Genomic DNA, 72,089 nt, shown 5'->3' with positions numbered 1-72,089 from the left:
ATTTTATGTAGTTATTTATATTGCAGTAAATCTACAATTTATTTCATACTTTCAGCACTCGACAGGCGACTCGACGAAGGGTGTGTTTACACGGCGGATCAAGTCGAGCGTACTGCACACATCCATCCGCATACATAAGCTCGGCTTGATCCGTCGTGTAAACATGCCCTAACTACTACGTCGCAGTGGAGTGCTCAAATGTAACAAGGTACCTACTATCTCCAGGAAATATACTACAACCGTTGATGCTCCGTGCTATCCAACAATTAACCAAAATTACCGCCATAATACCTGTCACAATTTGATTTTCTTTCGACCTCTTACTTGTCAAAAGTGGCAATGTTTAAGCAGTTTCATATGGGTGCGCCAAAGTTCATATAAAATTGTTATATAGATTATTGGTAGTCCGAAAATGTTTCTCATACAATTTTACATTATAACGATCGTTATTTATAACAATTTTATGTTAATAACCATCGTAACTTCGAATGACTTATGTTCATAATGTCATTCATCATAAATACGTTTTATACTAATATTTATGTTTATATACTTATTGATCATAACGATTGCGAGTAATATAATTTATCGTTATATTATTGTTAACAGAACAGACATCACATGTGACAGTCCAGTTAGGTGCGACGACGAGCGTAGCGAGGAGGAGCGTGTTAGGTTGACCGTGAGCGAACCAGAAACGAATTTTTAATGTAAATTGTATATGTCACTGTAAAAGCTTCAAGCGCGCTTCTATAAATGGCACAAGTTTTTCATAGAACTTCCCCAAAACTTTTTAAATAATTTTATGATGAATGATTTTCTTAAACACAAAATTATGAATGATATTAAATATTTGTATAGAATTTATGATTAAAAATTTTCGACTAAATGATAATTATGAACAGTGATAGTAGTACTATTGATAATAATGAAACAAAATTATGATAAGTAAAATTATGAGAAATGATCATTCGGAGCACAAATCGGTATAAACAATAATTTTATAACAAATAATTTTATATGAGCCAATATGGACCCGTTTCATATATTTATTATGGTCTGCCCAACTCTTTTCAGACTATGTTATTAGTGAAATAGGCCTGAATTTATGAAACGAGTACCTACTCGTATACAAAAGTAGCCCGTATAAAAAACGTCCACTGACGGTCTTGACAATATAGGTATAGGTACGTCAGTTCCCGTTAGTATGGTCCCGATGACAACCATAAATAAGTACAATCTTTATTTCAGTACCGTAGTCTATCTGAAGCTCGCTAGATAATAATATCCAACTGGATAAAATGTCACCAGCATCCCACAGCTTGTTACGGCGCTGATAAGAGTTTATAGCCTGCAGCGGTTCCGCTTCACAGCACCCGTGTGTGCCACCCTGTATAATGTCAAACTGAGTCAATATTTTTTATTCGTATACTAGCTTTTGCCCGCAGCTTCGCTCGCGTTAGAAAGAGACAAAAAGTGGCCTATGTCACTTTCCATCCCTTCAACTATCTCCACTTAAAAAATCACGTCAATTCGTCGCTCCGTTTTGCCGTGAAAGACGGACAAACAGACACACACACTTTCCCATTTATAATATTAAGCATGGATACTTACATACATAGATTTATGCCTGTATTCCCATAAGAGGTTGGTAGAGCACATGGAATTAGTCAAGTTCCAGTACCACTTTTGGCAATTATGTAGTTGAAAAAAAAAATGTGACATTGCAGTGACAACAAAATTTAACCCGTTTTGCCACAGTCGACTTCTACTACACCCACGCAATTGTGATGTTTCTGTGTACACGTCACAGCTGTGTAAAGAAATGTTATTTTCAACATAGCCTTACAACCCTATAATTTCTAAAGTCCCTACAGCCCTACACACCTTAAAACCTACTAACCCTACAGCTGAAAACGCTACAGTAATAATGTTATTTGTATTGATAACTAAACGTGCTGTGCGTCCTTAACACCGATACCCGTCTTAATACCTACAGTTTATAAAACATTCTTCCCCAAGGATTCCAACGATTCTTTTGTGGTATTCCATTTTCAAATAAATTCCTACACTTTTTCCAAACACGAACCTTATACTTTCACAACTAAGGTATGTTTTTTATATAGATGGAGGATGAAGTAAAGTTGTCACACATGGAGAGTTGAGCTCTTTGCAACTTCTGATGCATTTTGTGCCGTGTGAATGAGCTTCGGAACAAAGCTTATGAATACGGCGAAATCAACTTTTATGAACTCGTGCAATATCGATGTTGGCGGCAGACTGTAAATTTTCTGTCTAATATTTTGACGATAGTAATACTTTTCAGGATCCGAATTTTTTTTTTGGCATTTGCAAACATAATTTGATAATTTGAAATACCTAATCTTCTGGGTAATTAAATGTTCGAGGCCATTTTACTTTGGCACGCAGTCGGCAATAAATTGTTTCTAAAACAGTTTTTGTACACACTTATTTAGTCTTGGAGCGATTCTTATTACTAAAATACAAATTGAATTGTTGGAACAATCAACTGTCAACTCGCCGACGCAAAATGGTGGACAACGAAGCAAGAAATAATTAAATGCGTATTGCGTACCGCCTATTTCATAAACGTTCACTAAAGTTATCACGCTGATAAAGTTCGTTTGTCCCTTTCTATCACCAATACGTCGGAAAGGGACAAACGAACTTTATCGGCTTGATAACTTTAGTGGACGTTTATGAGTAAGGGGGTTAGTAGATTGTGTCACGAGGGAGCAAAATAACATTATTTACGATAAAGGACTACATTGAATCCTGAACGAAGCGAAGGATTCTAGGCTACGGAGCGTTAACGATTGGCCTACACACCTTAAAAATAAAGACCGCCTTCATTGGCAGACGAACAAGCACGGTCGTGATAAAGCCCACATTAGGCAGGCAAGCATGGTCGCGTGATATACGATATAACGTCAGGCCGTCTTTTTGCGATAGGAATGCACCGATGCGATAGAAATCCAACTATACTAGTTAGTTAGATCCCCGCAGGACGTTCTTTTCGCTCTAATTTCTAAGTGCGATAGGGAGTTCCCGACGCGATAATTTATCACACTAGCGTACCCGCACCCGCAGGACAAGCAGTCCAATAATTAGATATCTTATACACATATAAGGTCAGAAGTACTCTAAACCGACGAGCGTGTATGAGGAACGTTATGAAAGCGTGTGAAGCGAAAGATGGTTTGTCAGGATCGTAGTAAATGGAAATCCGTGATCTCTGCAAGAAATTTAATATTAACGAACCATGACCACAAATAATATGATTTCTAAGGCAGGTTCACACACTATTAATAAAGCTAGTTATACAATATTCAAAAAATTTACCATTACATTGCGGTTTGTTCTTTGTCAATTTTGTGTAGATTAATTGGTTAATTATTTTTTAACATAGTAATGGTAAATTTTTAGAATATTTTATAACTAGCTTTATTAATAGTGTGTGAACCTGCCTTAGAAATCTATATTATTTGTGGTCATGGTTCGTTAATATTTCTTGTATGTGGGTAGCTTTTGCACATTGTAATTTTTCCTCAGTCACCCGTTGACCACGAACGCTGCAAAGAGTTCGAAACGTCGGGATGTATTTTAAATTCATTATACGCGATTTAATCCGTTTTCCATAGTTTTATTTCAAAACTGAACTAGCTAAACGTAAAATGAATTAATTATTTCACCTAAACCTTATTTGGCCGAAAGTAAAAACTCATTATTAGTTGAAAACTTTCTCACACGTTTAATGAAATAAGTCGAATAATTGCTTGATTCAATTTTAGAAAAGTTTAGACGATAACGACTGTTAATTTATTGTTTTGAGGTATCGTTCTTCCTATTCAGACTTTAGCAGCATTACAGCAGCAGTTTTGCTGTCGGTGATAAAATACTAGGATATGTTTTCGAGGCTCTATATAGCGTACAACGTCACGGAAAATGGCATTCATGGTATCTAGAGGTATATATGGAGAAATTGAACAGCGGCTCCAAATGGCACAGTGAGGCCGCGCTACTTGTTATGCCCACCGCTCCCTATTTTTAACCCCCGACGCTAAAACCCCCATCGTTTTTGCACTATTTCTAAATACTCTGTGTTGTGTAAGTGACCTTTTGGCCCACATAGCCCTAGTTTTTTTATATAACCCCCGACGCAAAAACGACGGGGTGTTATAAGTTTGACGTGTCTGTCTGTATGTGTGTCTGTCTGTCTGTCTGTCTGTCTGTCTGTCTGTCTGTCTGTGTGTGTGTCTGTCTGTGGCATCGTAGTAAACATCGTACAAACCGATTTAGATTTAGTTTTTTTTGTCTGAAAGCTGAGTTAGTCGGGAGTGTTCTTAGCCATGTTTCATGAAAATCGGTCTACTGTGTAGCGGTCGGGGTTTTTCAAAATTTTAATTTTGTGGTTAGGTTAGGTTATGTCGTTTGTTTTGGCGTGAGTTAAAGAGTGCGATAATCGCGCGAGTAGGGCAGTGTGTGACCGGAGAGGGCAACATCGCGGCAGCGCGAGGAGCATAGTGTGGCAGAGGCATAGACAGAAAACCCATTCCATAAGTGTCTTGTAATGGTATCGACCATCTTTTTAATATTTAAAGAACCGGCAGTAACAAATAGGCCGATACAAACGTACACTGACATGAAAATGATATCCGCCTGAAGTCATTCAGTTACTGTCGTTATACACTGGTCAAAAAGAGAAATAAAAAAACAAAGTGTGATGTAAAGCTGAATTTTTGGTATGTTATTTGGGGTCCTTGGAGGAATGTAGGACTATATTTTGCAAGCAAAAAAATGGTGTGCTAACTTCGTAATTTAAAAAAAAAAGTAAAAAATCAGACTTTTTTTGGTATTTGCCGTTTTATTAAAAAACTATGCATTTTTGGTCAAAAGTTGCTTTGTAATGTTGAAAGCGCATTAAATTCCAAACAGTTTGACATCTTTTTTATCAATGTCCGTCAAATATTTTTTGAGATATGAAGCGTCAAAAAAAGAACATTTTTCCCCTTTCTATGAAAATATTCCTTTTGCTAATATTTTGAGACAGATATCAGCAAAACAACTCAGGCTATTACATAAAATGTAGAAAATTTCACTAGCTTTCATTTAAGACCAAAAGTGTGCCAGTTATTTAAAAACCGGCCAAGAGCGTGTCGGGCCACGCTCAGTGTAGGGTTCCGTAGTTTTCCGTATTTTTCTCAAAAACTACTGAACCTATCATGTTCAAAACAATTTTCCTAGAAAGTCTTTATAAAGTTATTTTTTTCATATTTTTTAAACATATGGTTCAAAAGTTAGAGGGGGGGGGACGCACTTTTTTTTCCTTTAGGAGCGATTATTTCCGAAAATATGAATATTATCAAAAAACCCTTATTCATTTTTAAATACCTATCCAACAATATATCACACGTTGGGGTTGAAATGAAAATAAATATCAGCCCCCACTTTACATGTAGGGGGGGTACCCTAATAAAACATTTTTTTCCATTTTTTATTTTTGCACTTTGTTGGCGTTATTGATATACATATTGGTACCAAATTTCAGCTTTCTAGTGCTAACGGTTACTGAGCTGAGATTATCCGCGGACGGACGGACGGACGGACGGACGGACGGACAGACAGACAGACAGACATGGCGAAACTATAAGGGTTCCTAGTTGACTACGGAACCCTAAAAAATAGGATTATATCGTAAGTCTAGTATAACTGGATCAGAAATAATCGGTGGATGGTAATGGCATAGTTTACATATATATTTACAGGAGGTGTAGCGGAGAATAAATTATTATTATTTGGGGGCTGTTCAAGTATTACTCAGACACATATTTGCGTATATCAAATCAACATTTATTTAGTAAGTTAAATTTACGGTCAAAAAGACCTCAGGATCGCCGCTTGGCGGAAAAAAATATTTACGAGTAGAAAACCCTCATTAATTGAATCAGATTGTTCCGAAATTGTTCTTGTACGGACTGGTTTTTAAAGCATATCACTGAGGGTCAATAACATCGAATTCGATGCAATCTCACGAGCGTTGTCGTGGACGTGCCCGAATCATAGTATTCTCCGTTTAACGAAATATCAGTACATAGTATGTGTTGTATTGCACGCGCAGGTCTCTCACCGCCGCGCAGGTGTAGTCGGACCATAACTCGACAGTATACAATACACGCTTGTACAAAAACTGAGGAACAGCTGTCTTTTTACGCTGTCACTAGTTCACTACATTTGGCGAATCTTCTAGCCAACATGTTTGCCCTTACTGCGGTGGCTCGCCTCTGCCTTTCTATGTCTTCCTGGTCTTTTAAACTGGACAAGATGTGACCAAGATATTTGACTTCGTGGACTCTCCGCAATTTAACTCCATCAAGCAAAAGAGGTGGTACATGTGTGGGCATATTGTGCTGCCTCCATGAGCATAAATTCAGACTTGTCCGGATTGTATGGCGTATCTCTCGCATTCTGCAAGTATCTTACGCATAGCTCCCACAGATGGTGCTAGTAGGACCATATCGTCTGCATATGCGATGTGATTTATCATTTGCCCATTGATGGAGCAGCCAACCTCGGTACTGGTCAAAGCCTGCGACAGCCCATCCATGTACACGCTGAAGAGAGCCGGAGACATACTGCCTCCTTGTCTCACGCCACAGTTTAGCCCGCTGGCTGTGGACAGAGTTGACTTCCATCTTACTACGTTCTTCTGCTGGGAATACCACTTCTCCAGTATCTTAATAATTGGCGTGGGCGCTTTCCGTTCCCCTAGTTTATTCCACAGCAATTGGTGGTCAAATACAACTCAAGTGGACTTTCTATCACTACAGTTGTGCCATCAAGATGCAGAACCAGGACCCTCAAAAAGGAAAATGTAAAAGGAAAATGTAGTGTGAGTGTGGCCTGTCACACTACAATGTAACTAATTCTGTTTTATTTTTCTAGTTTACTAAACTTCAAAATTTTACTGTATTTTATTTCTTCATTAGTAATAGTCAAATCGATGCAAAGTTAGCTTAGACAATTTTTAGATATCAAAGAAATTAAGATCGAATAGATAGCACTTTCAACCTAAAACTTTTAGCGTAAACTATTTTACCTTAACCAATCTACCAGACTCTTGGCTTCTCTATTTATAGATTTTTTTTTGTTTACCAAAGTAACCATTCGTCTTACTGACCTTTATTTGCACTAAAACTAAAGCAAAATAAATTTTATACAATGTTATATTGCAATATATATCATATCATGAAGTATTTTGCAGATATTTGTCCAAAAATATTGGCAAAACGCTACATTTTATACTTATAAATGCGTCAAAAATTAACCTTTTTTGACGCTTCATATCTCGAAAACTATTTGACGGAAATTGATAAAAAAGGTGTCAAACTGTTTAAAATTTAATGCGCTTTCAACATTACAAAGCAACTTTTGACCAAAAACGCATAGTTTTTTAATAAAAAAATAAAAACCAAAAAAAGTCCGATTTTTTTACTTTTTTTTTTAAATTACGAAGTTAGCACACTTTTTTTTTGCTTGCAAAATATAGTCTTACATTCCCCCAAGGACTCCAAATAACATACCAAAAATCCAGCTTTACATCACACTTTGTTTTTTTAGCCGATTTTCATGTAAGATTTGACCGGTGTATTACTGTTGCGCTCGTATTTTTGCGTACGTACTGGCAGAAGTGAGACGCACATTGTTTGAAGAATCATTATATTTTCAGCGCGAGTTCGAATGGACTGAACTGGTGTCTACGCATCAGAATAGTAGATATACAAGATATAAGAGTAGCTATAGATAAGTATAATGTTTTCACCCCACCGCTCTTAACCTTGACCGCTAAGCCCGATGTCTAACATACTTGTAAATAGTAGGTAGGTAATATACTTGTAAACATTGTGTGTTGGATGGCATGTGAACTTGCGATATTTTACCTACACAATGTGTTGTTCAATCGTCATCCTCCTTGCGTTATCCCGGCATCCCGATAACTAACCCCAAGATTTGATGTAGGCACTAGTTTTTATTAAAGTGTCTGACATCTGACCTTCCAACCCGAAGGGTAAACTAGACCTTATTGGAATTAGTCCGGTTTCCTCGCGATGTTTTCCATCACCGAAAGGCGACTGCCAAAAATCAAATGACATGTGAGACACATTCTATACAATGTGTTCGATGTAGCCTGATAATAAGCGGTTACCGTAGCACACTTTTGACTCAGATAAGGTATCTGTTTATTCTCAGGTACTTAGTATTTTAGTTCAACACCGACTTAGAACAAAATAAAAGAACATTATCGGATACGTATTAGGCTCAATACCAAGCAGGGATTAATCCATCTCATGTCACAGACTAATTTATACTTACGTGCTTATAGAGAATGTTTAATTTAAGTTCTTCAAAGAAGTGTCCTTTGAAGGAGAGTCAGTGACACTAAACTTTAGGCTTAACACAGCAAAAAAAAAATAATATTTACATATTTTTCTCTTTGAAACACTTAAATATGAATATAACTAGCTTTTGCCCGCGACTTCGCTCGCGTTATAAAGAGACAAAAAGTAGCCTATCGTCACTACTTTTAAAAAAACTTGTATCTTCTTCTGTCAATGAAAAGAAAATTTGTATTAAGTATGTATGGAATGCATATAGACTTACTTCGTTTTAACTTTGAGGAACAGCGTGAGATACGAGATTTTTTAAAAGTAGTGACGCTATGTCACTCTCTATTCCTTCAACTATCTCCACTTAAAAAATCACGATAATTCGTCGCTCCGTTTTGCCGTGAAAGACGGACAAACAAACAGACACACACACTTTCCCATTTATAATATTAGTATGGATATAGTCACGCCATACTACAAAAAAAAAAAACTATAGCTTATCCAATAAATTGTTTGGTTAACAATTACTCACCATTAATTTTAATGTGTACGAGTACCTAAATGGTTAAACAATTAAAATGTTTTTAACTACACGATGCTAACTCATGCGATTTCGTAATTAGTAAATAAGCGCTTGTAGTTTTCAACCACTTATTTTTATTTATTGCCAATTATTTTAGCATGTTTCTTCGGTTTATCGTTGCGACGAAAAATCGCATGAAAATAAGCTCAAATTAAAGTAATTCAGCTACAACACTTAATATTTTCAACAAGTAGGTCAAACGTGACTGAGTTCTCAAGTCGGCTAAGTCACTTAAAACATGTTTTGAAGGAGAGATACTAATATTATTATTATGGCATCCTATTACTCTTTGGGTTAAGAATTACAGAAGATGTTTTCTCTCTTGTTATTGAGCCCAAAATAAATTTAAGAAATATGATTATTATAACTCACAGTTATACCTGTATTTATAACCCCCAAAGCAAAAGAGACGGGGTGTTATACATATAACTTTGGCGTGTCTATCTGTCTCTCTGTGGCAACATAGGTTTAGAACGGGTAAACCAATTATTTGTTTTATTTTTGTTGAATGCTGAATTAGTCGTAAGTGTTATTAGCCACGTTGATGAAAATCAGTCGGGGATTTTTATTTAATATAAATATTGTATCGTGGTTATATTATCTCAAAGTATATTCCATACATTACATACATCTGGAATCGCAAGTTGTGCTAGACCGTCTGGGAGATAATGTGCTCCTCTCTACCGCGTCCGCAAACTTTTTCATTTATCCCAGTTAACTAATAGTCGCCGATTCATTTCACCCCGGCTGATTACAAAGTACTTCCTTTTGCCAGTTAAACGGGGCGTTCGGGTAGGTAAGTGGGGTAATTGCGCCCTCAGATCACTCACGTAAATTGCCCCAGTGCCGGCTGCCGGTATAGTGTTGGTAGTCGACTCATTTAGAAATAGAAATATTATGTATCTTACGAATTTCATTAATGTTCAGAACTGAACATCTCGATGGCAATAGGTAATGGAATGAATAATTTTTGTTTCATAATTTCAAGCCAAATGCAACAAAACTTCAGTCTTTTCAGTTTCTTGAAAAGTTCCCTTTTCTCGAAGTCGTCTCATTCTTTTTCTTACATTCTTAACTTAACTTTTGCAATTTTAACTCATTATTACTAATAGGTACTCGATTACGAACATAGATACCAATCGCGTAAAACATAATTTAAAAAAAAAACCGGCCAAGAGCGTGTCGGGCCACGCTCAGTGTAGGGTTCCGTAGTTTTCCGTATTTTTCTCAAAAACTACTGAACCTATCAAGTTCAAAATAATTTTCCTAGAAAGTCTTTATAAAGTTCTACTTTTGTGATTTTTTTCATATTTTTTAAACATATGGTTCAAAAGTTAGAGGGGGGGGGGACGCACATTTTTTTCCTTTAGGAGCGATTATTTCCGAAAATATTAATAATATCAAAAAATGATTTTAATAAACCCTTATTCATTTTTAAATACCTGTCCAACAATATATCACACGTTGGGGTTGGAATGAAAAAAAATATCAGCCCCCACTTTACATGTAGGGGGGGTACCCTAATAATACATTTTTTTCCATTTTTTATTTTTGCACTTTGTTGGCGTGATTGATATACATATTGGTACCAAATTTCAGCTTTCTAGTGCTAACGGTTACTGAGATTATCCGCGGACGGACGGACGGACGGACGGACGGACGGACGGACGGACGGACGGACGGACGGACGGACGGACGGACGGACGGACGGACGGACAGACAGACATGGCGAAACTATAAGGGTTCCTAGTTGACTACGGAACCCTAAAAACCGCCGCCTTTGGGGTTTTGGTGAAAGCTACTTGCGAATGGTGGATTATGTAGAAATATATAGAATGTAGGTATTTTTAAACCTCTTTAATTGCTTTAATTATTTGATGGCAACACAAATGAATATACGTATACCGTTAAGGTTTGAGGAGTTTTCTCAATTCCTCATAAATCCGATTACATAATAATATAAGAAATCGAAGCTTGACAAAATTTGACTTGAAAACTCAATATGTTCAACAAACATAACAAATCTCATAACAAATTAATGTCACTTAGGGTATGCAAAAACCGGTTAACTTAAAAAACCGGTTAATAACCGAGACTTTTCCTTCAAAACCGGTTAACCGGTTATTAACCGGTTTTGAGGATTTTTAGTAAATGGCCGTACTACGCAATAATTACCATTACCTTTAAGAATTCTGATGTTGATGATATCGTAGCAGGTATTACTTGCACGATGAAGATAATTTTTATCCAGTTTTTGGAAATTTGGTAAATGCGGAAATTGCTAAAAAAGGCTTGTGTGGTTTGAATGTGATTCGACAGTTGCGTTTTCTAGGCATGTAGCGAAGGTCTACAGCTCCCAGAGCCCCTAGTAATACAAGCAATTGATGTAAGAAAACCAAGATCTCGATTTTACCTTTCTTTTAAAAAATATAGTTTGAAATATACGGTAGACTCCGGTCGTCCGGTCCGTCGGTAGACAACGACGCTCAAGGGACCGCTGATATTACGTCGAACTAACCAGATGTAGATGTCGTAAAAACGAATTTCATTTCTTTTAATTAAAAGTAATATCTACATCTCTATTACTAAAACATTTCAATCAATAGGTTTATTTACAGGGTATTATTATCATCATAGTATTAATACCTTATTTTATTGTGACTTGTTTAGTTAGAAAAGTCCTTTTTAGTATGCGTACTTGCTCATCATTTGTAAGTAAAAAGCTAGTTTATACGCAATCGAAAAATACAAATTGGGTTCTATTTAGCTTATAATATTAGACCCGAGGCGAACAAATTGTTAAAATTTTAAAAGCAATACTCCAAAAAGTTACGTGGCCACAATGTAATCTTGCTACTTGTTGTAGGCAAGACAGGGAGTCATAATAAACGGATGTACTTTCATACTATCCATCATCGACTGCCTGCCCCTACGGTACCTAGAGGACCACCAGCTGCTTAGTGACCAACAATACGGTTTCCGTAGAGGCCGCTGGGCTGGTGATCTTCTAGTTAACCTGACACATCGTTGGGCACAGGCAATCGAGATGAAGGCATTGGCCGTTAATTTGGACATCGCGAAAGCGTTTGATCGCGTTTGGCACAGAGCACTTCTTTCGAAGTTACCATCCTACGGGCTTCCCGAGAGATTATGTGTTTGGGTGGGTAGCTTCCTGACAGACAGAAGCATAAAGGTCTTAGTTGACGGTAAATGCTCTGACTCCATGCCTGTGAATGCTGGTGTTCCCCAAGGCAGTGTGCTATCACCTACGCTATTCCTCTTGCATATCAATGACATCTGCAAACCAGAGGCATTCATTGTTATGCGGATGATAGTACGGTTGATGCTACTTACACCGGTCGCACCAATATCTCTCGGGAAAACGTCATCGAGAGCCGGAACAAACTTGTGTCTGAAATTGAGACCTCCTTGAAAGAAGTCTCTGAATGGGGTCGACTTAACTTAGTCCGATTTAACCCCACCAAGACACAGGTTTGCGCGTTTACCGCAAAAAAGTTAGAGTTTTTCGCATCACCCTTTTTTGAGAGCACTCCCCTCACTGCCACAGCCAGTATAGGAATTATTGGCGTTGACATTTCGAGTGCAGTCCAGTTTCGCGGTCATTTAGAAGGTAAGGCCAAACTGGCCTCAAAAAAGCTGGGTGTGCTCAATAGATCGAGACAGTATTTCACACCGGCCCACCGCCTTCAGCTCTATAAGGCGCAGGTTCGCCCACACATGGAGTACTGTTCTCATCTATGGGCAGGGGCACCTCAGTACCAGCTTCTCCCTCTGGACCGCATCCCACGACGAGCGACTCGAATTGTCAACTGCCAGCATATCTCCGATCGGCTTGACCCCTTGGCGCTGCGTAGAGATGTGGCCTCGCTCTGCATTTTCTATCGCATGTATAACGGGAAGTGCTCCGAGGAATTGTTCTGATTAATTCCCTACCGCTTCTTTCCGCCATCGCCCTAGGCGACAACATTTCCATAGCCATCATTTAGATGGCTGGCAGTCCTCAACTGTGCGTTTCTCCAGAATCTTCCTGCCCCGCACAGCTAAACTGTGGAATGAATTGTCGCCTGCGGTATTTCCGGACCGATACGAAATTCAAATCTTCAAGAAAAGAGCGTACACCCATCTTAAAGGCCGGCAACGCACCTCCAACACCTCTGGTGTTTCGGGTGTCCATGGGCGGCGGTGATCGCTTACCATCAGGTGACCTGTCTGCTCGTTTGCCTCCTATCCCATAAAAAAAAAACTATCACAAACGAAATCAAATAAATACCTGTGCTTATGTCGTTGTAAGAGGTTGGACGTTAGGTCTATGCAGAGTCGTAATATACTAACTGGACTCTACTGTATTGTATAAAATGTATAATTGAGTAGACTCGGGACTAATTTTTAAAATAAAATCATTACAGATAATAATGTTGTCAATGAAAAGTAACAAATAAATCTTTATTATTACAAAACATTAAATAATTACGTATTTTTGAACCTTTTAATGCCTAATTTTCCAAATTTTGAGAAATAAATACAGTTTCGGTTATTAACCGGTTAGAGACTATAAAAACCGGTTTTTAACAGCGGCCAAAAAGTCTCGGTTAACCGGTTTTTCGGTTAACCGGTTAACCGGTTTGCACACCCTAATGTCACTGTTCTGAACTTAAATGCATGCTGTTCTTATAAAAATATCAAAGTCACTATAAGTGTGCCGTTCAGATTTAAGGACTTCCGTTCTGATCTTCATCAGCAGTTCCACTGCACCAAATTTCACTGTTCTGGACGTAAGTGCATGCTGTTCTTATAAAAATACCAAAGTCACTATAAGTGTGCCGTTCAGATTTGAGGAGTTCGGTTCTGACCATCATCAGCAGTTCCACTGCACCAAATGTCACTGTTCTGGACGTAAGTGCATGCTGTTCTTATAAAAATACCAAAGTCACTATAAGTGTGCCGTTCAGATTTGAGGAGTTCGGTTCTGACCATCATCAGCAGTTCCACTGCGCCAAATGTCACTGTTCTGGACGTAAGTGCATGCTGTTCTTATAAAAATACCAAAGTCACTATAAGTGTGCCGTTCAGATTTGAGGAGTTCGGTTCTGACCATCATCAGCAGTTCCACTGCACCAAATGTCACTGTTCTGGACGTAAGTGCATGCTGTTCTTATAAAAATACCAAAGTCACTATAAGTGTGCCGTTCAGATTTGAGGTGTTCGGTTCTGACCATCATCAGCAGTTCCACTGCGCCAAATGTCACTGTTCTGGACGTGCATGCTGTTCTTATAAAAGAGCGTTTCTTTTTTGTCGCTACTTTTATGTAATGTGATATTTTTGAAAAAAAAAAAAATGCTATTTCTACTCAGAATCACTAGCTTTTTCAATCCTAGTAGTTAAAAAAATTGTCCCATACGATTTTTTCTTATTTTGTTACCATTTTCCGTACATGTTGTCTGGGGTAACAAAAGAGGAAAGTAACAAAAATGTATGGAAATTCTGGGACACTTTTTGTCTCCCGGTGAGATTGAAAGTAGGTACTCGTGATTCTGAGTACAATCGACCTAAAATTCCCTAAAAAAATCAAAATAAAAAAAATGGCAAAAAAAAAGAAATGTTAAAAAATACCAAAGTCGCTATAAGTGTGCCGTTCAGATTTGAGGAGTTCCGTTCTGACCATCATCAGCAGTTCTACTGTTCCGTACGTAAATGCATGCTGTTCCTTTAAAAAACACAAAAATCACCATATGTATGCCTTTCAGATTTGAGGAGTTCCCTCGGTTTCTGCAGGATCCCATAATCAGAACTGGGTTCTGAGAAAAATGGGACCAATCTGTATGCATTATACATTAAAAAAAAAACAAAATCGGTCCAGTAACGACGGAGATATCGTGGGCTACGACGGAGATATATGGCTCAACACTATGTTGGAATGGTTTCCTCTAAAATATAGCGGTCTGTTTGATAGGTTGTATGTGATTTCATGTGGGATTGGGTTAGGACGGCTCTTGACCCTTCAATGTTTACATAATTTACATTTTTAACCCCCAACGCAAAAACGACGGGGTGTTTGACGGGGGAGGATCGATCTAGAACGAAGTGTCGTGAAGAACTTAGTTACCTACATTTCATAGAGGACAACTTTCCGCTCAGTTTTAGAGATGTGAAAACTGAGACTTCGAAAGATCCTTTACTATGTAAAATATATGGGTATGTAATGTTTGGTTGGCCATCTAACGGTTTAAATGAAATTGAAAAACAATATTTTTCTATAAAAGAAAGCTTACACATCGACCAGGGGTGTCTCGTATGGGGATACAGGATTGTGATTCCCAAATCCTTACGTGAAAAGATTTTGAGAGATACACGATGGACACCCAGGTATCGTAAAAATGAAGCAAATTTCCCGTAACTACGTGTGGTGGGAAAACTTTTACGCCGACATCGAGCGCGTGGCGCATGAGTGCTTGGCGTGTCGCTCGCAGCGGCCCGTGGCGCCGGTGGCGCCCCTGCACTCGTGGTCGTGTCGTGGCCCACTCAGGTATGGTCTCGTCTACACATGGACTTTTTAGGACCATTTAATTCTGACTATTATTCATCGAAGTGTATTGAAGCGGAAAAAGTAAAAACCACTTCAGCGCCAGTCGTAATTGAGCATCTTCGGAAAATGTTTGCTCGATTTGGATTTCCAAAAAGAATAGTCAGTGACAATGGGCCTCCGTTTTCATCTTCGGAATTTGCCACATATTTGTTGCGTAACGGTATCAAGCATACTTTGATACCTCCTTATCACCCGGCCAGCAACGGGGCCGGGGAGAACGCGGTACGCTCAATAAAACGCGTATTAAAAAAGGCACAATTTGAAAACGAAGACCCACATGTCGCACTTAGTAGGTTTCTCTTCACCTATAGGAATGCAGAGCAAACTACAACCGGGCGAGAGCCCGCGGTCCTCATGCTGGGCCGGCGGCTGCGCGGGCGGCTGGACCTGCTGCGCCCGGACACCGCGGAGGCCGTGCGCGCCGCGCAGCTGACGCACGAGAGGCGCGAGGGCGCGCGCGCGCTTCGCGTCGCCGACCCCGGAGATAAGGTATTATTTAGAGACTATTCAAAGGCGGGGCCTAAGTGGCAGGAAGGGGTCGTGACAAAAAGATCAAGTCCTGTTTCATATGAAGTTAAAACCAGCGATGGGCGCATGCATAAGCGTCATGTCGACCAAATTTTAACAAGTAATAAATCAAATAAATAGTCTAAGGAAATCACGCCACTCGCTCAGTCAGGTACTTGACGAGTCACCGATGTCTCCTAATACAACGTCCCCGAGACCTCTGGACGACTTACATACAGAGGAGTTTTATGATAGTGAAGCGGCACACTCAGCTGAGCTAGCATCGCCGAGGGCGCCCCCGCGCTCGCCACAGCAGGTACCGGTACCGTCCGTGTCAGGACCTGATCGTCGTAGTCCTCGTTTAAAGCGCAAAGCTGCTTTGAAATGCCTAGAAAGGTTACAGAACGCTTAGTTGCAGTCGTTGCCCTTATAATCACTTATATCAATACATGTCAGTCATATCAGTTTTCCAAACGTATTCTTACCTAACTAATCTAACAAGTATCGCGTAATAAGGTATAACATAAATAAACCTGTACTGTTTAGATAATTCAACTTAATTTTAAATGGTATTCAATAAATGTACCTAATGCAAAGCAACCGATGTAAACAAACACCTAATACCTACTAAGATAAGAACATCAACAAGAAAATATTAGACCCATAAAATATGTTCCTTCAACTTAGAGTCAGTAGATTTAAGGTTCAATTTTAAATAATTATACGTTGAGTTACTTTAGGAATAACTAATATTCCTTTATTTGTAATATTTATGTTTTGACGTTGTGTCATTAGTAATAAGGCATATACTTAAGCACATGTTCCTTACGCCAATGGTTTTGTGGTCTGTTCCAGTGCATATTGTTTACGACTAGATTTCAACATCTGTTTGTTTTATCTTTTTATTACTGGCACCTACTTAGACGTAATACCTATCGAAAATGTTTTCATAAATGCTACTTACTATTTAAGTTAAGCATTAAACTATGTAAAACCTAAGTTAGTTTTCGTAGTTCTTATCAATATTTTATGTAAACCTTATACTTACCTAATAGTAATACCTACACGTGTACTTTCGTGTTATACATATGTGCCAAATATAAATCTCTAATTTTATTAGTAATATAATTAAAAGGGGGGAAAAGTGTTATGTATACGGGTTTACTATCTGTGCATTAAACGTCAGTCTATACCGGATCGTCTTGTTTCATTGACGCGCCTACCTACCTATCAATAACGTTTCCGTATTTTTCACCAGCATAATCATGGGATTTCTTCATTATCTTCAGCATAAAAACTCTTGACTTGACTTTAGGAATACCAGCTTTCTTTCCGCTTTCAGACCATCGTTAGGTATTTGCTAAATCTTGGCTACTATGAGGAATTCCGTAGCGAATTCCAGTTGTTCGGCCCAGCTTCTGATGTCGGATCGTGGGCGTATCATACCAGAACCGTTGTCAGGACCCGTTGTAGTTGTTTATGAGAGCTTTTCAATGAAATACCATGTCCATTTCACAGAATTTACTTCACAAAATCAATTACACATTAAATTACGTTATAGATTACATCCCGCCTATTATTTCGAGCAAACTGCCGGATTAGACCGAAGAATCTCCAACAACGCCAGCACTCCTCAACCATTTTCCCTGCAGCTCTATTGGCAGCCTCCAATCATCTGTTCATCATCTGTTTTTCGATTCTATTCTTTTAGACAGTAGCGTCCTCTGTGACGTTTTGGCAGAACTCAGTCGAATACCAGCCAGGTTGTACAAAGTTGTAAAACAAAAGTTTATAACAAAGTGTAAGTTTATAACAAAATCCCCATTGATGTAGTGAACTTGCCACTCGGCAAATTTAAGTCACATGTTAAGCGCTGTTTGCTAGGTAAAGCTTACTATACGGTAAATGATTTTATAAATGATAAAAATGCCTTTAAGCCAGTAGCTTGATTATGGTAGCAGAAGTTTGTAATACAACCGTACTAGTATCCAGTAAAAATGACACAGCGTAATTTTTCTCATGTGATTGTATTGTATCATTAGTTATGTTAGTAGGACGCTTAGAGACCTTATACACCTCTAAGATTTTTGTTTTCATTATATAGCGTAGTTATATAAAATTTATTTAAAGTATGATAGTACACTGACCCTTAGAGACCTTTACATCTCTAAGTCACGTTGAGCATGTAATTAGTTATGTATAGCTATACTAGGCATTGTTGCCCTCTTTAATGTCACCTACAAGCTTAATGTCGTGTTTCACTGTGTCGATTTTTCTTTTGTCAATTTGCTGTTAGCTTGAACATGTCATGCTCGCTTAAAAGTCTTTGCTTACGGTGGCGTGTTGATCGGGTCGCCACCTTCCCGAATGGAGGTTGAGGGAGGCGATGGCTGAGATACGCGTCATACTCGTGAACGGGTGCTGTTTGTGGAGACTGGTCTGTTTAAGCTTACCTGGGCTGTTACGAACTCTTTTAGTGTTTGTGGTCAAGTTAAATGTCAAAATATTTAAATTTATATTTTGTATTGATTGTTATGTTTTGTATGTCACTCCAGGAATAAATGGCGAAACGTTTCGCCATGACCCTTTACCGGCTCATTATTTATTTAGTTTCCTTCATCTGGCGACCGTTAAATAAGATGGAAATACTAAAAAAAGAACGTAGTGTAACCAGGAGGCTTTTTACAATCGCGAAAAGTGAAATTAACGCTATTCTAGAGTCGGCAAATATCGACGATATCACCGCGGCCTTCAATAAACTCCAGCTTCGAGCCGATTCCCTGTTCAACGTTGACCAGCGTATAAAAGAACAGTGGCTAAAAACGGACGAGATGACTGAAGAGGAAATTTACGAGGATTGCATGACCAGCGATAAGTATATAACCGACTGGGAGCGTATAAAAGTCATGTACGACAGCATTTCCCGGAAGAATGAACGCGTGAAGAGGTCTCGCAAGTCTAGCGGCAGCGATGTGTCGAATAATACAGATAAGTCTCATCAATGTTGTGAGAAGTCGACATGCAGTACAGCATGTCATACAAGAAGATTTCGCCTACCAAAATTTGAGTTACGCAAGTTCGACGGAAATTCTAAAAATTGGATTGGTTTTTGGTGTCAATTTCAGAAAATCCACGACGACGAAACAATTGACGACGGAGATAAGTTTCAGTACCTCTACCAGTGCACTGTTCCAGATACTCCAGCACGAGAGATCGTCGAGAGCTTTCCGCCGTCGGGAGCTAACTACAAGAAGGCTATTGAGCAACTGAAGTCCAGGTTTGCGCGTGATGAAATGTTGATCGACATTTATGTGCGTGAGCTCCTTAACCTTGTACTAGCACAAGCAAAAGGTAATACTTCTTATAAATTAGGCCACTTATACGATAAATTAAATACGCAATTATTAGCACTGCAAAGCTTAGGTGTCACTATAGATAAATATGCTGCTTTACTTTTCCCTTTAGTTGAGTCCGCCTTGCCCGAATCTGTTTTACGAGCATGGCAGAGATCCCATGCAACCGAGGAGAAAGGCGACGATCATCTGAACCGGCTTATGAAGTTCCTGAAACGCGAAGTCGAGTCGGAGGAGCGGATCCAGCTCGCGCGCAGCGGGATAGCATCGGGTGACAGTTTGCATAGCGTTCCTACTCAACAACCTACCGCGGCATGCTTTGTGTCCACGGAAGACGCAGGTAAGAGAATTTGTTGCGTTTGGTGTGAAAAGGCATCACATAGCAGCTTCGAGTGCTACAAGGCTAATAAAATGTCGTATGAGGCTAGGAAGGAAGTGTTAAATAAAAAAGGAGCATGCCTAATTTGTTTGAAACCGGGACATAATGCGAAAAAATGCAAGAATTTTACAAAATGCCTTTTCTGCTCCAAACGTCATTCTGTATTGATGTGCCCTGACATTAAAACGTCAAGTCAAATTGAAAACGTAAAAAATTCGAATGTTGGAACGTCAAACTTAAGTAACAACGTAACTCAATATAAGGCTAGTACCACACTGTTGCAAACGTTTATGGCAAATATTGTCAGCGATAATAAATGTATACAGGTACGATGTTTTATCGACTCGGGAGCGCAGAAGACATACTTACGTCGCGACATTATTGAAAGCTTAGGCTTGAAACCTATCGGTAACGAAATCGTGTCAAATTGCCTTTTTGGAGGAATAGAAACTGAAAAGGAACTGTTTCATACATACGCGATTACTTTAGGAAGCCTTGATAAAAAGTTTCAATGTACAATGACCGCGCGAGGGAAGTCAACGCTCTGTGGGTATGTTCCTCGTTTAAATATAAATCACGAGATGTTCAAAGAGTTGCAAAGGAATAACATCACGTTGAGCGACGTCGGCGACGCGGCCGCACCCGACATCGGGCTACTGATCGGCGCGGATCACGCAGGCGCCTTGCTCACTAAAAGTTTTCTGGAACTGAACAATAACCTCGTTGCGATTAAAACCAAATTCGGTTGGACTCTTCAAGGACCCATTATTACAAACGCATGCAGTGTCTTGACGAACGTAGTATTGGTGACTAATTTGCAGATATCAGAGCTTTGGGACTTAGAAACTCTTGGAATACGAGATCCAGCGGAAGTTGCGAATAAGGCGAAGACAGATACAGTCATAATGGATCAGTTTAGAGACTCGATCAAGATTAATGACGAAGGACGGTACGAAGTTGACTTACCGTGGAAACCAAATCATGGAGAACTCCTTGATGACAAACATTTAGCTGAAAAGAGACTGATGTCAACAACGCAGAAGCTAGAAAAGCTAAAAGAGTTTGGTAACTATGGACATGTCTTCGAAGATTGGTTAAACGACGGCATAATCGAAGAAGTTGATGACACATCGAAGCCTAAACACTACCTGTGCCATCACGCTGTCATTAAGAATACCAGCCTCACTACACGAGTTCGTCCGGTTTTTGACGCGTCAGCGCGAGATTACAACGGGAATTCGCTTAACTCGTTTCTAGAAAAAGGCTTGAATTGTCTGGAATTGATTCCAAAACTATTGATAAAGTTCAGAAAACATGCTATTGGGATAACGTCCGATATTAAAAAAGCATTCCTGCAGATATCATTGAAAAAAGAAGATAGAGAATATCTGTCATTCCTGTGGTGGAAGAATAATGAAAGGAAAGAGTTTATAACCTACCGCCATTGTCGAGTCGTATTTGGTGTAACTTGTAGTCCATTTCTTCTAAGTGCGACAATAAACTACCACTTAGAGAAGTACACCGAAGAGTTTAAGGATACAGCCAAACGACTAAGAGACTCATTCTATGTTGACAACTGTGTCATCAGTTTAGAATCGGAAGAAGAAGCCGAAACCTTCATAGAAGAAGCAAAAAGAGTTATGTCAGATGCGAAATTTGATTTAAGAGGTTGGGTGACTACCGTGTCGTGTGACGACCATGTCCAAATGTATAGAAACTATTTCAAATGAAAATAACTTGTCTGTACTCGGCCTTATGTGGGACGTCAATATGGACCAACTATTCTGTAACGTCAACTTCGCACATGGTACTGGCATAAAAGAAAACGTTACAAAAAGAAGTTTGCTCTCTATAACTCAGAAAGTTTTTGATCCTGTCGGCTTGGCATGTCCAGTGACACTTGTACCTAAGCTAATATTACAGAAAACTTGGAATTTACGCCTGAGTTGGGACAGTGAGCTACCTGATAATTTACAAAAGGAATTTTTGGAGTGGTCTAAACATATTCACTTGCTGAACGACTGCCGAATCCCACGTCGACTTACTTGTAAGCCTATAGACAAATGTGAAAACAGTCTGCATGTCTTTTGTCACGCAAGCAAGGTTTCATTTGCAACTGCTATCTTCTTACGAAGTGATTATGAAGGAGAAGTCACTGTACAACTAGTCCAAGCCAAATCGCGCGTGTCCCCAATCCATGAGGTCAATATACCGCGTTTGGAACTGATGGCAGCATTGATTGCTACACGGTTATATCTTCAGGTTAAACAAGCCTTAGATATGTCAAACTGCCGCGTTTTTTTCTGGACTGACGCAAGTGTAGCTTTTACCTGGATTACTACTGAAGGTGATTGGAACATATTTGTCAAGAACAGGGTTAAAGAAATCCGACAGCATACAAACGTGGAAGATTGGCGTCACTTACCAGGCATAATGAACCCTGCCGACTTACCATCTAGAGGCTGCAACGCCAAACAACTGCTGAAAAGCAAATGGTGGGAGGGACCTGCCTGGCTAAAAGCAAAAGAAAGTGAATGGCCTAAATCTCAATTAATCGTAGATGAGCGAGAAGTTAACAAAGAAAGTAAGAAAGTAGTTCTTGTTAACACTACTACAGACTATAGTACATTCCTGTCTTCGCTAACCTACTTCTCCAAATACACTATGATAGTGAGGATGGTAGCATGGATATTGAGATTTTCGTACAACTGTAAAAATGCAGAAGATAAACAGAGTGGTGAACTGACCTGTGAAGAGTTCCAGAGTGCTGAGAAGAGGCTCCTGAAGATTCTTCAGACCGAAAGGGCAGAAGTAGATCAAAAAAAGATGAACAATTTGAAGATGTTTAAAGACGAAGAAGGCTTACTGAGGATTCGCACTAAATTAGTTCTCAGCGACGAGCCTTCTGACTTTGTCTGTCCGATTTACTTGCCGGGCAAACATGTGATTATTCAAAGATTAGTTGCTTCCAAACATCGTCTTATGTACCATGCCGGTCCTACTATACTATTGGTAGCCCTCAGAGAGAAATACTGGATCACAGGTATAAGAAGACTCGTCAGCTCGACCGTCTCCAAATGCATACCCTGCAAGCGGCTCGCGGTGAAGCATGCTGATACACCTTTACCACCTTTACCTCGTGACAGAATAAAACCAGCTGCCGCTTTCGAAGTGACAGGTATAGACCTAGCCGGTCCACTTTTTCTGCGGTCGGGAGGGAAGGTATGGATAATTTTATTCACCTGCGCAGTTTACCGAGCCGTACATCTTGAACTTACCAAATCGTTGACGACAGAAGCATTTCTCATGGCCTTACGGAGGTTCATCGCGAGGCGTGGAAGAGTTGACACGATATACACTGATAATGGAACCAACTTCCACGGAGCTCATAACCTTCTTAAGGGTTTGGACTGGCAAAAGATTGCGGCCTATTCCAGCGTGAGGAACATTAAGTGGAAGTTCAGTCCTCCTGCAGCACCGTGGTGGGGGGGTTGGTGGGAGCGTTTGATACGTTCTCTCAAGGACCTCCTTAGACGAAACTTAGGCCAGAAGATATTAGCATACGAAGAGCTGATGACTTTGATGCACGATTGTGAGGCTTTGATCAATTCAAGACCTTTAACCTACGTCGCGGACAACTCCGATAAGCTAAAACCCATCACTCCCGCGTGCTTCACACAAGGGCTTCCTTCGAGCGAGATGCCGGACTTAGACCAGCTCGATCATGACTCACTCAACAGGCGCCTCAGGTATCTTCATAAGTTGAGGGAAGATCTACGAGAAAGGTTCAGGAACGAGTACATTGGGATGCTCATCCAGAAGGGCAAGGAGAGGGACTCTAATTTAAGGGTAGGTGATGTAGTTTTAATAGAGACAGACTCTAAGCGTATTAAGTGGCCTTTAGGGAGGATTGTAGAAACTTGCTGGTGCTGACGGTTGCATAAGAGTAGCCAAGGTACGCACTGCTGACGGACAGTATACACGAGCAGTTCAACGTTTGTACCCACTTGAAGTGCCATCAGATCAGACACAATGTAAGGAAGAGTTTTGGGCCTCTGCCCCAAAAGGTGGGAGGATGTTACGAACTCTTTTAGTGTTTGTGGTCAAGTTAAATGTCAAAATATTTAAATTTATATTTTGTATTGATTGTTATGTTTTGTATGTCACTCTAGGAATAAATGGCGAAACGTATCGTGGTAGTTTTCTTCCAGCTCATTAATTATTTAGTTTCCTTCACTGGGCCACATGTTTTGTTAGATTATTTAACTTTACTTTTGAGCGGATTGCGAGACACTACATTCGGTTCTTGTAAGAATTAAACTTAAGTAAGTAATGTCTTAAGGATGACACTAGAGACCATCACGTTGTCGTTTAATTTAGTTAATTTTAGCTTTTGGACACTTAGAGACTTTATACATCTCTGAGATTTTGATTATATTTTATTTTAAAATAGACTCCTTACTTTAATGACCTTGTTGTCGTTTGATTAAGTTAATGTTAGTTTTTTGGACACTTAGAGACCTTATACATCTCTGAGATTTTGATTATATTTTTAAACTTAATTTGTAACCTTGATTGGCCCTTATTTGTAAACTTGATTTGTTCTTTAATGATTGACAACTAGAGACTTGTACATCTCTTGAAATGTGTAATTTAGCTGTTCATTTTCTGTATTTTTTTATTTTTTTTTTGTATTATTTGACAAAGGTTTTTACTTTTAAATATTTTAATTTTATAAAATTTGACTCTTGGAGACGCTATACATCTCCATGGATTATTTGATTAAGTATATTTTTACTTGTAATATTCAGTCTTTTACAACTATTGAAGTATTATAGATTTCTTTTATCTTTGTATCTGTTTGCACTTTCTTTATGTATTGATTATAGTTAGTAATAATATGACATTTAGAGACTTTATACATCTCTAATTCTATATCAGTGTATAGCTACTTTGCTTAATGATTAATATTTTTAGTTAATATTTCTATTAATTTCATTTGTTTAACTTTAATGAATACTCTGTAATGTTGACATGTAAAAGTGCCCCCGTGGCCTATTTGCTGAATAAATGATTTTGTATTTTGTATTTATAACCCTTGTTTGCTCTATTTGTCAAATATAGCGTCATAAAACGTATCTTAAACCACATTTTGGTCATTCTCCGACATATATATTAAATATTTATTGATTATTTATATATTTATTAATATATACTGCGTGTTAGACTAAGGAATGAAAAATGTATTGTTATTATTTTGTAGTTTTTGTATTATGTGGATGTCTACCGTCTCAAACTCTCCCTCAAATGCTCAAAGGTTAACTGGAAGAGATCCCTTAAAGGGATAAGTTCGCCTTTGTACTGAAACTTTTTATTTTAAATATTATGTGCTGTATTATTTTCCTGTACAATAAAGTGTTTACTTACTTACTTACTTACTTACAATAACCCAGCATTGTATTAATGCCTTCCTACTTGAAAAATAAATATTTCATTTTCATTTTTGCTCTTCATTTTTCTAATTGGTCGAATGTACTTCAGCAGAGGATCAATGATCAAATACCTTCCGTCTCAGTCTACAAGGCATTGACGATCATAAAATAAATAACATCCTTTGAGTTGTTTTAAAAAAATATTTCCACATTTTCTCAAAGCCTTTTTTCCAGGAACTTAGATATTGGATACCTTTGAAATAATAATTAGGAATTTTCTCCGGTTCCTTGCTTTATCATTTAAGTAAAAACAACTTGATATCACAGAGAAAATTTTGCTTCAACATTTCGATAAGGTTTTGACTTTGACCATTTTACGTCAACTATTCAAAATTTACCTTCCTGTATAGTGACGGGTTAAGAATTTCCTCCGATCGGTGTCGTAAAATAAATATATAAAATAAAAATATTTTTATTGACATAACTACCAACACAAATACATGAGAAAAAATTACAAACAAAAACGATAAAACTTAAACAATGTAGCAAGAAATAAGAAATAAAAATAATAAAAAACCTAAAATTTATATTAACTACATCTTAAACTATATTTACAATTACAAACGTCGCCTGTGGGGTATGAGCTTTACAAAAGCGACTGCTATCTGACGTTCCAACCCGAAAGGTAATCTAGACCTTATTGGGAGTTTGGTTACTTTAGTTTCCTTACTTTTTTCCGCCAAAAAACGACTGGCAAATATCAAATGACATTTCGCACATATTTTTTTTAATTAGCCTCTTTTGTGTCCCACTGCTGGGCAAAGGCCTCCCCTCGCTTTCTCCACTCGACCCTGTTGTTGGCATTTTCCCACCATTTTGGGTAGAAAGCGTCCATGCGTTCGCACATAAGTCCCCAAAAATTCATTGGTATAGGTACGAGCCGGGGCCCGAGGTTCGAACCCACGACCTTTAGATTGAAACATGCACTTTCTTACCGCTAGGCTACTGACGCTTCAGATGCCTCAAAGGTCGTATGCAGGGTGGGCGTGTAACAAAAGCAAAAATTTAAAACAGGGACTTGCTTAAGTAATACGGTTATTGCAACGTGGTTTTAATGTTAGAAAGTTTTGAAATTAGGTGAAATAGTGATTTAAAGATACGATTAATAATTAATGAATTTTCGTATAGCGATACTGTCACTTAGCGGTTGTAAGATATCTTGGTAAACCCACATTTTAAATTGTTAGGTAACACAGAATCGGACTGCAAGAACAGTGGGCCCTATTCGACACGAGGAAGAAATGCCATCCTATTTATAGCTTAAGGTTTTCCTGCAAATTATACGACGATTACATAATATCTCAAGCGTATCATCTATTTATATCCTGGTGGGTAAATTTGGTGTTTTAATATTAGGAATGTATAATGGATATAAAAAAATCAAGATCAGTTGTCTGTGAACACATATTATAAGTAAAAGGAAAGCTACGGCCAGTATAATGTTCTATAGTTATCACCGTTAAGAGATTCGGCCGTATGAGGTTTACACCCTGTATATGACATTTATTACAGTTTATTTCAGACTAACTTAACCAGTGGGACAGCAGTGGGACACAAAAGAGGCTAATTAAAAAAAAAAACTTAACCAGTATTGGCGAGGAAACATCGATAATTTGACCTTCACCGGGTCTCAAGGAGTCGAAGCTGCGTTCTGTCAAGTCAGGAGGGCCCTTGTGTCGCCGCGATGGATTTACGACCTCAAGAGTCCTTACACTTTGCCTCAGTCAGCTTTGTTTAATAGGGCTTCATTAGACACTTTATAAAATAGCTAAAGTGTACTGCTTAAGTATACAGAAACCGCTTTAATGATGATTACATTTGTATTGTATAAGCGCTGTTAGCCTAGCGGTAAGTACGTGCGACTTTTGTTCCATAAGTCGCGGGTTCGAACCCTGACTGGCGGATTCAAATTCCGAAAAGCTATTTGATATGTGCGAAATGTTATTTGATATTTGCCAGTCGCTTTTCGGTGAAGGAAAACATCGTGAGAAAACCAGACTAATTCCAACAAGGTCTAGTTTACCCTTCGGGTTGGAAGGTCAGATGGCAGTCGCTTTCGTGAAAACAAGTGCCTACACCAAATCTTGGGATTAGTTGTCAAAGCGGACCCCATGAGCTGTGGCAAATGCCGGGATAACGCAAGGAGGATGACATTTGTATTGTATCACAATTTAGTACCTGTGAGGTGAAAAGTTAAGAATATCACCACTTTTTTTCCTCCCGTGGGTGTCATAAAAGTTAACTATAAGATATGGGATAAATAATTATGTTGTGGGCTGTCACCGCGATATCATGATTCCGTTTTATTCAGTTCTATGTGCTCTGCCTAAGGTCTTTTTGAAAGTCGCTTATTACGTCAAGTATACAATATACACGTAGCTTAATGTAGAAAATTCAAGTTTTTAGCTTTTATAGACCCGGAATATTTCAATTCTACTAATGCTCATATCGAAACTTTAAGTCGGTCTGGCGGATGGTTGGGTCCATCCGATTGGTCTGGCTGCTTACAAACGGTCTAGTTATAGGTCCCTGCGTATCATATATCAAAATCAGGCTTGAGAAAATGAGGTAAGTTAGAGTCGTTTTTTGCCAACTTTGTCGCGTCTGGTAAAAGTTATGGCCGGCGGAAACGGTCTGGCATTGATGATAACCAATTTCTAACAACGTGCTCTAACACATATATAAAAATCAGCCTTGAGAATTTAAGGAAAGTAAGCACTTTTTTTTTTCACCTTCATCACTTGATAGCAAAAAATTGGCCGATGGGCCGAACTAGAAAATATGCACACATTAAACGCCGATGTGAACTCTACATTGTCCCAAAGTTTCATCCTTGAGAATTTGAGGAAGGTCTGGCGGGCCTGGGCTCTTGATCTATCTGGTAGCATCCCAATTTCGACTCATTCACTGAGGTAGTATGTAGAGAACATTACTTTACAACTGCCGAAAATATTGAAAATTTATCTTTAAATCAGTATTTCCGCGCAACATTAGAGCAAAAATCGTCATGCAAGTAAATTAATTGACATAATAAGAGTTTTGAATGATTCACGGTTATTTTCATTAGACTTATATTGACCGGGATATAAACCGTGATTACCTTTTCGATTTTTGTCGAGCGCCCGATATTACGACGCAGTTGCATGCATCATGGTCACGGAAAACTGAAGAAGGAAGGTGGATGTCAAAGTTGCGTAGACAGCGCGCGATCTATACTACTTCACGCGCGTGGTCTGCGTTCACTTTCAGCGTTACCACTGGTCACATTTACACCGTGTCTTGCGTGGGCGACGGTCGCGCGACCGTCGCGCGACCGTCGCCGTCGCGTCTCATACTTCCATATGGATAAGGTTTGATTTCGTATGCGTCGCATCGCCGTCGCGCGACCATCGCGCGACCGTCGCCCACGCAAGCCACGGCGTTACACTCGATGGTCGCTCCAAATACAAAAAAGGTAATCACGGTCTATATCCCGGTCAATATAAGTTTAATAATTGACATAATTTCTTGCAGCATTGCAACCAGCAGCAATGCAGCACTAAGTGATACTTTCACTATGGTAGCACTGATGCAATATTATTCCACAAGGTGTGACGGAGTGTAACTTTCAACATACTTTAAATAATCGAGTTTTCAAATTGCATTTTTGTTTATGTTTATAGCAAAATTCTTCGCAACCATTTTCAAGGAATTGCTATAGGGAATAGCTTCACTTTGGAGACCAATATTATGAACCACAGATGGTCCTTCTTTCGTTTAAATAAAGTCTGAAATGAGGAGTTACTGTGGAACATGGCTGAACTGTGGCGTGCATATCTACAAGTGAATTCTGTTTTGTAAAGAAAAATGAATGGCTCTGAGTTCTTGAGAAAACCAACTTGAAATGAGCTTGAGTATCACATCTCCTTTGTAGATAGCTAATTATTTATTGGCTTTGCGACAACGAAATGACGAGAAGTACATATTTCGGTTGCATCGTAACTAAAAAATGAATTTTCGATATGTCTTGGATTTCTGGTTGATTTCTAGTAAACGTTTAAGAAGTTTTATTTAGTCGTATGGCATCAATCAGAATTTATTCGTCGCTTTACAGGTTAATATCTAAGTTCTTCACCCAGTCGGCTGCGTATTTACTTAGTTTATGTAAGTCCAGAGGATCTCCTGGGTATTTTCTTTTCGGGCATTCATGGATAATGTGGTAAATGGACTGCACGGGTGCTCCGCAGTCGCACTTCGGTGAGTCTCGCCACCCACACTTAAACATAAATTCTCCTGATCGGCCGCTTTCAGTGCGAAGTCTGTTTAGTTGGCACCATTCCCGTCTTGGAGCTGAGAAACCCTGCGGTTTAAGAAGTTTAACGCTCTAACGGTAGATGTCACTAGAATGCCACTGAACTATGCAATGGAAAGATTTTTTGGCTAAGGACGAGATTTTGGCGGCTCGGCTAGCTCTTATCCTGCTGCACGCTAGAATAGTTTAAGGAGGCCGTGAGTTCAATTGGCACTGAAGACGAATACTTGTTCTACTTTTAAATGTATTCTAACATAACAGCATCATTAACAGACTTCTATGTAATGCTGGTTCTATAATATTGTCGCTCAAATAATAATTGAGCCCTCAAGTCCCAGAGTCACTGTCGTTGTAAGCCATCAGAATGCCTCCCGGCTCGACCGCAGACCCACGAGATTGATCGAGTTGATCTAAAGTTGGTAAGTTTGCTGCACCGAGTACGTTAGTATCGTGGCAACGAAGATTCATTGTGGAGCATGCATTACGGTAATAACTCAGCAATTCCCGTCAACTTTGTACAAAAATTAAGGGAAAAGTTAAATTTGTTTTTATTAATTCCTACATATTTTGTTACCAAGATTTTGTTGATTAATTGAGATTTTATTAAGTTTTATTTCGTCATTAAGGTTCTTTAGTATCTATATTTTCTTAATTATAACAATTATCCTGTATATATCTTACGAAAGTCGAATTATATTACTAAATGTTGGTAACAAAATAGGATCAATTAAAATTTGCTGACGTGGCATTGTACAAAGTTGACGGGAATTGCTGAACTGATGATCGATGGGACAAAGGGGGTTACATTTTACATAGTTTGTTGATCGCAGCGATGCGTAGGTCTACGGTGTTACTTGATTAGATTTGTTATAGTATATCCGGATGTTCTTCTGTACACGTCGAAATTCTCAACCGATTTTTATGATATTTTGTAACCAGACTATTTAAGATCGTATTAAAAAGGAACCGCTAAATTTTCAAAAAAACAATAATAATTCTTAAAAATTAATAAAGTTATTATATTTAATAGTATTTTTTAACAAGAAGAAATCTAACATTACGGTACTATAACAATAATATTGAACATCTTGTGAGAGTCGTCCATTTGAGGTTTCTATATTTTTCTACTAACACCAATTGTAATAATGCATTCTTTTATATAGCTTTTTCAGTCCTTTCTGCAGTTGCACCTAAAGCAAAAAATAAAAAAAAACATGTCACAAATATTGTTAATGTATGTAACGATAAAGTTTGAGGCTTAAAATTAAGAGATCTTTAAGTGTATTTATCTTTATCTTATAAACGTAAACCTACACCAAATAACTATTTCATGGCAATAAGTACGTACTTAGAAAAAAAATAACCTGATCATACTGCATACACAACTGCCACAAAAATATTTATAAACTTACATGTACCACTTTCCACTTCCTTATCTTGATGTGGTTCGTTCCATGACTGTAGCTCACTGGTCCCAAATACTAGATAGAAGGTGTTACCCAGCACGTAAAGCAGGGAAGAGAGGTAGAATACCATACGCCACTGACTCACGTCAGTCTGCAACAAAACATAGAATATAATAAACATTTATTCGTGAACACAGGCAAGACAAAATACAAATAATAACAAGACAGAAAGGAATGAAGTGCCACGAAATGGCCTCATCTCAGCGTGTTGCTGGTGACTTCCAGCGCAGGGGACCGATTTTTGAATTTCGAATGCACGAATTCGCCATTCGAACATCTTTTTAAAACGACGAAATACTATTTTCGAAAAAGAAAGGCTAGTAATTTTAAATCTAGTGGTAATGACCACTCGTTTTCGATTCTGTCAGTAGAATTTAAATCGTTAGTAGTGGAGATATTAATGAACGAAATTCACGAATACGAATGGCCGACATTCAAAAATCGGCTCCCTGGTCAGAGACCATCAAGTGATAAAGATTCACGAACGGTAACAGCATAAAACACCAACAAATCATAACATTAAAATTAAATGCTTTAATCACGTAGGCATTTCAATTTCACAATTTTCTAATGATGTACATGAGCTGCAAAAGTGCATGGCGAATATATCAATGAATTCATTCATAATTTTTCTATGCAATTTTAAAGCAGTCACACAGTTCCAAGCCGGTTACTTTAGTTTTATTATGCCTGGGTTACCCTCACTCTCCGCTATGGCATAAATTTATGGGGCAAATAATGACATTAAGAAGTTTAGATATATTAAGTCTAAGCCTGTATGTGCGAAGTGTTAGTAAAAAAATTTAAAGTTTAAAAAAGAAAATGGTTGCTGTGTCAAGATGAATCAAGTACCTCATCGTGTATTATGACTCCGGCCACTAGCGGCGCGATGAATGATATGAAGTTGGCGGCGCAATTCGTGATCGAGAGCATGAATCCGGCGAAGTTGGGAGCCATGTCCAGAAACGCCAGCTAAAACAACAAAGAACGTAATAACTAGTATAATAATCTGTTTTATATTTTTAACCCCCACGCAAAAACGAAGGATTGTTATAAGTTCAACGTGTCTGTTTGTGTGTTTGTCTGTCTCGCTGTCTGTCTGTCCATCTGTTTGTCTGTCTGTATGTGTGTGTCTGTCTGTGGCATCGTAGCTCCCGAACGGGTGAACCGATTTAGATTTAGTTTTTTTTTGTCTGAAAGCTGAGTTAGTCGGAAGTGTTCTTAGTCATGTTTCATGAAAATCGGTCTACTATGTCGCGGTCGGGGGTTTTTTCAAAATTTTAATTTTTTCTAAAGGACGAGTTCAGCACTGTAACATTCTGGTGATCATCGATCAATTGCCTTGCTTTTTATTCTATGTCTCTTATCGGTTGTCTTCTCGCTATATGTATATTCAGTTACACTCATTTCATATAACTCTCACTCAAACTTGTTCTCTAGTTTTCTTTTTCCATTTCCTCACTCTACATCCTGTACCATTTTAAAAATAGTTACCATGAAGCCTGTATAGTATCCCGCATTAAGCCCGACGACCACACACAGGAGACCGACCGCCATGGGAACATTCCCAGCAGGAACGTAAGCAAAGCCGATGAGAGTCACGGCTGGCACGAGATAAGCTGTAAAAAGAAAGGAGACTGAAGCTTCCACATAAAGAAGACACGCTGCCAGAAAAAGAGCTTCCGGATTTTCCGTCACGGCTTACGGCTTTGTACGTGCTCCCACTAGTTGTCGCAAAATGAACCAAGGGTTGTTTTATCGGGGTGTGTATAAGTTTGACGTGTCTGTCTATGTGTGTGTCTGTCCGTCTGTCTATCTGTATGTCTGTCTGTCTGTCTGTCTGTTTGTCTGTCTGTGTGTCTGTCTATGGCATCGTAGCTCCCGAACGGATGAACCGATTTCGATTTAGTTTTTTTTTGTTTGAAAGCTGAGTTAGCCGGGGGTGTTCTTAGCCATGTTTTATGAAAATCGGTCTACTATGTCGCGGTCGGGGGTTTTTTTCAAATTTTAATTTTGTGGTTAGGTTATGGCCTGCTTTGGTATCGTGGCGTAATGATATACTTATTGGCGTAATCGAGTCATTGGGTAATTAATAGCGTTTGAGGGAGATAAAGAAGGACCCTCGTGCGGGCAGTTTTCTCGCGCAAAAGTATTGCTTCCTGATACAGCGCGGGAATGCTGCCTGCGTGGTGGGCACCTTGCCACGAGGGCAAGCTTTTTTTTAAGTTTTATTTTTAGGTAGGTTTACTTTTGTAGGTTTTATTTTGTAAGTAGGTTATATTCAACGTGGTGTTGTTTCTTAAGTTATTATAGTTTCTAAGTTAGTTTTACTTTTATATTCACAGATTCTTGTATTTATAAATGTGCAATCAATCAACGAATCTAATTACTTCGTCTCGTTCAAAGAGTTTTGTAAAATAATAAAAGCTAATCTTACCTATGCTGTTGCTTAGTTTTCTCGTAGTCGTGGCACTAAGCCAACCCTTGGCAAGAATAAAGTCTGATGCCATACCGAAGGGAAAGCTTAACAAATACATTGTTATGTATGGGAGCGCTGACAAGACGCCATTCTGGAAAAAAATAAAACGCAAAACTAAAATATTTATATGACATTTACATATGTATCATAACATAAGAAATCAAGTGTCGAAGTTATCAGGTATTTACTGCTGGGATCGAACCAGCATCGTTTACAATTATAGCAGATGATATAGCCTCTAAGTGCCTCTAATCCACCAGATTGATCGACCCTGGCTCTAGAGATCCAGGACTTCAGGTCTTGGCCAAACTACACCATTCGTAAAAGTAGCAGTAAGTCCCCGGTTCCTTTAAAAAGATGAAAATAAATTCGAATTTTGAAGTATATATTTATGGAATTAATCAAGATTCTAATTTCAACACTGAAAAGATAAGTCTGGGTCTTAGGAGGATCATTCCACGCCAGCTAACAATGAACGTAAAACTCTGCCCAGAAATATATGACTACGCGCCACGTTGCAGTAATATCTTTAAAGCTAAATTCATTAAAACTATTTTCTTCATACTATACTGAACTATCACCGCATAGTCGTACATCGGAATAACAGTGCCCTCTTGACAATTTCTGGTCTCGCTTTAATGTGAAAGTACTCACCGCTTTAATGTTGACCCCAAGCACTTGACTCATGTAAGAAGGTATCTCAGTCATGAGAGTCCAGAAGCCCCAGTTCTGGCAGCAGTTCACTACGATCAGGCTGATGAAGGGGAGTGATGTGAACACTGACTTCCAGGGAACGGGGTATGACTGAAAAACATAACATTTAAATAGGCAAGTATTACTGGTAATGTACAAACCATTAATAACGCTTCTAACATACGTGCACACAAGCGCACCATACGCACGCGACACATGCAACACACGCAAGCGGATGTGGGTGAACGTGGATGGCTCGGTCGAGGCCGGGCTGTGGACTATGCTGGCGCGTTGTGTGAGAGAGCGAAATCAAATATATAACAACTTTACTGTAGTGTTTTTGGACGTAAGAAAACAGTTATAATAATCCGGAGATAACTTTTTTTCAGCATACCTACCTACCTAAACAATAAACGTCCAGAAAATTAAAATAATATTTACCTTATGTCCACCCACATGCCCTAGTGAGCTCTGTATGTACATCTTCTCCTCCTCACTGATCATCTTCGAGCTCTGCGGTGAAGCTGATCCAATGAGGATGTAGACGACCGTCCATATGACGCCACACACGCCACTGGCGTAGAAGATGGAAGGCCAGCCCCAGTACTCGGCGAGGTAGCCGGCCAGCATGAGCTGGGCTGCTGTGCCGAATTGAGATCCTGAAATGAAACACATACTTTTCTAGAGAATAAGTTATTTGTTTGTGCGTATATTTCGCAGCTAGAAGTAGCTTCAAATGACCTTCACCAATTTTCATTCCTAAAAAATAAAGTACATCTGCACTGAATATACTTAGGTACATGCTTAATATTTTTCAGTGCATTATCACATAATGAAAAATGTACAGTAAATTAATTGTTACTTCAATGCTTTAACTAAATACATATTTTTGTAAATTGTCTATTTAAATGTAAAACCTGACAATGTAATAAGTACTCAATAAAGAATATGAATATAATGATTATAGGATGATGATAGTTACTTACCTGAATAAATGAAGGCCATGAATCGGGCTTTGTCTTCCAAAGGCACCCATTTACCGATCAGGTTGTGAGAACAGGGGAACAGGAAGCCTTGAGTTAGACCCTGTAGGACGCGGCATGCGCACACTGCCTGCCAACCACCCTGAAACCGCAAGGCCAGTGTTTGAATATTTGTAATCATGATGATATTTCAAATATGGTGAGGATATTTCTGGTAAGGTGATCATCAAATGTAAGCGGAGAGTTAGAGAGTCCTAGTTAGAAAAAAGTGAGGATCGTTGTACGTCGATTACAGTTATGCCATTCTGAATATTTCACAAAATAACATGATTCCATCGAAGATAAATTTAAGAATAATAACGATATGTTGCCTTGTCCAGCATTACTTGATCATACTATTATAATTATCAGAATGGCAAACAAGCACAACAAGAAACAATAAAGGTCGTATGATATTTGGCCTAAACAAACTAGATTGTACCTTCTCTGCTGAAAAACGATATTTTTTAAAACAGCCTTAAACGTACTTAGTTAGCAGCAGTAGGCAGAATAAGGGTGATGATGAAGTTACATCCAATGCTGATGGTGATGATAATGCTGCCTCCGATCTTGTCAGCCAGAAGACCACCAGCGGTTCACGTCAGCACCACATAGATTCATATAATATGAGCAAAATACTAATCCTTCAACTCACATAATTGGCAGCGGTAGGCAGTATGAGGGTGATGATGGAATTACACCCAATGCTGATGGTGATGAGAATGCTGCCTCCGATCTTGTCCGCCAGGAGACCGCCAGGGATCTGCAGCACCACGTAACCCCAGAAGAAGGACGAGAGGACCACGCTCTGCGTTTGCATGCTCCAGTCGAATGTCTGGAAATAATGGAAGAAATATATTTTTTTTAACTAATACCACGTCGGTGGCAAATAGGCATACGGCCCCCTGAAGGAAAGTGGTCGCCGTAACCTATCCGTAGCGGACGCCTGCAACTCAAAGGGTGTCACATTAGCGTTGCCGACCCATTAGAAATTGTACCAATATAATAATAATAATATTGTTGTATAATTGTAACAATGTTTGACGGTGTATGATTAGTACCAATAAATGTATCTATCTATCTATCTATCTACACACCCTTTTTGAAGAACCCCACACTGGAGCGACTGCGGGACCATTTCCTTTCTGTATTGTTGTTACGAGTATTATGTGTATTTTGTCTTGTTTGTGTTCACGAATAAATGTTTATTCTATTCTATCCTATTCTATTTAGGTTGCAAGATGTGTGGATGAGCGCCCTGTCGATGGTGAGCGGTGCGATGATGAAAAGTGGGAGATATTTTATTTCAGAGCCTACAACACCTCAGGAAAAGTCTTTCAGAACCTCGTCGATCCATCGCTACCTAGGACTGCTAGTCTGCCCCCTAGTTGGTCAAGTCAGGTAGGTTCTTTTGGCTGCACAGCAATAATCATCCATCCTAATTATATGGCTGAGCCAGCAAAGACGAACAGTCGAACAGCCTTGCGGCTGCATGGCATCTATGTAAGTGTTAGAGGTTGCTGAGCCAGCGAAGTACATTTATTGACAATGGCTTATGATTTACACATTTATTTAAAATGACATAAGATTGAAAGTGACTCTCTCAAGCACTGATACTTTTATCTTAGCCTAAGTAAGTAAATACCTATAGTAGATAAACCAGCTGTATAAACCATAGCGATATCTTATCAACACGTGATATAGTGCCAACCAATAGCGTTTATCTGATCTTTTGATATCAAAATGATGGACATCTCTGATTTCCGATATCTCGGATATCGGTCCTACATCCGATATCGGATCAGATAATGTGAAAACGCACTAAGATGTCCCCAATATTGATTTTCTGAGGTTATTATTATCTTTCTATCTGGGCACCGTTTTACACATCCAAACAAATCCAAATACCTATTTGTTTAGTCTCGACTGATGTTCATAACTATTCAGATATTTTTGTTTGTTATAAAGAAAAAAAAATCTGTCTTTAAAAAAGGGAGTAAGTAGGTTCTTACGTTTTCTGAAGAGTCATCAGTCATAGCCACGATGGCCATACTCATGTTGACTCGCATGGCGTAGCCAATGACCATGGCGAAGAACATCATCACCGCTTGCAGGTGCCTGATGCCGAAGGCCGCCTCTGAAAGACAGGGTCAAAGAGATACTAGGCAAACGAGCAGACAGGTCGCCGGATAGTGAGCTATCACCATCGCCCGTTGACACTCGAAATACCGAGTTGGAGGTGTGTTGGTGGTCTTTAAGACGATATAGGAGGGGTCAATTCTCCATACAAACGCTCTCGACTATTTCTTCCCTGATTTTTGAAGATAGAGCAAAGATTTTTTTCAACAAAGATTATTATTATTTTTATCTGTGTCGGACCGTTTTGATTTTTTTGATATTTTGATTTTTAAAGACACTACAGCCCATTATTTTTTTCCAAAAACGGCCTTATTGATAATGGCACAAAAAAAGGTGTGGTATTCAACATTGCTAAAAATTACCCAAAAATACTAAACAGTCCGACACGGATTATTTCATTGTTATTCAGATTCTCAAATTTCGTTACGATCGATTAAGATTTGAAAGAGGAAACAGTCGAGAGCGGAACCTCGATTTTAAAGATTTTTTTTGCAATTTCTTTTAACTGAGTTGTTCTTAATGGACAATTTCTTTCGATAAATCTAGTTAATAACACTAGTATATTAAACTGGAATTCCCAAATTGAGGCCTGGAGGGGGGAGCGCTCCTTTCCATTTTAGCATTTTCGCTCCTGTAGCGTCTTAAGGTAGGCTACGCTCTTTTATTGAAAGTTTGAAGGTCAAATCGGTCAGGAAATACCGCAGGTGACCGTTTAGCTCCTGTAAGTATAGTGGACTTGAGAGCATTTTAAAGTTAGCTCGATTAAAGAGTTATGGTCCCACCCTGCACCCTGGTAAAAGCAACATACTTGACATGCATGTTGCTTTAAATTAATAATAAATACAAGTTCTGACAATATGCATCGAAGACCACATTTATAGAATTTATCTACTTTTATTAAATTTTTTTTTTTCACAGATTTAATTATACAAAAAAAACGACATAATAGGGATATAAAAGAAATGTAGGAGGGAAAGTATTAAATGTTTATAGGTTTTTTTTAATTCTAATTATTCTTTTAAACGTAGAAGCTACACTCTTACTTGGTTTCTTGGCGTCCAGCATTTTGGCGCTTTTATTTCTTCAAACTGAATTTCACTTTCTCACTAAATACACTTTAAAATATGAACAACTTCCTTTCCTTACAGATTGAATTGTTATTATTGAAATCAAACAGAAGAATAACGTGACCAATACTACTTTACTGTAGGCGTTGTGATGTGATTTCATTTACAAGTGGTTATGCCTTAAATCTCAACAACTTGTAGACAAATCCATGAGAACAATAAAGATTTAGTTATCTAGGATATATTATCAGCATCTCTGACATAAGTATGAACTAAATAGACTCCTCATCATATTATAATATTTGTAAATTCGTAAATTGCAATAATTATATTGTCACAACTAAATTGCATGCCAGAGATGAACACAGGTACCTATTGTTAGGACTGCAGAAAACCGTGCGGAATGGAGGGTTTTGGTGCTTTTTCTGCTCGTTTGCTGCCTATTTTCATAAAAAAAAAAAAAACGGCCAAGAGCGTGTCGGGCCACGCTCAGTGTAGGGGTTCCGTAGTTTTCCGTATTTTTCTCAAAAACTACTGAACCTATCAAGTTCAAAACAATTTTCCTAGAAAGTTTTTATAAAGTTCTACTTTTGTGATTTTTTTCATATTTTTTAAACATATGGTTTAAAAGTTAGAGGGGGGGGACGCACTTTTTTTTCCTTTAGGAGCGATTATTTCCGAAAATATAAATATTATCAAAAAACTATCTTAGCAAACCCTTATTCATTTTTAAATACCTATCCAACAATATATCACACGTTAGGGTTGGAATGAAAAAAAAATTCATCTTCCACTTTACATGTAAGGGGGGTACCCTAATAAAACATTTTTTCCATTTTTTATTTTTGCACTTTGTCGGCGTGATTCATCTACATATTGGTACCAAATTTCAGCTTTCTAGTGCTAACGGTTACTGAGATTATCCGCGGACGGACGGACGGACGGACGGACGGACAGACAGACATGGCGAAACTATAAGGGTTCCTAGTTGACTACGGAACCCTAAAAACAAAATATTGACCTCATAATGTGACATAAATTAATATGGTACGGTGTCAAAAAAAAGAAACTAAAACTCTTCTCTTGATTCGTCAAAAATGGATGAGAATGCATTTTATCCACAAGAGTGCAAGATCATTGTTCATTTTGCACAATTTCACTTCTTGTTTAGTCTATACCTATTTACACATTTAGTAGTGGTTTCCCGTGTTGGTGTGGTGTAACATGTGTGTTTTACACGGTCACATCTCGAAAACTGGCAGTCAAATATATGAAAGAGGCGCGTTCATAGCACTTATTCTAATAAGCTCGTGTAGGTGAACGCGTACCGTGCTTGTATGAGTGCGATATGACAGGTCGACTGTTCGCGTTTTTGACAGGCGGTAACTGTGAGGTAACCGAGCAAGGGGTGGGCGGCACTTTCAGCGGGGAGTGGGAGTGGCCATACTGTACGATAGTACTCTTTATTATACTGTGACACGGTGCCAAAATGTGTTTAGCTTCTTATCGCTAATATTGGAATCATTCGCTTGTTCGCGTACCTATCACTATTAGAACTAGCAGTTGAACAACAGCTTTGTCCCCTTGTAAAATAAATAAATTTTGATCGAAATTCATGTTAAATGCATTAAAATGTAAGTACAGACGTGAGAAGTAACAAATAAAAACACGACTAAAGGAAGTATTGTAACTCGACACAATTTGTGAATTAGGTATGTACTTACTCATTTGTATGTACATAAATAAATAAATAATAAATAAATATTATAGGACATTCTTACACAGATTGACTGAGTCCCACGGTAAGCTAAAGAAGGCTTGTGTTGCAGGTACTCAGACAACGATATATATAATATATAAATACTTATATACATAGAAAACATCCATGACTCAGGAACAAATATCTGTGCCCATCACACAAATAAATGCCCTTACCGGGATTCGAACCCGGGACCGCGGCGTAGCAGGCAGGGTCACTACCGACTGCGCCAGACCGGTCGTCAAAATGTACATACAAGTAAAATCCTTCATATGTACATACGCAGGTGCATGCAGGATTGCAGGTGCGTTGTGCCTTAACGTGAAGTGATCTGTGGTTTGCACCAAATATAATACGGACAGATTAACAGCGCAAATACATTTGAGACAGTCTGGGATAATATTTGTATGAAGTTACTACCTACTAGGATTGGTTTGACGAGTGACAGACATCTTTATGGATGACAGTGAGTGTTTGTTTAATTTTAACCTCCAGACACCTTTTTTTCGGCACTTTGGGATGTATGCTCTCTTATCATACCTACTCTTAAAGTTATCTTATACTTTTAAACGAGCAATTCTTGTATATTTATTTATTTATTTATTTATTTATTTATATATATATTTATTTACACTGACGATCTCGGAAACCGCTCTAACGATTTCGCAGAAATTTGTGATGTGGGGGTTTTTGGGGGTGAAAAATCGGTCTAACTTATCCTTAGGTCCCGGAAAACGCGAATTTTCGAGTTTTCATGCGTTTTTCTTCGCGCGCCATCTCGTGTGCAGTAGTTGTACTGTTAAGACAGAATTCTTTCGGTCGATGTAAGTACTATTTATTGCAAACACTAGATGGCGACACAGGTCAAGGCTAAAACGAATAGAAAATACACTATTTGAGTTTTTGTGGCGAAATGCGCGCCATCTCTTGTGGAGTAGTTGTGTTGTTAAGGCTGAGAATTCTTTCGCTCGATGTAGGTACTATTGGTTCGTTCTCAAAAAAGTGGCACCGTCAGGGTAAAGTGAATGAAAAAAAATGAAAATGGTTTTTTGTACCTTTTTGGATTTAAATATGTTTTTGAGTGCATCAATGATACGGAATTTGCAGGAGGGAACGAAATAGTCGTAAAAACGTAGAACTTATAGCGAGTTGAAATTTTAGACATACAGGAGAAAGTGAATAGACAGGGTAGCAGGGAAAACGTGGCAGGATAAAGAGAGTTTGAATAAAAAAACAAGTTTACCACTAATAATTCAACGTATATCGACTATTATGATTTCGTTAGGATTCAATTTTTTTTCTTTAAGTAGAAACAAAAGCAAAAAAAAGTATTTTTTAAACAATATCCATTATTTTTTATTCAAAACAGTTGAAGTACAGTAAGTGATATCTGATTATTATTTTCAGTCACGATGCCTGCAGTGTTTGACTGGTAGAGAATGCCTTAAGGCATTATGTACACCATTTTGTACTTTTTTATGTGCAATAAAGAATAAATAAATAAGTACCTACAATCACAGTCTTGTAAAACAACAAAGCACATATCATGATTCACAATGTGAGTTGTACTTGTGCATGTAATGCCTGCAATGGCTGCCCCAGTGGAAGAGTTGGTTCGTCTCCTTGATGTCTCCTTGGTAACATATGTCGAGATAATGAGGTCAGTATTTAAAATGAGGGCCACTCTAGGGCCGGACGGTGTGCCTTGGCTCTTTAAACATCTTGGAAGTAGATTACGTGGCCACATTGACGACTGCCTCCGAGAGGGTATAAATTCTCGTTGGAAGGTGGGCAGACTGTGCCTTTCGAAAAAAGGGTAGTCCAGCTGACTGTCCCTTAGGATACCGTCCCATTGCCCTCCTAGATGAAACTGGCACGATGTTGAGCGCATCATCGTAAGTCTCATCTACTGCTGTGCACGCATTTTGAAAGACATGTGCCCAAACATCATAGATCGGGTTCTGGGAGGAGCGATAGACGCAATTGATGCGCTGCATAAATACAGCGGTCTGGTAGCAGAGAAAAGGCAGGGAGCTATCGCAGTATCTCTTGACATTGCCAATTACTTCGGCTTTCTTCCTTATGTGGTAATAAAATAGGCGCATTGCTTCCACGATGCGCCTTTCTATTTGAAGATCATCATTCACCATAGGGCATTACCTTGCAGATAGAGTACTGCTCAATGAATCAGGAGGAAGATGCCTAGAAAGACGAATGGAGTGTGGTGTTCCTACCGGCTGCGCCATATAAACGTATAGGGACAGGTCAATGAGACTACGTGCTCAAATCAAGACTGACTTCTTTATTCTTCTTCTTACCCACATGCATATTCATAATAATCATAACCTACCCACAGTTTTCCACAGGGGTCGGTACTGGGCGCCTGCTCTGGAGCATTGGCTTTGACTTGGCTATCAGAGTAGTCCAACTTCTCCGCATGATCACCATTTGTTATGCCGATGACACAATAGTAGCCGTGAGGGGAAGAAAATACCAGGATAATAAGGAGAGCCACAGTGGCAACTGAGCTCACAGTTAGGCGCATTAATTTGTTTGGGCTTGCGGTGTTACTTGCCACGACCGATGACGTGGTTTTCGAAGGAAAGGTTGGCTTCTGTCCGAAGAAAGTGATTGCTGCCGACCTAGCCAAAATGATAATCGTTGACGCTATACGCCGATCGAAATGCAATCTGGTTCTGTAATGCCTATATGCAAGAGCGATAGGGATGTTGCCTTGCCTATTGGCGGTGAGGCGGTCCCTCTTACGTCCCAAATTAAGTACTTGGGCTTAAATTCAAACCAAAATTAGCCTCGTCGGGACTGCTTCGGCGCTGAGCAGACTATTGCCCAATATCGAAGGACCCAATGCCCCATATCGGCGCTTATATGCGAACGTCATCCGAAGCGTGTATACAAAATTTCAGCTCAGTCGGTTGAATATTTCTGCTTCAAATTGGGTTGCAAGATTTGACCTCAACATACATACAAACATACATACATACATACATTGCAAGTTAGTAAAAACCATGTCAAAATAGCTTTTTTTTACTTGTATTTCTTTATCCTGTCAACAGTCACTTTACCCTGCAGAGTGATGGCAGGATAAAGTTACACAGGGTGTAGTGAAAATCCGATTAACTAGATATTATCTCCGAAACTGTTGATAATACAACTGTCATAATTTTAATATACATAGTTATACTTCAATACAACATTAAAATGTTACTGGTAAAAAAACTGCCGTATTAATATTTTAAAATAATCATGCCAGAATAAAGTGGACATACCTGTTACAAACTCCGAACGTCACACTTTGAAAACTTCTAACCACAAGACCGCAGCACCTCACACACAAACCTTTACACCGGCGGCTAGAACCATACTGGCTACGTGTTTTACGTATATTAGGGCCTCAATAAGACTTTCTGTGTGTGAGTGAGGTGCAATACCGCGGACGCACAGGATATGGAGAAAATATCGCTGGACAAACTTTGAAGGTGAAAATTAGTGTTCAAAAGTAATCGAAACATCCCGTGCAATGTATATTTAAGAATATAGTAGTCTATTCTCTACAAAAAACGATATTTTATTATCATAAAACTGCAATTTAATAATCTATAGAGCGAAAACTTGAGCAGTGTCGCATTGTGACAAGGCAGGGTACAGTAGAAAACGGTCTTCTTTATTTTTTTTTTTACAAAAGTATTATATTTATAGAAAAAATATGTGTTGGCCTCGATGTGTCACGTTAATGCCTACTTATGAAAATTTTAATTATATGTGAAAATTATATATTTCGCATACTTTCTATTCAAAAACGTGATGGCAGGGTACGATGCCACTATTTTGAGAATTACCCTATTCATTTTTGAACTAGATGGCGACACATGTCAAGGATACGAAACAGAACCGAGCGAAGCTCGGTTGCCCAGATTGAATATAAAGTGTGAAATGCTAATACATAAGAAATGTAACATTTACTTTAAATATTAATAAAAAATATAAAATTAAAATTTTAATATTGTCTTCGGTTACCGCGATAGTTATTCATGAAATAAAACTATGGAAACGGATTAAATCGCGTATAATGAGTTGACCACGAACGCTGTAAAGAGTTCGGAACGTCGGGATGAATTTTAAATTCATTATACGCGATTTAATCCGTTTCCATAGTTTTATTTCATTAAAATTTTATCCATTGAAAATAATTTGAAACACACTGTAGGTAGTAGGTATACATATAGTTAAGAATAAAATGAAGAGTGGCACAAGGGATCAAGGCGTTAGCCCGGCTTAATATAGACGCCGGGGTTCGAATCCGATCTTCACTACTAGATGGTGTCCCTCAAATAACAAACTAAAATAGTTACTCGAAAACGTACGTTCATAAGTTCGTTCTTATACGTTTTTCAGAACAGTGGCCGTTAAGATTTTGTCTAGGGTAAGCTACATTCTTTGGTATAGGTCTCTAAAATGCAAAAATATAATCGTTAATATGACAGATGTTACGAAAATTTCGTCTGGCATCTTGCCAGCTTCCTTGGCGAGATTAAATTGTATAGAAAAGTAAAGGTTTGCTTAAACATTAGAGACTAACTCTGACCGAGATTAGACATTTTCTCCCGAGCATAAACACATATATTACATAATATAACATATAAGCGAGCTGTCAAGGTCGAGCAAGATAGATCTCGGCAGGAAATGGGCTGGAAGGGTGTCGCGGACACAGTGCACTGGATACATCACTTTGACTTTATAATACTAAGGCACATTATGGAGTTTATGTGTAATCGTGATGAGATGAGATATGGCTCCAAGGAAGGGAGAAAATGTACGATTTACATCCGAAGACGGGACAAGAAGCAGGGTGTGTGGCCGAATGGCACAAACGCTCACGAAACGAAACGCTCGTAGATATCTATCTCTATCCGCTCGTGCGTACTGGTGTGACAGAGTCAGACTACCTTTCGCGGCGTTTCGTTTACGTTTCGCGTCGCAGAAATGCCATTCGGCTACGGTACGAGTTGCTTGGTGCTATTATTAAGTACTAATGAAATAGGTACTAAGTTACAGGATTCCCGTTTTAGTCTGGTGTTTCAGGTGTCCATGTGCGGCCGTAATCGTTTACTATCAGGTGATCCGTCTGCTCGTTTACCTCCTTAACAGCTTACTTATATAATTTGTGAGTCTGCTGGGCAAAGACCTCCTGTATTTTCCACCACTCGTCACGGCTCCCACCAGCCGCCAAAAAGAGACCGGCGAGCAAGCACGGTCGCATGATAATAGATAGTACATTGTGCAACAAGCGGAAAATGTGAAATATTACTAACGAGAGTAAGTTAGTTACGAGTTAGTAATATTCATACTCCCCGAGTTACACACAATGTTTTTCATCACACTCGCAATGTAAAAAATATTGGGTTGGCACAAAAGTAATGACACACTCTACAAAACTCTATACATTTCCTTTCTTAAGTTAATTGTTTTCGATAATATTCTAGTATGTTGTAGAACATTCTAGGTACTTCCAATGTGAGGGTATATAAAGCCGCCCTCGTGATTGGTTTAGTTAGATTGAAATAAAATGGACGAGCGACAAGTTCGAACACTTTACTTATACGAGTACTTGTTAGGCCACAGTGCGCGGGCTGCGGCTGACAATATCAACACTGCATTGGGCGCTGGAAGTACAAGCCATGCCACGGTGTCCAGATGGTTTGACCGTTTTAAATCAGGAGACAGGAGCCTTGAAAGTCAGTCACGCTCAGGGCGACCACCTGCATTCAATGATGACGATTTACGCCGCGAACTACAGTCGAATCCTGATGCTACTACTCGTGAATTAGCGGAAGCACTTAACTGCAGTCACCACGCTGTGGAATACCATCTGCATGAGCTTGGGTATCGAAAAGTTTTGGCTCGATGGGTACCGCACATCCTTACCGACGCCAGTCGTGCAGTCCGTGTCGCCATCTGTCAATCACTTTTGCTGCGACCCCGACGTAAAGAGTTTTTGACTGATCTGGTTACGGGAGATGAATCATGGATTTATTATGAGAACGATACACGTCGTGCTTTTTGGCTGCCTCGAGAAGAAACGCCACCAACTCAACCGAAGCTGAGTCAAAAGAACCGCATAAAAGTTTTGCTTTGTTGTTTCTGGGACTCGCAAGGCATGCTGTTTCATGAACTATTATTACACAATGAAACTGTAAACGCTAACAAATATTCAACACAGCTCACCGAACTATCTTCTGCTATCAAGAAAAAACGACGAAGACGAGCCACTGTAATTTTACTACATGATAACGCTCGACCTCATGTCGCATCTACCATTCGCCAACAGCTGCAGCAGTAATAACTCTTCTTACAAACTTCACGCCGCGCGGTGTGTCCCCCTCCCACCCCTCGCATGCGGCGAAAACATGCGAAACTGGTGATTATTGGGCTGGACAGTCGGGGCCGCGTTTGCGCGCTGTGTTGACGTGTTGAGTTCGGGAGAAAATGACGTCAGCACCGAAGACATATTTTCGTTACTGTAGTGTTTATGGGTGTATGGAAAGTTCTCAAAATGCGGAAATGTCATTCTTTAGAATTCCTAGACACCCAGAAAAGTAAGTGGTTGTTATATATTTGCAGTGTTAGGTACATTATTGCTTACGTAAATGGCGTAAAAGTGAGATTTAAAGCTAGAATGACACATTAAAATCAATAAGGATTTATCTGTAACGACATTTAGGTAGATGCTGCGATCTATCTAGCTCGAAAGTTTGGTACCTACTTAAATATTGTGCAAACATCTATTCAAACATTTTATGTAAATATGATTTCGTCAGTATTTAAGAAACAAATACGTACTTGAATCTTTATTAGATAAAAAGGTAGAAAGAGCGTTGGTACTAGCATAGCGCCATACACAGTTACTAATACGAGTAGGACAGTAGGTACCTACGTTTCTAGTTCAAACGAATCTTTTTTTTATTGTGATGGATTGGGTGTATTCTAGAGAAAACATATAAAATGAACACTTAAATTAACGCTTTTGCAATTATTGTTACACAATCTACTATTGCGCGTATGAGAGTAATATATTTATAATGATTTTTTGTGTCTTCAATACTGACTAATGTGGTGTCATGACGTGGTATTGTTATACTAAAACCTACTTACAGTTAATAGTACCTATTAGATTTACAACAACTTACATTGTACGAAGTCGATTATAGTAACGTTGTACAACCCTGCGTGACCTTGCGCAGTAGTAACGACCGCGCCGCCGCTGCCGGAGATTAACTACTGATATATCCTTATACTGTGACTTGGGCGTGGAGACGATACCCCACCTACCTTATTCTCCAGACCTCGCACCATCAGACTTTCATTTGTTTAGAGCCCTGAAACGACATTTGCGGGGTAAACAATTCAATGATTTCCATGATGTACAGGAGGAGTTGAACAACTTTTTCGAGGCACAGCCATCAGAGTTCTGGGCGAAAGGCATCCAAACTTTTCCGGATCGTTGGCAAGAAGTCATAGATGCTAATGGTGATTACATCATCGACTAAGCTTTTTGTATTGTAATAATAATAAAAAATATAAAACGTAAACCAAGTGTCTCATTACTTTTGTGCCAACCCAATATGTAAATAGATGTAAAAAATTAAGTACGGTACAAGAAATTTCATTATTCCCTTGGGAGAACAGTTTTTCTATAACTCACGCTCCGCCTGCGTGCAATAGCACATTTAAAGTGCGGGTGTGATGAAAACCTTATTTGCAAGTACGATGAGGTCTTTCCGTCATGTTATTACAAGCTTTTATTCAACTTGCCTTGTTAGTATGGGTCAAAACGTAGAAGCTAAATTTGACCCACTTCCCGGTTTCCGATTGAGCTGAAATTTTGCACAGATATGTAAATCACGTGACAATGCAATATTATGGTATCATGGAGCTGATCTGATGATGGAGCAGAAAGGTGGTCATAGAAACTCTGTTATGAAATGTCGTATCCCCATCGAGTGAGGAGTTTTTAGAATCGTCTCGGACAGTACTTATAGTAGATGACTGTTGAAAGAAAGGTACAGTCGGCGATAGAAGCTTGTGCCAAAAGGGTTTTTTTTTGCAAGGATACTTATTTTTTAACCCCCGACGCAAAAACGAAGGGGTGTTATAAGTTTGACGTGTCTGTCTGTCTGTCTGTTTGTCTGTTTGTCTGTCTGTCTGTGTGTGTGTGTCTGTCTGTGGCATCGTAGCTCCCGAACGGATGAACCGATTTAGATTTAGTTTTTTTTGTCTGAAAGCTGAGTTAGTCGGGAGTGTTCTTAGCCATGTTTCATGAAAATCGATCTACTATGTCGCAGTCGGGGGTTTTTTCAAAATTTTAATTTTGTGGTTAGGTTAGTTACCTCTCATCTTTTTAACCCCCGACGCAAAAACGAAGGGGTGTTATAAGTTTGACGTGTCTGTCTGTCTGTCTGTCTGTCTGTCTGTCTGTCTGTCTGTTTGTCTGTACCCTATACTAAGACGTGTTAGAAAGGGCACATACGATACGAGGCCAACGGACGGAACGACGTTTCTAGTTTGATCGAGTAACCATTTTTCCAGTAACTTCAAATCTGTTGTCTCCCGACGGAGTTCATTCGATATTCGAATACGAAGCAATTTCTCTGCCAGTCTAGCGTGAGCGATAGCCTGTATAATGCCTGTATAACTTTGAAAGGAAAATGTTGTCATTTTCTGGATCAAAGATCACTTCAATTACGTATTATTTTTTTCATCACACTCGCTCGTAAACGGTGTTATTACATGCCTGCATACTGATACGTAATGAGCTATTTTACCGTCCTAGGGCGATAAAGTGCATACCGGGTGGGGCCTTTCTCGACCTGTCAAAAATTACATGATGGCGGACGAATGTTCGAAATGTCAGCGTCGGTATTTCAATACATTTAGTTTAAAATTTGGTTATTACTTCGCAAGTGTAGCGCTAAAAAAAGCGCTGGTAGCCTAGCGGTAAGAACGTGCGACTTTCGTTCCGGAAGTCGCGGGTTCGAACCCCGGCTCGCACCAATGAGTTTTTCGGAATTTATGTGAGAAATGTCATTTGATATTTGCCAGTCGCTTTTCGGTGAAGGAAAACATCGTGAGGAAACCGGACTAATTCCAATAAGGTCTAGTTTACCCTCCGGGTTGAAAGGTCAGATGGCAGCCGTTTTCGTAAAAACTAGTGCCTACACCAAACCTTGGGATTAGTTTAAGAGCGGACCGGCTCCCATGAGCCCTGGTTAATGCCGGAATAACGCAAGAAGGATAATGATGACTTCGCGAATGTGATAAAAAACATTGTGTATAATGGGCGACTGAAGGATTACAAACTCGATTCGAGTTATATATAAAAGCCTTTCGTTCTTAATCCTTCACTTTCCGCCCTTAATACACAATGCACTAATAAATCAAATGTTCTCAAAACACAATTTTAAAAAAGGTACAACTTGTTATTACGCACAAAACGGTCTTATGACATTGCGTCAGATATTGTTTTTGCGGCCTTTTGTGCAATGTTATTCCCTGTGTCTGTACTATTTATGAAAATTTTCAGAAAAATCTAATAATTTTGGACATTATTCTTCAAACTACCAAACCAAACACATATTAGGTTACCCTATGATAAATACCTTGTGAGTGAGTGCTATCGATTCGTCTTACATGCCTCGAAGATATTTGATATATTCCTTCAATATTGCAAATGGCTTCAGCTTCATACACTGCAATGATTTACATCCTCCGATATTACATATTTCACTGACAGCAACATTCGTGTGAGAGTAAATCAAATAACTCGAAACAAAGTTATGTAAGTACTTACAGCTGTGATACAAAGTTCTGTTCGTACAGCTAGCACATATTGCGTGTATAATCCTTCAAGTACTTCATTCAATTTATAACGTGAGAAATGTAATAAATATTTGATGGGATGGTCATGTTGACTTGGTGCCACGTACGCGCTTTTATCACCGCACCTCCCACCAAAGAAACAAAGTATTTTTATATGTATATAGGTATAGTTTGTTATGTAGTTTTTACTTATTTTTAGATTTAACTTTAGTTTTAATGTTATGTTTAATCTTTTATGTTATGTTTAAAATAAACTGCTATTATACAACTAACACGATTTGCACTCATAATTTTAGAACTAAACGGGACTTACTTAATCGCGTAAGCACTTACATTTATATTTGGCCCGACGTTTCGAACACCACATTATATTCGTGGTCACGGACGTTCGAAACGCCGGGCCAAATATAAATGTGTTTACGTGATTAAGTCCCGTTTAGTTCTAAAATTATGAAACAAAGTAAGTTCATCCTCACTTTCTCGACACGTGGCAAACCACGAACAAACGGGCCTCTTCCCCTTTTTTGCCCAGAACATGCAAGTTGTGAAATGAGCTGATGTGTTTCCTCTGCACTATGACATGGGGTTCTTCATGCAGCAGGTATTTAGGGTTCTCAAGGGTCACATAACTGGCTCTCCTGCACGGGAAGCATGGTCGCGCGATAGACGATAAAATAGCAGGCCGTCCCTATCGCACTATTTGTAAGTGTTGATGATGTCTATATCCATGGGCGGCGATAACTGCTCCCCATCAGGCGGATTGTCTGCTCGTTTGCTTATAAATATAAATAAAATCAACATCAAGTTTTGCCAAAAATATTGACTTAACTTCTTATTCCAGAGTAAAACTATATTCAATGATGAACACTGACCTGACCGAGACAATTCGAACGACCCCTATATACTTATATATGTAATTGTTTCAAGATTTTGACTGTACTTAACAAACGTGTGGGTTATAATAACATAACATACCAGTCAAATTCTTTAAAATTCATAATGCAGAAGTATATTAATGTCCATGAATGTTTTATTTAAATATTAATCTTAAAATGGCTAATTTTACGTTAAAAATATGTGGTATGTTATTAAAAACATCAATTATATTTTAAAAGGTTCTTTCGCTTACAAGTTACAAGGTCAAATGACGAAAGCTTTGAAAAGCTTTTAAGGATTCCACGAAATGTTTATAAATTAAGTAGGTGGGTAAGTTCTACTTGGTATGAAATAAAAATAAAAACGTTTTGTATAAATATAATGAAATGACAGCAGACGGTGTAAGTAGGGTGTATTATTACGTAATAAAACCCCGTCGTTTTTGAGTCGTTACACTTACCTACAGTCTACCCATGGCCACGGATATAATGTCACGTCGGGAAGTCATGTGAAAATCGTGTTATTTTGTATCAATATGCATTCTCTACGATGGCGCAAAGTGATATAGCGACCTACCAGCAAAAGGTAAAGGAATCAAAAACTTTAAAAATATTTAAAAATGACTTTAAAAAGCACATCAATATTACATGGCCGACAATATTACGAATTGCCAAAGAATAACGCAAGAAAACTCTAAAATTCGCATTTCCCGGCACCTAAGACTGAGCTAAATCGATTAAAGATTCACCCCCCAAAAACCCCCACATAACACAGCGAAATCGTTAGAGCTCTTTAAGTTCTCGCGCTTTGTACACATATTTAAAGTCACACACAGGTCGAACGCGATTAATTAACATTATTTTTACCTTTTTTCCCAACGTTTCGGCCAGGTTGCACTGGCCGTGGTCGCGGAAGACTGACGTCCCAGCAAAGTGTCACCGGAGATGTAAACCACGGCCAGTGCAACCTGGCCGAAACGTTGGGAAAAAAGGTAAAAATAATGTTAATTAATCGCGTTCGACCTGTGTGTGACTTTAAATATCGTTAGAGCTGTTTTCGAGATCGCTGGTCACCATAAATGAATATAAGTACAAGAATTGCTCGTAAGGTATTAATTTAGATAAGTGAAGGATGGTCTTAAAATACTCCTCGCAACAGACGAGGTATTAAAAATAAACAAATAGAAATTGATTTTATGCTACAACAGCTAAAAATATCCTTATTTTCACTACTTGCAGTGACACTAACTGCATTTGCATTATTGAAGAGTGATTGATCAATATAGTTAGTCTCTATAAATAGCTGAATAAATAGTTCATCGTATGTGGCTTAAATTCTTTTATTGGACTTTTTAGTTTTTTAGTTTTTTAAACAAACGAAATACTTGATTCTACCACATGAAACAGACAAGGAAACGAAATATACAAAGTGATAGAATCTGTTCGGAAAGAGAAGAGTCGTGGAATGTAATGGACCTCATACATTTGACGACTCTGCTCTTTCTGAACAGGCCCCGTAGCTGAATGGCATTTCTGCGATGCCAAACGCTGCAGAAATGCAGTCTGACTCTGTCGCACCAATAAGCAAGAGCGATAGAGATAGATTGCATTTTTTGCGGCGTTTGGCGTCGCGGCCTGACTCTAGTATATTAGGTACTGTAACTGCAACACCTTTAGATTTGTACATAAAATAAGGTCAGTGTGGAGAAGACCGTCTACCCGGAAAGACCGTCTATTGACTATAACTTTTGTGTTTATATATCTACGCCTCTCACACCTCCGGAGGTAAATATAACGATTTTTATACTACCTAGGTATGTCGGGGAAATGTAACCTATGGACGCTATCAAATTATTGAGCTGAATTGAATGTTAGGTAGGTATGTTATGTGTGTAAGTATATGTAATGTTTGTAAATTTGAAAAGTTTAAGTGAGGGTTAGTTAGCAAAAACATGACAAGGAAAAATTAATAAAAAATCACAGAAACCTATTAAATCTGATGTTCGAAACGTCGGGCCAAATATAAATGTAAGTGTTTACGCGATTAAGTCCCGTTTAGTTCTAAAATTAAAAGCTATTAAAATTGTGAATAAATAAATTTGTCATTTATTTTGTTTTCTTTCAACCGCTTATTTGCCAAGAGTGGCACTAAAACTTGAGTAGTGCTCATTTGCTCCGCTTTATGGGATACAGGTGTGATTGTATGTATGTACAATTATATATTGCATGTATGTAAATCTTCAAGTACCTATATGACATACATACATACATACAATCACGCCTGTGTCCCATGAAGGGGTAGGCAGAGCACATGAAACTACTCAGGTTTCAGTGCCACTCTTGGCAAATAAGGGGTTGAAAGAAAACGAAACTGTGACATTGCAGTGACAGGTTGCCAGCCTCTCGCCTACGCCACAATTTAACCCATATCCCACAGTCGCCTTCTACGACACCCACGGGAAGAAAGGGGGTGGTGAAATTCTTAACCCGTCACCACACGGCATTCCTATATGACATCATTACAATACATAGCGCAAGAGATTAGGGGAGGGGGGGCCGGAACGGGATCCCCATTTTCCGGGCAATCGCACAAAGTGGCGGAATGAGCGGGCTGTTATCGGGATTTCGGCATGGTTTAGTATCTGCTCGCTTTTAGAGAGCTGGAGGAACTGTTTCATTCGTATTATTAACATAAATATTGAATCTGCTGGTGAAAAGTTCAATAGGGTAAGATGAATAATTGAATACTAGGACAAAACTAATGCTTGTAGGGAGTCCCCTTACTCACTGTTATGCCATAAATATAATCATAATTATCTACAAATAAATGTTTTGAACGTGTTAAATGCGCGTAATTAAAATTCATAGACTATAATGAGGAAATTCTGTATTTACACCAGACAAAAAATGAAGAATTTTGGAGTAGGTTACCTGGAACCAAAGGACTTCAAGCTACCCATGAGCCTCATCATCAGACACACCTGACCAGGAACTGCATGACCTGGTTCCTCCTTCCCCTTTCCATCACCGGACAACCAGGCGCGGGGAGCGGTTTCATCCTTACGTTGTCGACCTACCTTTCATTCGCAAGAAGAGGTTTGCCTCTTCTTTCCTAATGCGAACTGCTAAGGAATGGAACATGCTCCCCTCATCTGTATTCCCGGCAGAATACAATCTGGGTGAATTCAAGTCAAGAGTGAATAAGCTATTACTGAACCAGTGAGCTACAACTTCGGCCTCGTCGTCACTTTCCATCAGGTGCGAGTAAGGTCAATCACTGGCCAGTTTATAATTTAAAAAAAATCATGGAGATGGTCGGAAAGCTCCTGAATAGCTGAAGGATCTTAGGAGTGTAGGAGGTCATTGCACAAAGTTACCCATAGGTCGAAGTGTATCCGTAAATCAGATATATAAACACAACTCCTTAACAACATTTGTACTCAACATTCAATGATACAGAAAAGAAACTCATCACCCTAACGAAGGCTTTTGAAGTCTAACAGCCTTTACCATGCGTTTTGAAATTTTAAAATACGTTACTCAATAGCGTTCAAAAAAATAACAATTTTTAGTTCAAGTAATTCAGAGGGCGCTGTTCATTTGTTGTTGTGTGGTACATGTTGCTAGGCAGAGTGATGGCAGGTGGACTAAAATGGTGACCGCTTACAGACCCCGTAGCCAAAGGGTATTGGTGCGACAAGCCAGACTGATTTTTTTGCGACATTTGGCGTCACAAAAATGCCATTTGGCTACGGGGCCAGATATAAGAAGCGCTTGGAATATGTTGTCTCGTTGGATGGACGACATCCGGAAAATTGCCGACCACCACTAGATGACACTAAATGTCAGGACCCGGAAAACTAGCGTAGGTACTTGAATAAAGGCCTAGGCTCAGCAATGGGCGATAAAGGACTGGTGGTGTAGCTAAATGGCATTTCTGCGACGCGAAACGAAAACGAAACGCCGCGAAAGGTAGTCGTCTCGTAGACTCTGTCGCGCCAATACGTAAGAGCGATAGAGATACATATCTACGAGCGTTTCGTTTCGTGAGTATTTCGTGAGTGTTTGTGCCATTCGGCTACGTACCCAGCCGGCGTATCATGCTGCCAATTTTATCACTTATCCACGTGGATAAGACAGTCATCTGTCACTCTCACACTGACATACTTGCTAAAGCGTGACGGATGCTTTATCCACGTGGATAAGTGATAAAATTGGAAGCATGATACGCCGGCTGATCAGATCATGACGGATGTTTACTTCCTTTATGTGTACAATGAATTTTATTTTCCATTACACTATCGATTTACGTATTTAAAACGTCAAAGACGATGGTAGGGGCTGAGACCGACAAGGGGATGAAGGGGGAAAATTACATAATGTTACAGGATACAAATTATATATTTTTTCAGACATGTTGGACAGACGTGGATTGATGGCTCGGGAGTTCGACGGCGATGTTACAGCGTGCATTTACAATATTACAGGGTGTTTTTAGGGTTCCGTACAACGGGTAAAACGGGACCCTATTGACCAGAACGATTATACTGGACTGAAAAAGCCCATACAAAAAAGCGTATCCCTGAAATGTAGGCCTTTTAGGCTTAAAAAGATAGGGCTGTTCGCAGCCAGGAAGTTGTAAAATATTATTTTCCCCAAATATTATTGCGTTTTTATGTTTTAGAATAGAATAGTATAAAATAAAATAGAATAAGTACAGGATGACAACAAGTTTTATGGGTATCAGTATTCAGTCGAAAACACGACATGCAAATAGTTAACAATATTAGATCACAATTTTACAATAATAGTACTAAATTTAGTCGGTGGGTTTTTTACATAATAAAAAGAACAAATGACATATTTTTATTTTAAAATCATGATATCAATTCAATACACATTTTGAAAGAAATAAATTTATAGGCATCATCAGTGCATTTATGATAGTATTTAATAGGTGGCGCTAAAAAATCGAGGTATACGATTGTTAGTATGAAGTATGTAAATCCTATGTAAAAATATTATCCTTGCTATTGATAAGACTACGCTGTTCGTCAACAGGCTGTATATATAGCATGAACAGTGATAGTTTGATATTTACACAAATGATTGTACTTCTATATATTCTGTAATTAATATTTATGTAAATGGAGCTCCCATACAACAGACATCATTTTCTGCCGGTTTCATAGATACTGCTACTGAATCCTTCGTGCGCGAGTCCGACTTGCACTTGGCTGGTTTTTTTATGGTACCTATATTCGTCTATTTGAGATATAAATAGATCTGAAGATTGTTCGCTTAGGAAGTAACCCTTGTCGTGACAAAAAGGTGTAGGAAGGAATGTATTTCAATTCGTCTGAGGCTATGTCTTTATCATGGTGGGGATGGCAAACATACGTGAAGCAAAATTATAAATTAAATGCTTTTCAGATTTTTACCATATGAGAGTGTTGTGATTGAGTCGAGTACTACACATAGATACTAACAGGTTTAAGCATCCACTAACATTCAATAAAAAAAAATGGAAAGCAGGTAATATTGAGCCAAAACCAGTTTAGTGCGTTTTTACACTATCCGATCCGATATAGGATGTCGAAAGGATTTCAATGGAGAAAATCCAAGATGGCGCCTATAATCGGATATCGGATAGTATAATGTGAAAACGCACTTAGTAATCCACATTTTCAGGTTTCTATCGTCACATCAGGAGATAACGACCAAATAGGCAATGTAACCTCTTAAACCTAATAAAGGTGTCTCAATCTAGCAGCCTCTTTTATATGAAGAGTCAAAAAGCTTTCCCTACCCTTTCTTAACACCCTAAAGAGAGTCTTACGAATTCACTAATAGTGTCTATATTCTCTAAGTCTCGTGACATCATTGTAAGGGGCAAGATTCTCACACAATTGTTAGTTTTATGTCGACATCTTGTATATGTAGTAGGCCCTGGGGGCTGGACCTTTTCTGTACGCGATCAAATTTGGGCCGACACGGATCTTTGACTGTTATTAAATAAAATCAGCATAGGACCCGAGCCTGTTCAAATATAACGAACTGGTGCTTCAGATGACATCGTTTTATGAAGTGAATTTGAAGAAAGAAAGAAAGAATTATTTATTTGCAGAAAAGGTGCGACATTGGTATAAATAGTAACAATATTCAGCCATGTGGCATGCAAATATTTGCAGTAATCCTAAATTAACATTAGGTAGGTAGGTAACTATATACAAATAAATCCCTGAATTCTTAGGTAATAATGAAATATTTACATGTCAAGGTACTCCTTAACAGAGTAGAAACAATGTTCCTGAAGCCATTTCGTTAATTTTGTCTTAAACTCTAAATCATGCAATAATTTAATACAGTCAGGAAGCTTATTATAAATTTCAATGCTTTTATAACATACGTTCCGTTTATAGATATCAGCACGGCAACGAGGCTGATAGAGGAGGTTTTGATATTGGGTTCTTAAGTTCCCTCTGATAACTTCTGACCGTAATCTAAAATACTCCATGTGAGGGCGGAAAGAGGTCTCAAATCATTCAGAATGAATTTTCAATGGTTTTTTCGTTTGTACGGTCATGTTTTGGTGTCAACTGCAGCTGAATTACTGCCAAGATCGGCCAACACAGTTAAATACCTACTGTTAACGTGATTCTCGAAGAGTATATTTTTAGTAGAGTAAAAACGGTAATACCTCCAAACATATTTAAAGCCCAAGATGAACCAGGATTATAATATTTATTTTTGATATCATCCAATTACTTTTATGTTTTAAACCCATATATGTACATAACCCTACTGTCGAATTCTACGACAAGCCCGAGAAGAAAGGTGGTAAAGAAATTCTTAGCCCGTCACCTTCCATGGGCAATATACTATTTATATTCTATATTCTTTCAGTAGCTACAAATCAGTCCAATATTCTTATCAATAGTAGTACCCACATTTTATAAATAGCAGGTATTAACGCTAAACTTTTAATCGCTTTTTTGTCGCTGCGATGTGAACTCTCAGCTGCGCCGAATGGAACGGAATTAGAGCGTTTTTCATCACGGGAATAAAATAAAAAGAAATACGGCATTAGCTGTTAATCCCTTTCCTAACGATTTCTAAATGTAATGGAAAAAACCGGCCAAGAGCGTGTCGGGCCACGCTCAGTGTAGGGTTCCGTAGTTTTCCGTATTTTTCTCAAAAACTACTGAACCTATCAAGTTCAAAACAATTTTCCTAGAAAGTCTTTATAAAGTTCTACTTTTGTGATTTTTTTCATATTTTTTAAACATATGGTTCAAAAGTTAGAGGGGGGGGGACGCACTTTTTTTTCCTTTAGGAGCGCTTATTTCCGAAAATATAAATATTATCAAAAAACTATCTTAGCAAACCCTTATTCATTTTTAAATACCTATCCCACTTTACATGTAGGGGGGGTACCCTAATAAAACATTTTTTTCCATTTTTTATTTTTGCACTTTGTCGGCGTGATTCATCTACATATTGGTACCAAATTTCAGCTTTCTAGTGCTAACGGTTACTGAGATTATCCGCGGACGGACGGACGGACGGACGGACGGACGGACGGACGGACGGACGGACGGACGGACGGACAGACGGACGGACAGACAGACATGGCGAAACTATAAGGGTTCCTAGTTGACTACGGAACCCTAAAAACCTAGACTCAGGGAAAGAAACATTTTATACGAATTTTAAGGATTAGGGAATTTAGGTCCTGGGTGTTTTAAATGAAATAAACATTTTTTTTTCACCTAAGTATATGTTTTTCGTGTAGAATTATACTAAGCTGTTGTGATACAACGATTTGAAATGAATCTTTGCTACTATACGAGTATACCGCTAATGATTCTCTGTCAATAACCGTTTCTCTAATCATCAGCGACTACTTTAGTTCGATGAAGATGGTTCGGGCACTTAGTGGCTGACCATCATGTTGGTAACCTGGAGGACGTATTGCGTATCGAATGGTCAAACCTTCTGAACGGTTGAATAAGATTATAATATTCACTCTAAAAGGAATATTCATTATCTTACGAGAATCTGTTCCGGCACCTGGGAAGCCTGGAAGGAAAATTAAAACCTTTTTTTCGGATCACGTTCGTTATGCGGATTTTGTTCAATTCTGAAGGGTTTCTCACTGATGACCTTTAAGCGCTTTGTCTCGCATCGCAAACAGCTATCAAATACACCTCCGGTAAAGGGAAACAGTAGACAACTTGATAAACCTATTTCCTAAAATTTCCAAAACAGCTCACGTCCCAGTGATTAATGACAATACCCTACTGTCCCACAGGAACTATCCTTCTCACCGGGAAAATTGGCAAGACGGCACTTTATAAAATATTCTCCCCCGCGGGGCCGCTCGCGGAGTTTCGGCACTATCGAGAATTAACTTGACCAGTGGGAGGACAGTCACCGTATCATAGTTGTGTCTTTGTTACTTGTCATATTATGCGTCACTTTCGCACTTACATACTTGTGAGAACGAGACTGAGATGGTCACAAATGATAAACCTTTCATCTTAGCCCTACAGAACAACCGGACAAGTAAGAAGTTTTTTGTGTTTTTGACGAGTAGTCAGTGGAACAAGTTTGGTAGCCCTGTGGGGATAAACAGCGAGAAGAGTGTAATATTGAGTTAGAGAAAGATCGTCGGTTACTTGGCACTTACAAGTACGCACAGACTAATTCGAAAACACACTGATATTATAACAAGCTTGACGCGAGACCAACAATAGCTAAATGATACTTATCGTGCTGATGTTAGTCTTTTAATTCTTGTTGATACGCCTAAATAATATAAGTATGAAAATATGATGTGCCACCTTGTAGCACTCTGTCTTAATATTCATCGTCAATATCATCATCATCATCATATCAGCCATAGGACGTCCACTATTGAACATATGCCTCCCCTATGGACCTCCATAATTATATACCGGTTGGAAGCGACCTGCATCCAGCGTTTTTGAGTTTGAAAAACGGTCAGGAATTCAACATGATTTATAAACTGAAATAGATACCATACACTAAAGAAAGCGATCCAGCTATCGCGGCTGACGTGTTGGACTACAACACTAGGACGCCGAGGTACCCTTCGTGGATATATGAGTATTTATCTAACACTGCTCACTGAAATTGATACAAAGATAAGCATTTTTAATAACTTCCACGCTTTTCTCAATTCTTGACAAAGAAAATTCCAAAATGCTCCGACTAAGCTTAAAGCTCTTAAACAACCTTATCAACTCCAGCTTCATTTTTATAAAGTTCATCTTGAGCTTGAGCGGCATTACACTCTCAGTAACAGATAGCTAACATAATTTTGATGTGACATTAGGAATGAAAAAGAGGAATATCAGCTCCTAAATTCCACAGACTTCACTGGTTCGGCCTTTTGCTAAGAAAGGGAGATCGGACTGCTAAGAGGGTGTATCTAGAAAGACCACTGGAGGCCGTCTGGCGTTCGGCCCAAATACCACTAGGGACAGTGTGGCAGCAGATTAGCGTCAGCTTCAAGCTAATAATTGGTACGAAATAACGAAGAATCGGGAGACGTGACATATCATTACAGAGGCCACGTAAATGCTATACAAAAGGTTAAACTTGTTGTACGGGGGTTGAAAGAAAATTAAAGGAACTGTAACAATGTTGTGAAAGGTTACTGTCGCATCGTCCACACCAGAATTGAACCCATACATATCCCATATCCTACAGTCAACTTCTACAACACCTAGTGGAAGAGAATGAATGGTGGCAAGTATGGTAATGACTAATGGTAATGAATGGGTATAATAACCATAGTCAGGATAAAATATAAATGCGAATTAGATAAATGGCAAATCAAAGTTATAATATTAGAATTAGAATGCCCCTTCTAGAATAAGAAAAAGAAAGAACACTTGACTGTGGATCGCGGCTTTTAAGTTAGTTTTTAATTTTACCGTTTAACCGACTGCGGAGGAAAATCAAACTGCTGATTAAACGAGAAAGTAATTCTTGTCTGAAGCGACAGAGTATATAACTTATTCTGTAATTTACAAGTCCAAGCGAAAGTCTTGCTACATCATGGTTTCTCGTCTCGCCATTTGGCTTTTTGACTACGACAGTATTATTATTGACAATAATAACCACGAACCCCAAACTTATTGATAGATATTACATCGGGTAGCTACAAAAATACATGTCTCGACATTGTAATTTAAGTTTCGCCTCAACGACGACGAGTAGGGGATAAATGAGATAAAGCATACTAACTGTTGAGTATACATTTACATTGGCAACACTTGTTGCAAATGGAAGGCAGCTATGGATCGTGAGATGGACAGCTTAGTGAAAAATAAAACATGGACCCTAGTTGGTAATATAAAGCAAGGTTAGTAGTTAGAGGTTTCCAACAAACTGATTGTGTTGATGATACTTACTCCCCTGTAGCTAAAATGCCAACGTTAAAACTTTTATTGTCCTATTGTTGTCAAAATTCGTTAGAAATTCATCAAATGGATGTAGAAACAGCTTTCTTAATGATAAAGTGATTTCAGAAGTTTATGTTAAACAACCAATGGGTTATGAATGTGACAGTGATAAGGTTTATAGATTAAATAAATCTTTATATGGTTTGAAAGAAAGTCCACGCGCTTGGTATGAATGTTTTAACAATTGTCTTACTAAACTAGATTCCTACTGTCGTCACAAAACTGACAGGGAGTAAACTTTTTGTTAACAACTGTCACAAATTTTTGAAAATGCCTAAATAACTCATGGTAAAGGTTCTAAAGGTAATACAAAACAAAAATACAGCTCGTGAATGTCAAGAGTTGTGTATTGTTCAGGAGAAATAAAGATATATTGGCCGAGAGGGGTTTCCAGGGCCCTACCAACGTCACAATCGCTGACACTTTCGTTAGCATCATAGCTCTCCCTATCACTCTTCTGCAGCGCGACAGAGCCAGACTGCGTTTCGCCACGTAGCGTCAGCGATTGACACTTCGGCTAGGCTGGCAGGTTTGTAAAGATAGTGACATTCAGCATGCCAATTTGAGCCAAAGCATGTTTGTCCGTAAATCAAGGATTTTTTATATAGGATTTACAATCTTTATGCTAAGAATCGTACCTCCACTTTTTAGCGCCATCTATAGAACAATAGCATAACTACACTGATGATGCCTACTGATTTATTTTTTCAAAATAAAGAAGCATGCCATTTGTTCTTATAAAAAAATAAAAGGACGCAAAAATATTTGGGGGAAATAATAAATATCATTTTGGCCACTTCCAGGCTGCAAATCAGCGCCATCTACGTTACGCTTTTTTGTATGGGATTTGTCGTCCCGGTATTATAATGGTCCTTGCCGTAAATTAAACATATTTAAAAGGTGCTAGTATAAATTATGCAACTTTTTTTAAATTGTAGAAATTTCATCGTGATTGGTCTGGCCTGTACGCGTACTGTTAACAAACAGGGTTTTATTTCCCAACCATTTCGGTGTGCCCTTTGAATTAAAAAAATAACTCATTCAACAGATTCTAGAACCTCTTTTACCAACCACTGCCGGCGTATTATGTGAATAAAGTAACTGTCATGCTTTAGCAAGTACACGGAAGTATAACTAAAGCATGGAAGCCATGCTAAAATAAGAGCTCGGTGACATGTATCTTACTCACACCACACTATTACCTTTTTTATATGAGCGAATGAGACAATATTCCACAACTTCTTTCGTTTTCTCGAAGGTTGTCCCTAAATGCTGATGTCAAAACGGACCTGGGGTCCATTTATTATACGGCAAAATTAAATATACGTTTGTCATTTCACACTCGGTCTCCATCTTTGACAACTGTACATAGTCGTATTATATTGGTTCGAGTTTTTAGCGCGACTTCAATGGTCGTCTTGACGATATTTATTTATTTTGTGAGGATTTCTGATAGATCGTGGAAAAAATAGCTCAGTGTATATTTGTGATAGTTCCAAGTTTCATTTCTGACTATGCCTTGTGTGATCAAGTGTTGCAAATCACATTCAGGAAGAAAAGAAAACACGCAAGAGGTTATATCATTTCATCGGTAAGTTTCTTGAGTTTTTGATAATATTTATTGATACGACCTGGCAGAAATATAAATGTATATATTAGTAGTTTATACAATTCAAATATTATTCAATTCTGTATAGATTTTTGCATATTTTTTGGAAGTTTTCTCAAACTCGGAAAGGTTATGTTTTTTAGCATAGTGATGTGATGTGTTTTATCGACCTTGCAATAATAACCTATCAATATTCATACCTTAAAAACGCCATCAATGATTATTGTTCTTTGTTATGATTCTCTTGTTATTTAGCTATTTTACAAATTCAACTTTATATATTTCTTAGATTTCCGAAGAAGAAGACCGGAAACACGAAGTTCAAGGTGCGATGCTTGCGGTTCCTTTACTCCCAAGACTCCACCAAAAAGAAGGCCAAGAAGCTGAAATGGAGCAGGCCCCCAGATGTCTCCCCAGGTGTCTACCTTTGACAATTGTACATAATCGTATTATATTAGATCAAATATCTCGGCGGTCGTCTGGCCGATTTTTAATTTAATTGTGTTTATTCCTGATAGATAGTTGATGATCCTGCTAAATTCTTATTTGTGATGTGTTCAAGTTCCTTGTGTGATTATGGCTTGTGTGATTAAGGACTGTAATTCACGTACATGGAGAAAAGAAAACTCCCAAGAACCTGCTGTGTTTCATTAGTGAATTTCGGTCAGTTATTGATACTATTATTTGTAGGATCTAAACAAAGCATAAAATACGATGTTAAATTACACTACCATGTTAAATTCTGTTCTGAAGTTTCTCCAAACTGTTTTTAGGTTATGTTTTTGTACTAGTGATGTGTCATTTTTATCGACGTCCCGACATTAACTCTATTGACATTCTTGCATTGAAAAGGACATAAAAATGATTAATGATGATCAGGTATCACAGACTGGGTAAATGGTAATGTAGCATTTCTAGTGAATTAAACTTATAGTATTTTTTAGTTTTCCAGAAATTCTCAAACATTATTAAAAAGAAACTAAAAATAGGTGAAACTATTGAAATAATAAATTTTGGTACCTACACTGCCGTTTTGTTTTATTTTCTATTTGATAGAGAAAATATTATTGAGGTAAGTATAAGTAGATTCTTGAGTGGTGGACTAGAAATTAATAGAGGGATGCTACATTAATTAAATTACTTAGGTCTTTGCGTAAGGAGAAGAGAAGAATGTATTTATTTGTTTTATACTCGTATCTCCCATCTTCTATTTTTTACAAACTATTTAGGCCGATATTACACTATCATAGAAATATAGTCATAGACAACATGCCGTCCTTTTTATTCACGTTACAGAAAAAGGGAGGCATACAGACCTATGATCAGAAATATAGGTATGATAATGTAATATTAGGACTTGGTAAGAGAAGAGAAGTGACCGTTTATGTAGGTAAGTACATAAACAAACCATTTATTTGCAATCAGTAGGTACGGTTAGCCAAGAATGTATGAATATATGACTTTCATAGCCAAAAAGCCACATAATAATCCAAATGAAATGTTTATATCAATATTGTATGTTTTCGTTACTTTTATATATATAACGTTTATATTATTTTTAAGGTGAGAACGTAAGTAAGTGCATATTTTATCGATAATTGAATCGACAAAGTAACATCCCTAGCTAACACAAAACCAGGGACCACCTACCAAAAAGAGAAATAACTAGCATATATCCATCCTTTTTCAATACATTATCTAAGTCATAAGGAAGTCAAGGATGAGTATATGCATTTTACACGAATTTTTATTAGGGGGGCTTGAGCAAGTATGTCGGTGTGAGAGTGACAGATGTCTTATCCACGTGGATAAGTGATAAAATTGGAAGCATAATACGCCAGCTGAACTCTAACTGGCCACTTTACGTCGATTAAATCAAATAGGTACCCCGTAATGACATTTTAAGACAAAACAATGTTGACATGACAAATGTGATAATGATGTTGACAGGAAATGCAATTGGTGAATATTTTTAGACGGAATTATATGTTTCAGCGTGATTTTTAAAATATAATGAATGGATTAATTAACCGCAATTGAATATTGGAAAGTTGATACACAAATTGATGCCACAATGGTAATGTACATCGGTTGACATCTAAACATCACCGTTCATATCAAACTTTTTCTTTTAATAATGACGCATAATATATTTTCCATCACATCATTCTTCGAAATGAGAAATCGCTCCTCGTGCAACATCATAAGTATGTTAGTAAATTCCTATTTATAAATAACCTTCAATTCTATCCTCCCAAAAATCACGCCTTTTCCATCAGCATTTACGCGTCATATCAAAAGAACGATCAAATTCGACGACAACATAATCTTAGGCTTCAAAAGGCTCATTTTACAGCCCTCACACATAAGAGTGTAATAATATTCTTATCACCTTTAAACAGAAAACCAATCGTAGCATATATTAACGCTTTATCGTAGCGGGTCTACGAATCAGTGCCTCTACGGGTCGCGTCGGCTACGGACGTGCTACGCGCCGCGACTACGGATCGGGAAATTCCAAGCGTTATTTTGATTTGTGACTGTGTTTTTGACGTTCGTGACTGTGTTTTGGTGACAGTTATTTTGTGTTTTATTATTTGTGTTTTTTGGGCGGCGGCTGATAACGGTAAGTACCTACTTATATTTATTTTCATGGTTTGATAGATACCATAGTGGAGTAAAATAATCAATTGTGTTCTGTTTATTTAATATTACTAGTAACGGAAAAAATGTATAAGCTATATTCGATACAAAAATGCTACTTTAGTATAACATAAAACTAAATAGCAATGTAATTGTAAATTTTCTTAAGATAATCTTGTCCTTACTCCCACACAAATTTAGGAATGAGCGAGTAAGTGATAGCTTCGGAGAAACGGTTTACTTATTTACATGAAGTAAACATTAAATTATAATAGTTGTGTTAGCATTTGAATATCAAAGTGCCTACTAGGAAAAGAAAGTTTACTCAAACATGCAATGAAATATTGTCTTTACGTTCCTTAAAATGGGCTGGGAAGTATCGCTTTTTGGGCGCAACAACTCGATAGGACTGTAAAGGGATTTCATATTATTTTTTAGGCCTAGGCCTGCAAAGTAACTTTTTTAAGTAAGCTGTCAGTACTGTCATGTCACTTTTTTTTTTTAATTTTTGTGTGACCTCCATACTTGTCACACTTGATGTTTGTGTGTATTTGTATTTTGTCACTTAATAAATAAAATATTGTCCTTTAGAGCATTTTTTTTATTTCATTGTATGTTTGAGAAAAGCACTATACATGCCTCGGCGTGAAAACGGATTCCCGGCATCGTATCCCTATCCGGCCTCACTCGCACGCTCGCTCGGCCGTATATACCCACTTGGCCGGAAATCCTCATTTTCCCGGCCTCTGATGTAATGTACTATTATGCATAATTGCCAAATATGTTTATACACTTTTTTCCTAATATGATAAGTTTGACAAAGGTACCTATGTGTTTCTGTATTAGTACGGAATAAAATAACAATTTTTATAACATTTTCTACGTGAAAAAATGACTATAATGAAAATATTTATTTTTCATCAAATGTGATAATATGCCTACATATTATATTTTTTAACTAAACTTTATTTTAATTAATGTTTAATTTCCAACGCTATAGAGTTACAAATGTAGGTAATTTAAACTCAGACTATATCCGAGACAGATAATATTTTTATACAAAAGTGTATTCCATTAATTTTCCTACTCAGAGCGATAACTAGACCTTATTTAGATTATTTTTAATTCCCGAAGATGTTTTATTGTAGATAAAGATAAAGATAAAAATCATTTATTTTATAAACCATTCCATATGTGGCGCCTTAATCTACGGTGCAAATGCCTTTTACCCAAAGTATACTGTTATATATCTGATAAAATTATTTCGTGACCTCAAATCAGTTCAAATTTCACCTTTAACATAATTTATTCCATAAAAATAATATATATTTTTCACAAATGCGAGCATCAGAAAGCGTTTGTGATGTCAGAAAAATAAAACCTTCAGTGAATATCGCGAATAACATTCAGAATGACATCCACATGGGGAAAATAATATAATATGACTTGTTAATAAGGAAAAAACGTTTATGTAAATATTCAGTTCGAAAAACAAACTTCAAGCCGTTTCAGTACAGATTTTTTACCCTGCCCGTGTGGTGGTGGGTTAAGAATTTCACCACCCTCTTTCTTCCCGTGGATGTTGTAGAAGTCGACTGTGGGACATGGGTAAAATTGTGGTGTAGGCGAGAGGCTGGTATTTGTCATTACATTGTCACAGTTTTGTTTTCTTTCAACCCCTTATTTGTCAAGAGTTCATATGGATTTATGGGATACAGGCGTGATTGTATGTGTGTATGTATGTATGGTATGGGTTTTGTTCCACGTCAAAATTGTCCACCTTACTTAATTTTTTACCGCTCGAAGTAACATAAAGAAAGCATTGGTTTTGTAGAAAGTTTCATTCTTTTACGCCAGGTAATACTATATTATACCAGGTAATACAGGTAATACTAATATTTATTCCCTAGTAACTATGTCTACATCTCATCATCCTCCTAGCGTTATCCCGGCATTTGCCACGGCTCATGGGAGCCTGGGGTCCGCTTTGACAGCTAATCCCAAGATTTGGCGTAGACACTAGTTTTACGAAAGCGAGAGCCATCTGACCTTCCAACCCGAGGGGTAACTAAGCCTTATTGGAATTAGTCCGGTTTCCTCACGATGTTTTCCTTCACCGAAAAGCGACTGGCCAATATCAAATGACATTCCGCACATAAGTTTAGAAAAACTCATTGGTGCGAGTCGGACAAAAGTCGCACGCTCTTACCACTAGGCCACCAGCGCTTTAAATAAATATAATAAATAAAAAATAAATAAATATTGGGGGACACCTTAGATCAACGCTTGTACTATGGGTGCTAGGCGAGGATATGCTTACTTATATAGATAAATACATACTTATATAAATAGAAAACATCCATGACTCAGGAACAAATATTTGTTCTCATCACACAAATAAATGCCCTTGCCGGGATTCGAACCCGGGACCGCGGCTTAGCAGGCAGGGTCACTACGCGCTAGGCCAGACCGGTCGTCAATATGTCTATTATGTACGTGAATACGTGTATCTAGGCAAAGACATATACATATAACTTCGTATAGACAGATAAAGTCTAAAAAAACGTACCTCACTACCATACAGAAAAAGGCAAGGTGGCCTATAGATGGCATTACACCTTTAGGGTACGCTCAGCTATATGGCGCTAATATTAATATTTGACATTTTAACACATATCATTATCAAGCTAAGAATATGGGCCAAATTGTCAAAACTGAGGTTCAAAAGTTTCAAGCCTGTGTCGAGAGATGGCAGTCTATGCACTGTGATTACACATTTTACTTCGACAGTAACTTTACTCTCTGTAATACTCGATCCTCAGGAAAGTGAATGTACGAAATTACCTACAAAACGTTTGAAGCATTATTGAAGAGCGTAGCGTGCGAGCGATCCACGACAGCTCCCCAGCGATCGCGTTCCTCGTGATTGCCTCCAATTATCAAGATACTAGTTTTCACTTAGTTACCTGCGACTCCACTATTCATTATCAATTCTACGCCACTTAGATTAGCATGATAATTGACGTTTAAATACGACAAATGAACAAGTTCACAGTCCTTCAAATACATTACGATCAAGTGCGGAATAACGTAACCACAAAATTAAAATTTTGAAAAAAACCCCCGACCGCGACATAGTAGACCGATTTTCATGAAACATGGCTAAGAACACTCCCGATTAACTCAGCTTTCAGACAAAAAAAAAAACTAAATCTAAATCGGTTCATCCGTTCGGGAGCTACGATGCCACCGACAGACACACACACAGCTGTCTGTGTGTGTGTCTGTACATACGAACAGACAGACAGACACACACAGACACGTCAAAACACCCCGTCGTTTTTGCGTCGGGGGTTAAAAAAGGAACTTCGAAACGAGTGGCGAAAAATTTAAACTCGACCGACGAGTGTTTTTAATCGACACGAGTTACGAATTTCCTTTTCGCACGAGTATCGTACGACTTTTTTCAGTACAGATGCCCCTCTGAAGTTTCGACCTGACAAAAAATTACCTATTTCTCGCATTAGAGCGATAAAAAAGCACCATATCTGCTGAAATAGTACATTACGATACAAGTGCGTAAAAAAGGAAGTTCGCAACGAGTGGCGATAAATTAAAACACGACCGAAGGGAGTGTTTTAAATCGACACGAGTTACGAATTTCGAATTTCGTTTCGAACGACGTTTTTCAGTACAGATGAGCCTCCGAAGTTTCGACCTGATAATTATATAATGAACCACTTCTCGCACTAGTGCGTAAAAAAACACCATCTGTACTGAAATAGTACATTACGATACAAGTGCGTAAAAAAGGAAGTTCGAAACGAGTGGCGATAAATTAAAACACGACCGAAGGGAGTGTTTTAAATCGACACGAGTTACAAATTTCCTTTTCGCACGTGTATCGTACGACGTTTTTCAGTACAGATGAGCCTCCGAAGTTTCGACCTGGCATATAATGAACCACTTCTCGCACTAGTGCGTAAAAAAAACACCATCTGTACTGAAAAATATTATATTTGACTACGCCACTACGTTTGTCTGTCTGTAGCCGATTATTTTTACTTTGAGAAAATTATGATCTTTGAAAAAAAAAATATTTTACCATTTAATTATGGCGTTCGACGCGCGAGTTCCCAATGGTATTGCTGAAATTGTTAATTAGGTTTGTCATGTGACTAATAGGAATCTAATGAATGAATTATCTGTTGAAGTAAATGATTTGGAACTGACCTACCAATAAAAATCTATCCATCTATCACTGTACCATCCCCCGGGCCTGCCAAACATTATCAGGATTCATTAAGCCCTAATAACGCGATATAGCGATATAGAAACCTCGTGGGGACTGGCCTAGATATTGGATACCGTTGACAAGCATCGTTGACATACTTTACACTATTGGTTTTATCTCGAACTTATAAAGCTTCGTTTTCACTTAGTGTTCTGAACAGTTCTGAGTGAGCATTCGTTCGTGCACGGTGCACATTCAGGTGTTATAAGTTTGAGGTGTCTGTCTGTCTGTCTGTGTGTATGTCTGTCTGTGGCATCGTAGCTCCCGAACGGATGAACCCATTAAGATTTAGTTTTTTTTGTCTGAAAGCTGAGTTAGTCGGGAGTGTTCTTTGAATGTTTTATGAAAATCGGTCCACTATGTCGCGGTCGGGGGTTTCTTCAAAATTTTAATTTTGTGATTATTATCAGCGTACTACGTCCGTACGAACGCGTATTCGTGTTCACTGTTCAGGGTACGTAGCCGAATGGCACAAACGCTCACTAAACGAAACGCTCGTAGATATCTAACTCTATCGCTCTTGCGTATTGGCGCGTCAGAGCAAGAGTACCTTTCGCGGCGTTTCGCTTTCGTTTCGCGTCGCAGAAAAGCCATTCGGCTACGGCACCAGAACACTAAGTGAAAATGCAGCTTTATATGAAGCTAGAACGGTTTTGTCGATCTCGTAGAATCAAACAGTGTTTGACCAATCATCTTGTATTTTACAACACTTCTTTTTGACCGGAGCGAGGCGAAGGTGTACGTTTTAACTAGATTTGCTTTTTATATGTCCGGATGTTCTCGTCTACAGGTCGCAATTCTCAACCGATTCTAAAATTTTATAACTAGATTTTTTTTTATTCTCATGGCTTTTACTCCTCGCTATTTTAAGCCAGGTGGATTCTGCAAATGTTGTGGTGAGGACTTATCACTTTTTTTTTGTTTTAAGCGAGAGTGTTCGGTGATACTTTGATTTAATTTTTGGAACGATAGGTAACTAGATTATTATGATTTTTTCACACTTGACAATGACAATTCTGTACCATTCTAATGAACACAATTTAAATTATAATCTATTGAAAATATTTCAACTTGTGCTGTCTTAAAGTAGTCACACTACTATGTATATAAATTAAAACCGAAATAATACCAATTTCTGGGTCGATAAGTAACATTATTACTCAGCCACAATATTCCCTTGTTGAACAAGCAATGAACGCCGAAGTGTCACTGTTGGGTGACAAATTGTCACCGTGGTGAATCAGGCCACAGTAGTCAATATCTTTAGTCTAGTAGAACTTAAGCATCAATAACGTGTCTGGCGCTTCCACCATACACCATCCACCACCATCGTGACATGACTGTCGATGACGACATAAAAGTGATTTTCACTTTGCGCTTTCTGACTTACAGTCAAGCAATTTAAATCCTAGGCCACTGTAGAACCTTTTCACAATAAACGTCGATGTGACTTCTTTGACAAATACAGCACGGTGTCAATGAGACAGGGTTCTAGAGTGGTCTTTAATTCAAATTGGTTGACTGTACGTAAAGGAAACTGGTTTTCAGACATCATAAAGGAGAACATTGGAACATACATAAAGTAAATCGAGTTAAACTGAAGACTTATGCTGTCGCTCCGGTCAAAAATTTAAATTTAGAAAAACCCCCGACATATTGGACCGATTTCCATCAAACTTGACTAAAAACACTCCTGAGTAATTCAGCTTTCAAACAATGAAACCTAAATCTAAATCGGTTTATCCGTTTCGGAGCTACGATGCCACAGACAGACAGATACGTGAAACTTATAATACCCGGTCGTTTTTAACCTCCGACGCAAAAAACGGGGTGTTATAAGTTTGACGTGTATGTCTGTCTGTCTGTGTGTGTGTCTGTCTATGGCATCGTAGCTCCCGAACGGATGAACCGATTTAGATTTAGTTTTTTTGTTTGAAAGCTGAGTTAGTCAGGAGTGTTTTAGCCATGTTTCATGAAAATCGGTCAACTATGTTGGAGGTTATTTCAAAATTTTAATTTTCTGGTTAGGTTATTGCGT

At 38.4% G+C, this 72,089-nt stretch overlaps 2 protein-coding genes across 3 annotated transcripts; one reads left to right on the top strand and one right to left on the bottom strand.

Annotated features, from left to right (window-relative positions):
• Positions 1 to 22,051: 22,051 nt before the first annotated feature.
• On the top strand, positions 22,052 to 24,044 carry LOC125229780. The gene is made up of 2 exons (XM_048134721.1): positions 22,052 to 22,793; positions 23,430 to 24,044. Exons 1-2 carry the CDS (start codon positions 22,059 to 22,061, stop codon positions 23,763 to 23,765), a joined length of 1,071 nt encoding a protein of 356 aa, XP_047990678.1. The 5' UTR covers positions 22,052 to 22,058; the 3' UTR covers positions 23,766 to 24,044.
• A 6,604-nt stretch (positions 24,045 to 30,648) lies between these two features.
• LOC125229600 (putative inorganic phosphate cotransporter) lies at positions 30,649 to 38,665 on the bottom strand. Of its 2 annotated transcripts, XM_048134480.1 has the most exons (12): positions 38,553 to 38,643; positions 38,458 to 38,511; positions 37,288 to 37,412; positions 35,931 to 36,110; positions 35,240 to 35,378; positions 34,695 to 34,912; positions 34,215 to 34,364; positions 33,519 to 33,651; positions 32,576 to 32,700; positions 31,934 to 32,053; positions 31,028 to 31,172; positions 30,649 to 30,805 (listed from the first exon to the last, which is right to left on the bottom strand). In XM_048134480.1, exons 2-12 carry the CDS (start codon positions 38,477 to 38,479, stop codon positions 30,771 to 30,773), a joined length of 1,392 nt encoding a protein of 463 aa, XP_047990437.1. In that variant the 5' UTR covers positions 38,480 to 38,511; positions 38,553 to 38,643; the 3' UTR covers positions 30,649 to 30,770. The 2 variants fall into 2 exon arrangements, with proteins under 2 accessions (XP_047990437.1, XP_047990436.1); XM_048134479.1 differs by having other exon boundaries at positions 30,650 to 30,805; positions 38,458 to 38,665.
• Positions 38,666 to 72,089: the final 33,424 nt, after the last annotated feature.

The sequence above is a fragment of the Leguminivora glycinivorella genome, chromosome 9 (genome assembly GCF_023078275.1).
Source record: "Leguminivora glycinivorella isolate SPB_JAAS2020 chromosome 9, LegGlyc_1.1, whole genome shotgun sequence".
Taxonomy (NCBI): Eukaryota; Metazoa; Arthropoda; class Insecta; order Lepidoptera; family Tortricidae; genus Leguminivora; species Leguminivora glycinivorella.
Note: the sequence above shows the minus strand (reverse complement) of the source record. Positions and strands in the feature narration are given on the sequence as shown.

Excerpts from the sequence above, each read along its gene's own strand:
- LOC125229780 (XM_048134721.1), top strand. The coding sequence starts at position 22,059 with ATGGCAGCATTGATTGCTACACGGTTATATCTTCAGGTTAAACAAGCC. Across the intron at positions 22,794-23,429 it reads ATGTGATTATTCAAAGATTA|GCTTTGATCAATTCAAGACC; the intron begins GTTGCTTCCAAA and ends CACGATTGTGAG.
- LOC125229600 (XM_048134479.1), bottom strand. The coding sequence starts at position 38,479 with ATGCTGGACGCCAAGAAACCAA. Across the intron at positions 37,413-38,457 it reads GCTGGACGCCAAGAAACCAA|AGGCGGCCTTCGGCATCAGG; the intron begins GTAAGAGTGTAG and ends CCTGTCTTTCAG. Across the intron at positions 31,173-31,933 it reads GAGTCATAATACACGATGAG|ACTGACGTGAGTCAGTGGCG; the intron begins GTACTTGATTCA and ends GTTTTGTTGCAG.